We start from the raw sequence: 57,994 nt of genomic DNA, 5'->3' as shown, positions 1-57,994 counted from the left end.
TTTATTAAATTCCGCCATAAACTCGAAGATACCTGCAAGAAATAGGTTAATATTATTTTTGTTTGTGCAAAACGAACTGAAATTTACTATAATCGCTTCACTCATTCAAGATTATAGCGATAATTAACTATGAAACCAATAAATATTAATTTGCATTTCCCTTTACAACAATAATAATGGAAATATGAATTAATGGAGTAACTTACGTGTACCGGTACTTGTAGTGTAGGCTTACGTAGTTAACAAAGTGGGATGAGATTAAGCAATAATAATCACACCAGAATTGGAAATAAAACGTGATCAATAAATTTTATTGTAACAGACCTTTTCTACATCTCTAGTAAAGTAACAAATAAAAATAACAACAAAATTAACAGCTATAATTAAAAACATATCCTTTGAAAAAAAAAAGTAGGCCTAAGCAATAATAATCCCACCAGAATTGAAAATAAAACGTGATCAATAAAATTCATTAAAACAAACTTAATTTATCTACGTCACTAGTAAAATATTATTATTCCAATTATTGTATTTTAGCCATTAACATTTTCATTACAACCAATAACGAACATTTCACTAGCATCAATGAGAAATACGCAACGAGCTAGCACTCGATGGAAATACGACACAGTCCAAAGTCGACCGTGGACAGTCTGTTGTTTCTAGTTGCTAACCGCTTGGAGCGCTTTATCACGAGATTTGCAAAAAATCACCTCAAGCTTCGCGACTGTATATAGTAGACTGTGATATAACCAACCATAGATTATAGTAAAGTAAAGTAAATCCATGGCGCTACAGCCCATGAAAGGCCAAGACCGACCAGCCGGCTGCCAGCCTCACGTCCACATGCCGAAGCAGAGGTGGACGATCATCCAGCCAGAATGGAGGTATCGTGTGGTTAGCACGATGATCTCCCCAGCTGTTATAGCTGGTTTGCGAAACCAGATTTTCGCTACCTATCGTGATATACCTCCGTCTTTGACGGTCTTATTAATCAATTTTCTTTAATATAACCTATTTATATTTCAGTTTGTATAATCATATTTTTCTAAAAGGCAAGGGTCCAAGAGACTTGGTACCGGTACTAATAAAAAAAATCTTAAAACTCAAATAAAAAAAAATTGAATTGCATTAGCGACTCTACTGCCATCTTGTGTTCGTTTCAGGCGGACGGGTGGCGATCCTGGCGGTTGTTCTCTTCAAAGTGCTGCCGATTTTAAAATAGGGATGATGAATCTGTTACATATACAATCTAGGGTATTAGTTACAGGTGCGCAAGGACAAATTATTATGCATACCAGTACATGAAAATAACGTGGAATTTTGGTAATTGCTACCATTATAGCCTATAAACATTTGGCATTTCATAGGTATTGGGTACAGGTGCGAACGCACAAAACATTGTAAATTATATTTTATTTAACGACTTCGCAACTGCCGAGGATATATCAGCGTCGCTGGTGTGCCGGAATTTTGTCCCGCAGGAATTCTTTTGATGCCAGTAAATCTACTGATATGAGCCTATCGCATTTAAGCAAACTTAAATGTCATCGACCTGGACCTGAATCGAACCCGCAATCTCGGGCACAGAACCACCCCTTGAACTTTTTGGGGGAAAAAAAATGTTTAGATTTAAGTATTTTTAATCCATAATCGTTTTTCCTTCTCTAATTTTTCACCGACAATGCAGAATATTTAACATCTGCACTGCAGAACTGTCAAAACATCCTTTTCAATATGTTTCACAGTAAGTTAAATTTTATATTGTGTCAGCTTCATTTTATTACAAAGTCGGTACTCTGCTATCCGATCAATTTCATTGTCACACCTCGAAAAATCGAAGAGGAGAATTGGGAGGACAAATTTAAAAGGTACGCAAACGCGTCCTTGCAAGGGGTTGGGGGCTATACGAAACTAAATATGTGAGCTCCAAGCCTGTTGGCCACTAGTCTCACTCCCGGTTACGCTGCTCTGAAGGAGCTCTAGAAAATTTGGAAGGGGAAAACCGAAAATGGACGTAACCTCTTAGGTACCACATACGCGAGGGGGACGGAAATGTGATCAAGTGATCACGGGACGGGACGAGGAGATGGCTGGTGTAAATCTGCACATTGAAATCAACTGTGTCATTTCGCAGTGCAGGAAGAGTCAAGAAGACTCTGTCGTCTGTTGTTCGATGACAAGGCAAGTGAAGACCGCCAGGAGAGACGCCGTGAATTCTGAATCTGCAATTTGGAAGGTTCCCTGTCCTTTCGAATTGCGACTACATGAGTGACCTTGCACATGTATTTAGTAATTTTATAAACTCTGAACTAGGGCATTAAGTCGGTTGTTGGAAAAGAAAAAGGGGGATTTTATGGGGAAGGGCATAATAGGTCCGTGGCACCTGAAATCACTATCATCTTCATCGTCGTTGTCGTTGATACAACCGAGATTTATGATAATGGAGTCTATGACGTCACCAGAAAATAACTCTCGTTCCATATAACCGTATTCAATTTATTTTTAACATTTCCACAAAGAGGATGCCAATTTCATTCGAGAATATTAACCCTCAGATAACTGCTGAGCTTTCCTTATTAGAAGTGTCTACGATTACTAGGCGCTCTCCCTTTCATACCAACGCTAGTAGTCCATGAGCTGAGGTGTCGCGCCACGACTTGCTGTGCAGATGGAATGATAGAATGTATGACACAGGGAGATTAACAGCTCAATAATTATAAATTCACTTAGGGTAGTTTGTCCTCTTTTGCTTAATATTGCATTTTTCAACAAATAACGACCTACTGATATTGGTTTTAGTTTTCTTCCGAGAAAATTCCAATTTTTTAAAGAGTGTTGACATTAGTATTGCCCCTATTAAAGCCATTTGTGTCTTTCAGTTTTTGCAGTAATTGTTGCAACGCAAAAGTCATACACTACCCTTCGCATTGCACTCTCATCAATGCGTCTAGTTTCAAGACACTGTTTTTAATTGTATTTTTCTTATCCGGTGTTTCTAAAGACGTACACTAATTTCCTCGTTGTCGCAATTTTTTTACACTACTATGGAACACACCTACGGCCATTACCACTCACTCTTGAATTCTGCATAGAGAAATTTCAGTTCCTTGAGAAGCTTCGTTAGACATAAACACCTAAACATCAATATATTATTTATATCTTCTTGTTTGTGTGCACTCGATGTGGGTTTCTGGCGTCTTCTCAACCCACTCGAGTTATGTGGACATAAAGAGAATAATTGAGATAGTGTCAGGTGAAGTTCCTCGATAACTCAGTTGGTAAGAGCGTTGGTGCGTTCAATCAAATGCCCCGGGATCGATACCCAGCCCCAGAACAATTTTTCTCTTGAAATTATTCTAGTCTGCTTCACAGGGAGTTTTACCTGAAAGCTAGATGTGCACCTTATTAAATATTTAGAATTTCATTTGTTGCAGTAGTTGTATAAATTGTGAAGAAAATACGTTAAACAAGCCAATAATGAAACTGTTCCCATAGCAACCAAACGTTTTGTATGAAACTAAATGGATAACTAAAGAAGATACCACCTTTCAGAAAAAAATGAAAAAATAATATGTTGTCATTTAAAAATGTTGTCGATGATGTCACACCCTGCACAATAATGATTGAAAATTTTGTTCCTTTTTTTTTATTTTTAATTTTCCTTTCAAAATATTAAATTGGACGTTTCCGAGCATTTCAGAAAAATGAGTGAATTTTAACTTAATATTTTAGGAGAAAATTTCGTTCCGGCACCAGGGATCGAACCCGGGTCCTTGGGCCTACATACCAAGCGCTCTGACCACTGAGCTAAGCCGAATTCAATCCACAGTGCCGGATCGAACTATATGTTGACGTGTATCCAATGTCAACTGCCATTATACTAGGAGCGCACTCAGCTGAGTGACTTGTTGGCCGGGAATCTGCAGTTATTATGCACCGCTAGCTAAAAGAATATTATAGATGTATTAATTTGTCCTACAGAATTTATCTGTAATATTGACACTTAATATTTTAGGAGAAATTCGGCGTAGCTCAGTGGTCAGAGTGCTTGGTACGTAGAACCAAGGACCGGGTTCGATCCCCGGCGCCGGAGCGAATTTTTCTCCTCAAATATTAATTGTCAATATTACAGATAAATTCTGTAGGACAAATTAATACATCTATAATAGTGTTAATTTTAGTTTTATTTGGATTATTCCTTACTTGTGAAAAACGCAATGCTGCCATTTCTTGACAACAATGCAGTATCGTCTGTATATTTATGTGACAAAATATGTTTGTTTTGGTGTAGAATATTTTGGAATACACTCACGCGGCTGATTCATACGTAACGATGCTACCATATGTGAAAGATTCATTCCGCACCTTTGCGGTTAGCATTGCATAATGATGTACAGTAATGGCAAAAAAAACTGGACCGACCCTTGTAGCTGATTTCAGAGCCGTGTTCACAGTGACAGCACGATAGACCGGTAACTAAGACTTTCGTGGTTCGAATCCTGTCCGGGAAGGAAACCTTTTTTATTCCTTATTCAAATTTATTCCCAATACTTTTCGATTGCAGCAATATTTTACTACTCAATTAACTTATTATTCCCAGAACATGAATTTGACCAGCTTATTTTCTAATGACTTTCGAAATGGGCTATGATAGCAGTCGAAACTACAATTTCAATAGATTACTCGCTATCTTGTGACTGCGGGCATGGCATGTGCAGTGACTAATTTCGGGGACTTTGATTATTCCGTCAGTCTGGTTTTTTTTGCCACTACTGTACTTCCCGAATTCACAATTCATGTTCGAAATGATGCCCTTGTGATATCTGGCAGGCTGCATATCTCCTGAAGACATGTCCAGCAACTCGCCGCAGATCATTCTCCAAAATGGCTTGAATTTATGTCATGTAGTGATTGTTCGTGAAAAGATGTCTCAGTAACGATTGGTTTGAGTGTTCACGTAACCACTGAGGTGGAACCATGCTTCGTCACTATAAAAAAAATTAAGGTGGAGTCGAGTAGTCCATCATGCACTGACTATTGGAACCACATGCAAAACCTAATTCTGCTCTGATAATCGGGTTCCATTAAATGCTGAACAACACAAATTTTGTAAGGTTTTAATTTTAATTTAAGACTGTGACACCCCTACCTGCTGAGCTACACGGCGGGATAATGTTGTAGGACTTCTCTCTAGTCGATGGCCAATTTCATCTAACATCTCCTCGGTGAGAACACACTTCACACATGTTCGTTTCTTATCCAATATTGATCCAGTTGTACGAAATTCCTTCACTAAATTATAAATCATTGTTTTAGAAGGCTCTGGCGAATCAGGGAATGACTGACGGAAATTTGTTACAACTGTTCACACACACTACCGGTACTGCACTTTAAATGTATGGTACACAGTTGCACGAAACGTTAAGCGAGCAAGAGGTCTGATCACTGCAATGGGCAGTTATTAGGCATACGACTTTCTGCTGACGTCAGTCAAGCCCTGGCTGACTCACTCTGTATTTTGATGATTATATGAGATGACTTGCTGTGCATTCATCTTGAAGCTTCGTCTTCAGCATTTGAAGACATGGGGGGAATAATGATGAAGGTCCATTTTTTTTTTTCCATTTTTAGATTATGGTGTCAGTTGTTAGAGAAACTCGTGTAGTTTCATTATGTATATTCATTTGTGTTAAAAATGGTATGGGTCCCGTGATATTCTTGATTTAATGTAAGTTCGAAGATGGAAGACTGATGAGAATCCTAGTATTTGACGAAAAAACGATGAATGTCCATTCCAATCTTTCTTTAAAATTTAATGCTTTAGTTGTTTTTAGTTCGCAATTCTTACTATTATTTATGTGATTGGTGTCACATTTTTGGAATTGAAGTCAAGTTTTATTTCTATTGTCGTTACTGAAGCTAAATATCAGTTAGTATTGAGTTAAATGTGGTGAAAGATTGCTGTTGTAATGGATCTACAAACAAACCCAGAATTGAGTCAATGTACCTACGAAGAAGAAACGAAAGCTTCGCCGTGTATCGATGATACAAAGAAAACTGAAACCCAAATACATGAAACAGGAGAGGACTGTAAGTGCACTAGATTGAAGTGTTTTCAAAACTTTAGTGAACTAAATAGGAATGGTAACATCAAACATGTTAATAATCTGCCGGATCGTGATGCTCAGAGATTTTAGTTGTTTCAACTTGTTTCAAATTTATTCATAATTTACATTTGAAATGGTACATTTGAATAGATACCCGAAATGAGCATAAAATTTTATTTGAGTGATTTAATTGAAATAAAACTCTGAAAATGGAGACCCCCCTAGAAAAGGTCAAAATTAAGCTCTTCTTCATGATTACACGTATTCGTACAAAGTTACAACAAAGAAAGATGGTATAGTGATGGACGTACCTGTTTGTTACAAAGGTTTCTTGGCTCTCCATGGGGTATGTGCAAGAGCATTACAGACCATTCAGGATCAGTTGAAAGAATGTGGAAAGGTTGTACGATGGAAGCATAAAAATAGACTACATGCTATAAGTGATGAAACTAAGAATGCAATTCATGGCCATATTCAATATCAATATCACCAACTGCAGTAGTAAAAGTATCTAAAGACTGGTATGAAATTATACGGCACAGCAGACTTAAGTCAAGCCCATTCCAAGTTGTTGAGTGCAATCAGACATTTTTTAAAGAATGGACAGCGTTATTCACCTCTAATGGAGAATACAAGTAAGTTATATGTACCTACAAGACCTCTGACACAAGTAAAAGTGGAAATTGAACAGCCACGTATTATGTCATTAAGATCTGGGAGCTACAACACATCATGGGATACAGTAGTTATATCACAGATACAAGGAAAACACCTTCAAGGCTGCAAGAGGGGGAATTCACTCTACCAGACCCTGCTTACACCGAGATCCTACCAATACCTTTGTTAAAGTGGAAAGATATGAAGGTATTTTTTTATAATTAATAGTTAGTCATTAGTTTACATCTGTAGTACTATACAATATTTTACTTATTTAATTTTTTACTTCCAGGAATTGTCAAAGCCTCTCATGAAAGAAGAATGAAAGCTATTCTATGGCAATATACCACACTGTGAATGATTTCAGAAGATATGTAAATACATTCCCTTGCTCCATTATTTTATATAATTATAGTGTTAAATTGCGTTTATGGTTTTACACAAGTCCAAATTTGAGTTAAATCAAGTAAAGTAGGATATTAACAGTGTTAGACATTCACCTTTATTTCCTCTTTTATTTGTTCATTACAACGTTATTGTTGCTCATTCTCCATTGTTGGTAAACAAAACTTCACGAAACTTTGTGAATCCATTGTTATAATATGTATGTGTAATTCATTTGCAAGTATTGTATCCATTTAGAGTTTCAAACTTTAAAATTGCAATATCTCAGAATAATGAAAATGTGACATTAATCATTATTCCCCCCATGTCTTCATTTGTTTTGCACCCTCTTTCAAATACTTAATTTCTGAGTCTTTATACAAGACTTTCACAGAGCCATGATTTTGTAATAATTCCGTTAAATTTTGCATCTATAGAGTTTTGAAAAAACACTTTAATTTTCAGAAACAAGTCCTGGTCTGTGAGCTACAATCCAGTTACATACAAGTCCTGTCGTCTACTGATCCCTCAACGACATGAGAAACAGATAATGAAATTGCACTCTTCTGCAGAGGAAACAAGGAGTTCATGTATGAGGATTGGACAGGGTGTTCAGTGAAATGACGTGTTCAAAGAAACATTTCTTTTAATATTGCAATTAACAATGATAACATGTCTACTGTATTAAATGCAGTGTTCTTCATACACTCTGGACGTATCTCTTGTAAAGAATGTACTGAAGCTAGAATTAGAAACAAACATTCCAAATAAATTTCATATACTTACTTCCTCATTACTTATTAAATTATATACCTCATGAAAATTAGCAACACACGAACTGATTCAATGGTATATGTGTGGCAACATTCTCTATTGTATATAAATAGTTTATTACAACTGCATGGATTTGTTACTGCCCAAAGCAGAAATTTTTATACGATCCGATGACTATACAACACTTGATAACAGTCATGGGAGTTGGGGATGTTTTAAAAATATGAAATTGGCTAGCAACAGTCAGTGTATTTACGACCATTTTAATAATTGAATCAGTCAGAGCTGAAAGGCATTAAGTCAGTTTTTGCAACTTTTTACGAGGAAAAAACATTACGTCATGAAGAAAACCAAGTAAATTTATTGACTTCGGAATATGTATTATAAGAACTTTCTTGTGTTAAATTTTAACGTACCTTGTTAACATGTTTCGACCTATTTTCGGTCATCTTCGGAACTGGTCGTTTTTGGTCTTGGCGCCTCTTGTTTCCTGTGTGGGTGTGTTCGTAGTGTAGAGTCAAAGAGTGTATGTGTTTTGAAATTGAGTTGTGTGTTGAGAATATCGTTGGGGTGTGTTTTCGTGTGTCTGTATATTTCATATTGTTCTAGTGTGTTGAGTTTCTGGCTTTTTGGTTGGATGTGCAGTATTTCCATGTCTGTGTTGATGCCTCTGTAGGTGTGGTTGGCATTTGTGATGTGTTCTGCATATGTGGAGGTGTTTTGTAATTTTGTTATGACTGTGATGTGTTCTTTGTAACGTGTTTGAAATGATCTGCCTGTCTGTCCTATGTAGAAGTTGTTGCAGGTGTTACATTTGAGTTTGTATACGCCTGTGTGGTTGTATTTGTTTGTTTGTGTTGTTTGTGTGTTGAGATGTTTTTGTAGAGTGTTATTTGTTCTGTATGCGATGTTGTAGTTTAATTTCTTGAATGAGGTTGCAATTTTATGTGTTTTTGTTTTCGTATGTTAGTGTGATGTATTTTTTTGTGTTCTTGTGTTTGTGTTGTATTCTTCTGTTTTTTGTGGTTTTGTTTTGTCTTACGTATTATGTTGTCTATTATGTTAGGGTTGTATCCGTTTTCTTGTGCTATGTATTTGATTGTATTTAGTTCTTAGTTGTAATCCTGTTGGTTCATTGATATGTTCAGTAGTCTGTGTACCATTGTTCGGAATGCAGCTTGTTTGTGTTGTGTGGGGTGGTTGGATGTGTTGTGTATGTGTGTTGTTGTTGTTGGTTTTCTGTATACTTTGAATGTGTGTTTGTTGTCTACTTTTGTTATTGTGATGTCTAGAAAATTTATGGATTTGTTGTTTTCAACTTCTAATGTGTAGTGTAGCTTTGGGTGTATTTTGTTTGTGTGTTGATGTAGGTTTTGGATGTCTTTTGTTTCCTTTGTATAGTATTAGTATGTCATCTACGTATCTGTGCCAATATATGATGTTGTCTGCGTGTTTGTTGTTGTCTTTGTTTAGTATGTATGTCTGTTCTATGTGGTGTAAGAATATTTCTGCTAGTATGCTGATCCCATGGGTAGGCCTTCGATTTGTGTGTAATACTTGTTATTGTATGTGAAGTAGTTTTGTTTTGTGATGATGTCTGTGGTGAGGATGATTTCTTTAATTTGTTCTTGTGGTGTGTTGTTGTTTTTGAGCATTTGTTCTAGTATCTGTAGTGTATCTGTAGTTTAACACAAGAAAGTTCTTATCATACATATTCCGAAGTGATACAGTGTTGATAGTTGTGTAATCAAGATGTAAAATTTATTGAATGTTTATATTAAGCTGTATAATAATTCCCTAGCCTATGTGTGCCACAACAGAAATACAAACTCAATGCTTCATACACTTTAAAAAAAAAAAATTGACTTAATGCTTTTCAGCTCCGTGGTTGCTGCATACACTTAATAAATGCTTTGCATATTTAAAAATTACACAGTATTTTAGTTATATTTGTAACATAAATATAACCTACATTCAACGAAGAGATTGTTATAAATTACAACTTCTCTTATAACATAGCAAAATACAAGCTAAGTAGAGTGAAGTAGGGTAAAAAACACAGTCACTTATTATGTCTCGTATTACACTGAAACATTGATATCACAAGGCCGCGGGATTGGCGGGAATAGGAAAGCAGCAGCTTGGTTGCTAGGTCATCCTCGCATGGTGAGGCACTGAAAGGCAGGAAGTCAATGACTTAATGCTTTCCTCATCAGTTCAAGTTACCAGTAGCAACAGTTTCTTGTACAACGAGAAGGCTGACATAATTCTTTCTTGCACTGACTGATAGGTATTGCTTAAATAGTTCATAATGCTAATTAAAAATAAAGAAATGTCCAGTTTTGACTTAATGCCTTTCAGCTCTGACCGATTCAATTGTGGAGTATTTGTAACAGAATGACAATAATTGTGGAATACTGGCAAAGAAAATGGCTATCGTCTGTATGGTGACTAACAATCATCTGTATAGTGGCGCAGAGTAACAGCATTTCAAGAACACATTAAATAATTATACCATATTGAGTATGTTAGAAACTGCAAGAAACTCATCACGTGTCTGAGATTTTAATCCTGTATATATTTGAAAATTGTTTTATTGGTGAGTTTATCGATATCTTAAAGTTTCGAAACTGAAATTAATATTCATAATCATTGACATCAAGGTTTAGATCATGTGGCCCATTCAATCTCAAAACTGTTCACGCCATCTTTTCAAGCATCGGCCCAAATTTCTCTTCCCCATAGGACTATACAGAAAGGCAACCTTAGTTATTTTGGCATCTGACACTGCTGCACATGATTTCTTGTTTATTGTGTATCATTCAATTGCAGTTGCAATTTATTCCACGTTCTATGCCTGTCAGATGTCAATATTTATTTTCTGATCTAATAATGTGTATCAAATAAAGAGGGTAAATGTGCGAAATCGAAATGAGACAGTGAAACAAGTGGGCAACTTCAAATACTTGGGGTGTATTATAAATAGTGTGACAGCGACGTGAGATTCGAACTCACGACCAGCGTCCCGCAAGAGAGAAGATCGCGCGGAGCACTTTGGGATGGCGTGCGGCGAAGAGGGGAAAGGGCCAACGCGGCGAGAGAGTGGAGCGAGAGTGCGCGCGCATCTGGTGCTGGTAGAGAGGAGAGGGCTCTGGCTTTTTCTGGAGTGCCATCTCTAGAGACGCGTGGAACCTTCGAGGCTACGTCGCTGTGGTTATAAATTACGGACGCAAAGGAACGACAGCAGTTTTCAGTTATTCAGTCAGTGAGTAAGCCAGAACAAGCAAGCCTTGTGTACCGGAGTTCGACTCGAGTGTGCGTCCGCAACTGTATCAGCATCCGAAGGCCTGAGTTCGAGTGCAGTGGACCGCAGTTGGAGGGACCTGAGTTCGAGTGCAGTGGACCGCAGTTGGAGGGACCCGAGTTCGAGTACAGTGAACTGTCTCTGAAGGTCTGTGGTTCGAGATACTGTGAGATACTCGAGTGACTGAGATAGAAGAACTGTGAACTGAGAACTGATCGTTCTGATTTGTAAATAGTGCTTTGTAAATATTAGTTAAGATTAACAGTTCATTGTTGTTCGTAATAGTCCAAGTAAATTGTCATTGTCATCGGTGGAGTGCTATAACGAATACTGTGTTGAGTGAAAATCCAATTGTTGACGAGAGCGTTTAAGGCGAATTGTAGAAAGGAATTATTGTTGTGACGAATAAATTACATTGTTGTTACTAATAAAATTCACAATAGTAACATTAGCTGCTGCCAAGAAGCCAAAACAAGGATAGCAATGGCAAAGGAAGTTTTTATACAGGGTGATTCAAAAGTCCCGATCCATTTTCAAGAACAATTTATTTATTGATTGAAAGCTACACATATCAATCAAATGTCTCCCTAGGACGTTTTAGTAGTTTATTTTACGACGCTTCATCAACATCTAAGGTTATTTAGCGTCTGAATGAGATGAAAGTGATAATGCAGGTGAAATGAGTCCGGGGCCCAACACCGAAAGTTACCCAGCATTTGCTCATACTGGGTTGAGGGAAAACCCCGGAAAAAACCTCAACCAGGTAACTTGTCCTGACCGGGAATCGAACCTGGGCCCCTGGTTTCGCGGCTAGATGCGCTAACCATTACTCCACAGGTGTGGACCCTAGTATGTTGAATCAGTATAATTTAACATGACCACCTCACATTTCTAGGCACAATTGCCACCACTGCACAATTGATCTGAACACTCATTGCAATTGTTCTGGTGTAATGGTGTTCACAGCAGCTCAAATTCGATTTTTCAATTCCGGGATACCCCCCCTTATCTTCACCTGGTAACACTGAGAGTTGATGTATTCCCAGGCAAAGAAATCAAGAGTATCAGATCAGGTGCCCGTGCCTGTGCCCTAGGTGAACCTCGTCCAATCCACCTGCCAGGAAATGCTGCATTCAAGTGGTCACATACGCTTTTAGCAAAGTTGGGCAATGCGCTATCCTGTAGAAACATAGTTGTATCGAAAATCTGATTTTGAACCAATTGTGAGTCTAAGAACAGTTCAAACATATCCTGATACATTGCACCATACATTGTAGGTTCAGCTACCATGAAAGGTCCATATACTTTTGTCTTTGTCATACTCAACCAGACATTGGCCTTAGGTGTGTTTCTTTCTCACTCAAAAGTCACATGGGGCTGTTCCTCACCCCATATCCTGTTGTTATGACTGTTTACCAATCCACCACACGTGGTAGGTTGCCTCATCACTAAAGAATGTTATTCATCAGGTCCTCATGTTCCACAGCCTCAAGGAGATCGTAACACGTGGCTTCACGAGATACATGATCTTCATCCTGAAGCGCATGCAGCACTGGGATATGGTAGGCATGTTTATGAAGCTTAAATAGGATTCTCCACACTGTTGATAAGGATACAGCAAGCTCTCTACTGAGTCTGCGTGTTGAGGCTCAGGGCTATGTTCAATTGCGTCCTTATGCAGCGCACAGTTTCTGCCGATGTCGCTGGTCTTCCGGAACGTCTTTCATCCAGTACAGATCCCATTCTGAGAAATTTATTCAGATCCTGATATTTGCCCTTGATGGACCAGGTTTGTGAAATTTCCGCAAAAGCACCACCTGGACCTGGGCATAAGTTAACTCTTCCAACCGTCCACAAACTATGGCTATTCTCTCTTCTTTAGTAAGCATGGTTAATATTACCTGTAAAAGAAAAGCGTTACACTTCAGTTTCATGAAAATGGATTGGAACTTTTGAATCACCCTGTAGAAATAGGAGCATCTTCTGCAGACCTCTCGAAAAAGAACCAAGGAAGAGACTAGTGAACTACTTTGTTTGGAGTGTGGCACTGTATGGGACAGAAACATGGACATTATGACGAAGTAAAGAGAAATGAATAGGAGCATTTGAAATGTGGATATGGAGAAGGATGGAGCATGTCAAATGGACAGAAAAAATAAGAACAGAAGCTGTTCTAGAAAGAATAATGCCGAATCTAATCAGGAAGAGAAGAAGAAATTTGGCTGGGTCACTGGCTAAGAAGAAACTCCTACTTAAGATGCACTGGAAGGAATGGTGAAGGGGAGAAAATTTCGGATCGGAAGAAGATTTCGGATGATAGACAACATTAAGATGGAAGACCTGAGGAAAAAGACCTTTGGGGAGGCCGAGACGTAGATGGCCGTGCTATGACAAATATCTCAATTCCAATGGGAAATATGTTAAAAATAGCGCAACAATTGCTGTATATGTTCCAATAAATCTTTCCATGAAATTGTGCTTTCTTTCTGTAAACGGCCCCTGGGAAAATTACTTTCTGGACGGCCTCGTAATTGCAGTCGAGTGGGCAAAATTTGTATAAGCACTTGTTTTGACTTTATTAACATAGTGGACGAAAAAATATTAACTTTTTTTATCTGTCCCCATGAGAATGTTTGCTTGTTAGTCTGAATAGTTGAGTTCTTTCCCTTAGTCACTCCAGTAGGATTGCCAAACTTCCTAATCGCAGGAAATAACATTACATGTTTATCAGGTTATTTAACCTTTATCTGCCTGAATTGTTTTGTTCTTAATTTTATCCTTTTTTTTTTTTTCTTCTTTTTTAAATCTTAGTAACCACGTAACCGATGAACATTGATTCCATTAATAGTTTGGATATGGATTTCAGTTGAGCATAGGGAACTGTACGCTAGGCAGATATATGAGCAACTTTTTTTTAGTTTCATAATAATCAATTCTTTTAATAGCACATTATGCAACGAGCCTATAATGGTAGTAATTAAGAAGCAAGTATGTTTGTTTATGAAACGAGCGCAAGCGAGTTTCATAATTTTCATACGAGCATCTTAATTACCATTATAGGCAAGTTTCATACGACTTTTTATGCTCGACCATATTTATAACTTGAAATTATTCAAAATTAGGTCTTGTTATGGTTATGTGCGAACTGACCTGAATTGTGAGATGTGCACAGACGCGAAAGTATTGATTTTTTCCGAGGCCGAATGTCATTGACCTTGATAGAGAATAAGATGAACATTACTCTGATATAACCTGGAAATTGATTTAGAATTGAAAAACGAGATGACAATTTGAATTTATTTGAATATTATTTACAATTAACGCTAATTATTATAGTAACAGAACATAACCTTCTGCGACAGTATTGGATTTCCAGCATCCGTGACTTTTCGCTAATTGTCTTTAGATTGCATATCCGAGAATAATCGATACTTGCGGTTTTATAACGGTACAAAGGTGACTTGTCATTGGCTGAACACCTGAACTTTAATGAATAGGTGTACTTTAATGAGGTGCATTAAAGGGCTACTACCAGGTGTATAATTACTACATTTCAGCATGGTCGAGCATAAAATAAAATGCACTCTCGTGACCTTTAAACACCTTAATGACTTCGAACTAGTATATTTATAGATGTATGTAAGCATGCTTCATACAATAAAACAATATAGAAAATAACACAGATAAATGAACGAATAAAATACAACATATTTTACATTTATACAATATTATCAGGAACACAGGACTGTTCATTTTGTGTGGTAAATCTGAAAACAAGATATGCAAAGTCCAACATTGCATTTACCACACTGTGTTCTTGTTCTTGAGACACATCTCTCATATGCACAACGACGACGGTTGCATACTTGTGGCCAATGTCCTGATCCATCGTAACGTTGCACATCACATATGCTCAATGATGCAGGCCTTCCTGCTCCCTGTGATGGAGATCCAAATTTCGACAAATAGCTAAACACCACTTGCCTTATAAATTCCAGATGATGGAATTTGTCGCCATGGCAATTCCTATGAATGATTCATGCATTGTGAATTGCAGTGTCCAGAAGCCACGAGAACACACACCACCACCATTTTTTCCCTCTGATGGAAATGTGGTACTTATTTATGTTTTTGTCAACTCTGTCGACACCACCCATGAATCGGTTATATTCACCAATCATCTTAGGACATGGAACTGATATCTTCCTCTGTTCAGATTGACTCCATCGTAAAACATTGCTGGTGGGTTGCGCACTATGGGCTGAGGAAGCTATTGTCACAACTGCGTTATCCTTCCATCTGCTTATTACGACTTGCTTTTTGGTATGGCTAGCTACTTCAAAATAACCACGTTTCTTGGCTTTCATTTGCTTAACTGGTGTTAGAGGAATATCTTTAGGAACACGATTTTCCCTTATCGTACCAGTTCCTCGATAGCCCATCTCATTCAATTTTTCAAGGAGCTGAATAGAAGTGAAGAGGTTATCAAAATAGATGGAATATGGCAAAGACTTCTTTTCTTCTGGCAATTCCCTCAGGAATTGAAGTAATGATGCAGCAGCTTTCCCATACTTTTTTTCATCTTCCACATCACTGAATGGCATTTTCCCTTGATAGATATCAAAGTTTATAGTGTACCCTTGAATAGTATTGAAAACCCACACTTTATACCCGAAGCAAATCGGTTTGCCACAGATAAACTGTTTGCAGCCATGTTTTCCATAATACGCAATCATAGCTTCATCAAAGCTTACGGGCTGCTCGGGAATAAAATGCAGTTGAAATTTTCTTTGCAAAAGTTGAATCACAGGTCTCAGTTTTCACATTTTATCTTCTGTGCTCGGAAAATTATTGTCTGTGAAGTGTAACATAGACATTATTTTCTCAAACCGATCTCTTCGCATTGACTGAACAATTGCGTCATTTCTCATATCACAGCTTTGATCCCAGTAATATCTTCGTCCTGGCAAGTTGTTATATCCTGTCAAAAATAAAATAGCAAAAAATGTTTTCAGTTCTGCAGCACTTACATCTGGATCGGGTCGGTTTCTGAATATAGAATATTTCCTAATTTCAGCCAGAATTAGTTCTATGACTTCTGCACCTATAAATAGTTCAGAAAGTTCTCTAGGAGAAAAGTCTCTGTACGCAGAATAATTACACTCTGGAAAAAAAGGCAAACTTAATTTTATGTCTGAAGATTTCCACTCGGAGTGTGGTGGTAAAGGCACTTCATGAGCATTACGTTCTTTCACTAAACGTTTACGTTTTCTACCATCTTGTTCAGATATCTGTTTATTGTCCACATGCTTAGTTTGATCACAAGAACTGTCAATTTCATCAACACATACACGTTTTTTAGATGGTCCTGGTTCTTGAGGGAAAACGTCACGTTTTTCAGATGGTCCTGGTTCTTGAGGGAAAACGTCACGTTTTTCAGATGGTCCTGGTTCTTGAGGGAAAACATCACGCTTTTCAGATGGTCCTGGTTCTTGAGGGAAAATGTCACGTTTTTCAGATGGTCCTGGTTCTTGAGGGAAAACGTCACGTTTTTCAGATGGTCCTGGTTCTTGAGGGAAAACGTCACGTTTTTCAGGTGGTCCTGGTTCTTGAGGGAAAACGTCACGTTTTTTAGATGGTCCTGATTCTTGAGGGAAAACGTCATGCTTTTCAGATGGTCCTGGTTCTTGAGGGAAAACGTCATGTTTTTCTGATGGTCCTGGTTCTTGACGGAAAACATCACGCTTTTCAGATGGTCCTGGTTCTTGAGGGAAAATGTCATGTTTTTCAGATGGTCCTGGTTCTTGAGGGAAAACGTCACGTTTTTCAGATGGTCCTGGTTCTTGAGGGAAAACGTCATGTTTTTCAAATGGTCCTGGTTCTTGAGGGAAAACATCACGTTTTTCAGATGGTCCTGGTTCTTGAGAGGAAACGTCACGTTTTTCAGATGGTCCTGGTTCTTGAGGGAAAACGTCACGTGTTTCAGATGGTCCTGGTTCTTGAGGGAAAACGTCACGTGTTTCAGATGGTCCTGGTTCTTGAGGGAAAACGTCACGTTTTTCAGATGATCCTGGTTCTTGGATAGAAACATCACAACAATTGGAAGGAGTCTCTACATCATGAATGAGATCAGCTGGACATGTAATACGCCTATTTGAAACAGTCACTAACTCAGCAGGGGCCTTAAGTTGCTTTCCACACAAGTCTTCAATATTTCCTCCTTCATCTTCTTTCGCATTGTCTTCATCTGATACAACACCACAATCTGGAGGTTCAATGTAAATATCAAAAACTCCAGACACATCATCGTTCTCGATAATATCCAGTATCTCATTTAGAGAAAGTGGCCTGAAATATAGAAACAAAATTTAACATCAAAAACTTTTTGCTATCGTAACTGCCTAGAGTGCATGTATGGGTACACAAAATACAATATGCAAAAAAAGCGAAACTTATGTATGTATAAAAACAAAATTTAGACATAACAGTGAAACCTCTCATTTACGGGCATCGAAGGGATGTAACAATCTGTCTGCAACTAGGAGGTGTCCTTTATTGGGAGGGAGGCTCCCCAATCTAACAGTAAATTTATAATATGCATTATGTATCCCTTCACACTTTAAATGAAATGTATTACTGTAGTTTAATTCTAAATACAGTACTGTACCATGCAATTTTATTCTATGTCTACAGTTATGCAATACTGTAATTTACAATTTTCAACTTAACCTTTACGTTCAGGTGCCATGTCTCTCGAAACAGAACAACTGATTGAAGTGAAGAGAATAATCCTACTAACCCTATCATGTGTCGAATACAATTTCACGATCGCAGAAACCTTGGCCCCATCAGACAGGTTAAATTTTATGATTTTGTTTATCCACCCGCTTCTAGCTAACAAGCGGTAGACAGCTGGGCTTGTGCTGCCTACGAGACCCTTATTGTCTTCTTTCATTTTAAGGAATTTCTGTACAGTTCTCAAAACTAAATTTTCCATTTTTGTAACACATTAGGTCTTGAAATCCAAGTTCTGTCCGCAGTCAGAAGGTAAAGCAAGCTTTAAGACTGCGAAACAGCTGTCCGTGTCCGTGTCTGAGAGTGTCCGTAAACGAGAGTCAAATTTATCATTATTTCTATATTATTTCAGTTGGGACATAAAAATCTGTCCATATATGGGGAGTGTCTGTATCTTGGAGGTGTCCGTAAGGAGAGGTTTCACTGTATTTAAGTACCATTTTGTTTGAAAACTCGATAGATTACTTTCAACAGTGCTTCACTATAAATAAAATTCTTACCTGGTGTCAGAGCACATTGTTGTTCACTTCTTGACTACCTCCCCTGTAACTGTTAAAATGCCTTGGTATCTGCGTTTGATTCAAGATAATACCAGCAAGACATCTGTTGGAATGTAAGGTAACTAACTACATAGAATTAACCATCACTGTGTGCCACCTGTAGGAGAAAATACTAATTTCTTTGACATGCTTTACTCGAGCCCATATGGGCATGCTAGGCAGATATGGGTTAATTTGCAAGAAAGGTGTCCATTTTATTGAAAAACTGCAAACAAATAAATTATTCCTTACCAGTTTTTCTAATAGTTAGCGTAAATATCAGAATCATATGGATAGTACTTAATGAATAAAACAGTGTTAACATTTACAGTCTAAAAAACTAGAAAGGTATTGACAGTTCTTTCTCGCACACACGGAAAGGAAGTGACGTTGTGAAGTTGTGCAGTAGTGCAGTGCGGCTCTTTGCATCGCCTGTCTGCCGTGTCAGAACTAAGCAGCTGACACGAAATTGTAAACTCATAAATTTGTATCATACGGAAATCTTTGACCAGACTAAAATAATAATAATAATAATAATAATAATAATAATAATAATAATAATAATAATAATAATAATAATAACAACCGTATGAATGAATGATGAATGCGAATATGGTACATAGGCTAGTGAGTAAGCGATAATTTTTCTCTATTAGTACCTTATGACCATTTATTTTTTATACTTGAAACCTAAATTCTTTAAGACAGTGTGCAAGGAAGAAACTTCTTCTTCTTCTTCTTCTTTCTTGGCGCTACAGTTCATTGGCCTCTTCCACGATTTTCCGCCAGTTGTCTCGATCATGCGAAATTGCTTTCCAATTCCTGTATCCCATCTTACATATGTCTTCCTCAACTCCATCCAGCCATCTTATTCTTGGTCGTCCATGGCTTCTTTGGCCTCCAGGATTTCCATTTAATATCCTTTTAGGAATTTCTATGTCATTCATCCGTGCCACATGCCCAGCCCACCTTAATCTTGCTGCTTTTACTATTCTTCTAATAGGCGGATCTTTATAGATGGAATACAACTCATTATTATATCACCTCCTCCATCTTCCTCTCTCGAATACTGGGCGAATTATTTTACGGAGTATCTTCCTCTCAAAGGCATCCAAATTTCCAGCGTCGTTTTTTGTTAGGGACCACATCTCAGCAGCATATGCTAGTACAGGTCTTATAAGTGTTTTATAGATAGTTATCCTTGTGGTACGAGATAAAATTCTTAAACAAAGTAATTTTCTTAAGGCGAAGTAAGCTCTATTGGCAGCCATTAACTTCTGCTTTATTTCATATGAAATATCATTAGAATGAGTAATTGTTGATTCCAGGTATTTAAATTCATCCTCTCTCTCGAAGTCTATCTGCCTATTGTTATTGAGGATGGCATATTCTTGAGGTTTGCCTTTCCACAAGCCATGTATTTAGTTTTTGACTGATTAATGGTCAATCCCATATTCCTTCCTGCCTTTTCTATATTCAAGAATGCATCTTCCATTGCCCTTCTAGATCTTGCCACTATATCTATATCATCGGCGTATGCGAGTATCTGCACTGATTTATAAAATATGGTCCCTCTGCTAAGTAGATTTGCATCTCTTACTACCTTTTCCAATGCAACATTAAAAAGGAGACACGTCAGCGTATCTCCTTGTCGCACACCATTCTTAATATCTAATGGATCTGATAACATTCCTCTGACCCTTACACTGCTTCGGACATGTAAAGAAGAAACACTGCCATGGGAAAGATCCGCATCTTGAAGCGAAGTTTGCAGCTTGTTTAAAGTGGGATGCTCCTCCTGTCAGTAATATAAATATACATGCCGCCGGATTGCATCCTCCTGAAAGGCATCTAAATTTGTCACCAGCTTTTCCACTTTCCTTTTCTTTCCCGGGGTTTCAAGTCAGGAAGGTCATCCTCTTGCTCATTGAATTTAAATTTCTCCTTTCCTATTTTAACGATGGTGTTCTTTCTTATTTTGAGAGCCTCTGCAGTACTATTTACCACCTGTTGTACAGGAATAAGAGGCCCGCCTTTGTCTCTTCTTTCTGGAAATATTTCTGAACATTGCAAACCATTTCCCTTGCCTGACTTGTAAGAGGAATACCTTTTCCGTTATTTATAGACCTCTTGCTGTCCCTTGTAGCACTCCTTTCTCCCTTTGAGCCCGTGGTTCGTTTTGTGCCGCTAACTGCAGAAGTGATGCCTTGTGACATTGTATAAGTGAAACAGACAGACACTATAAATTGTGTTACAAATACGCTCACAACTAAATTAAATTTAAAACTAAACTCAAACTAATTCTATCTTCATCGACAACAAAATATCTACAAAAACAATAGCCACGACACAACACCAATACACAGTAACGAAGATTCAACATTTCCGAACAAAGCACATGCTCTCTGCAAAGCAGTTGGCAACGTCATGGTCTCTGATTGGCTAGTTTGAGCGGTTGCCATGGTGACGCTTAGAAGCCGCTGAACTGTCAATACCTTTCTAGTTTTGTATAGAATGTAGGGGGCAATTATTTTTTTTTTCTGAGAAAATTATTCATTTGAGAATAATATGGTTTTAGAATTTTTTTTATGTACTTTATCCAAGGAATAAGGAGTTAAATTCTGCAGCTATACTAATTTTCAAGTTTCTCAATGTTTAATGGTTACATATATCACAGAATAAATATTTAAATTATCTCATCATTATTATTATTATTATTATTATTATTATTATTATTATTAATATCATCATCATCATCATCATCATCATCATCATCATCATCATCATCATCATCACTATTTCTTACCAATGTTTATTATTGTCACACTAACATTACTTATCCAATTTTCATTATTTACTTTCATGTTGTTTTATGGTCCAGATATTAATGTAATAATTATGTAACCAATTGTATTCAATTAGAATTAGAGTCTGGCTGGGCGGAAGAGAAGGTCTACTGGCCTTAGCTCTGCCAGATTAAATAAATAAATTATTATTATTATTATTATTATTATTATTATTGTTATTATTATTATTATTATTATTATTATTACTTTCACCCTGTGTAGTAATATTAAATTAAAAAAAAAAAAAACATTAACTTAATAGGAGAGAGAGACTCGAAAGTTTTCGACCTCCCAAAATAAATTACGTTATCCTGCATACAATTATTAGCTTCTCAAATATGGAAATGACATTTCTACAGTATTTCACTCATTTCAAGGTCTTCATCTCAACAAGGTATATTTCTAATATGCTATTGCAGTGCTTATTTGTTTAACATAAATGGGTTATCAGTTATTACAAGTGTTTTACACTCCATTATTAATCATTGAACATTTAGTGCAACAGATTAACTAGAGTAAACTGCTCTTCTTTTCATTCAAATAGAGCACACTAATAAATTAATTTCACATGATAGTCACAACATGATGAAGCTGTGAGGGGTTGTGATATACAATTTTAATCTGGATTGTTTTATCGCCATTGTTTTTATTAAGGGGACACTACACTGAAATTTCCAGGTTCCATATTTTTAAGGGTTCACAATAGAGAATTCAATAACTAACATTCTTATGAAGCTAGACTCACCAAATTTTGGTCACTGGTATATCTGATTAATAGAGAGCGGAATTTAGGCAAAAACCTATTTTTTTCCTTGATACATACAGGCTTGAGATTTAATATTTATATTTTTCATGGATATACAGTTATAAATAAAGGAGTTTTATGGTGCTTAAAATGCCTATTTCGATGTTAGTGCCTATTTCTAAGTTTTTTTTTTTTTTTTTAATTTTTGCATGTTTTTCGTAACTGTTTACTGTTTTTCTTAACATCCTGTATTGTTTACATTCCAAGACGGATAACAACTCCTTTCTAACAGTGAACAACACAATAGAGAAGTACCTCTGAGTCACCCCTTCTCATTCTTACAATCTTTCAATCCTAAAATTCCAACTTTCAGTCGGCCTGGATAGCTTAGTCAGTATAACGCTGGTCTTCTGTGCTCGAGGTTGCGGGTTCGATCCTGCCCAGGTCAATGGCATTTAAGTGTACTTAAATGCGACAGGATCATGTCAGTAGACTTACTGCATGTAAAAGAACTCATGTGGGACAAATTATTATTATTATTATTATTATTATTATTATAATAGATATTGTTATTATTATTATTATTATTATTATTATTATTATTATTATTATTATTATTATATCTTCCTCTGTCAGCAATTTAACACAAACTCGCTGGTTGTACCCGAATAAGCATTCTCTTACATTCCAAGACAGATAACCCCTTCCTTTTTTCTCATAATTTATAAGTACAGCAGTGAGCGACACAATAGCCACAATAGATGCTGATAATCTACTGTGAAGTGAACTATGAAAATGTGATTGGTGAATGAAAAACACTAACTTAAAGAAAGAATGTCTTCATTTTGTGTATGCATGTGTACCCTTGCAAAATGAGAAATGTGTGGAAGTTTGTTTAATCCTAGAATTTTGCATTAAATAAATGTTGAATCTCATATTTGCGACATTCTTAAAAAAAACCGATTTTTTATTTTATAGAGCCTAAATAAAGGAGTTTAAGAGCCTATTTTAGGCGCCTAAAATGCCACTTTTTAGGACCTAAAATTCTGCTCTCTACTGATTAATAATGACAAATGTACAAAATTTCATCTGCCTGTGATAGATGGTTTGCATTTTATAATATTTTATTAAAATATTCAATCACTTTATATAAAATGTCCCTTGTGTTGCAATTTACATTACACTTAACAATATTCATTCAGTTATATGGATCCTTACATACATGGGATCAAAACTTATTATTGGGTTTTGCTGTAAATTTAATAGTAAATTATTAGAATTTTTTATTATAAAAGACTAAAAAGTAAAAATATTAATAGTTATAAAAAATACCCCAATAATTTACAGATTAACTGCACAGAAAAAACCAATAGTAATGATTGTTCCAATGCATATCTTCTTTTTCTTAAGGCACTACAACTTCATTGAAGTTTTGGCCTTCTCAACGATCTCTTTCCATTTCTCTCTATCTTGGATAATTTGGGCCAATTCTGAATCCTTAATAATTTTGTATCTTCCAGTACATCATCCCTCCACCTATTTTTTTGGTCTGCCTGTTGCTCTTGTCATTAGAGGCTGCCACTGGTAGATCTTATTCACCAGTCTATCATTTTGCATTCGGTTTACATGTCCAAACCATCCTAGTCTTTGAGCTTTAATAACATTTATTATATTTTTATTTTTAATTGTCTTATTTAATTCCATATTGGTTTGGATCCTCCATGTACCATCTTTTTCTTTGATTGGTCCCATTATCCTACGCAAAATTTTCCTTTCAAAAAACAAAAGGTTTTTTTTTTTCCAATGCGTATAAAGAATCATGTAAGTGATATCAGTTAAAAATAATGTAAATTGTGGTGTAAAGGACGTCTTATATAAAGCGATACAATATGTCATTAAGATATTAATACATAGGTTGGATAAAAAGTAATGGCAACACTGCTGTCAGTGACGATGGTGCGTTCGAGAGCTGCCAGCTGTGTGGACATGAACAAGGACTGTTACATGAGTTAGTGCAGCCAGTGGCAACAGTACTCTGTCAATCTACTGCAGTGTGTAGAACGTTGACTTTCACAGGGATAGTGCGAGCACCCTAAGACCACGTTTACAAAACTAGACAACGTTCCTGGATCAAAATTGAAGTGACATGAGGTCGTAGTGCACAAGAATGTTTTCAGGGACTGCGTGAAGCATGTGCCAATGCAGCGTTACCATATCGCACAGTGGCACGATGGGTTAAAATGTTCCGGGAAGGCAGGGACCCGGTACAATACCAGAGATGAACTTATCCGTGTTATAGGGCAGTCAATATGGAACATCAACAAAGATGGACACGGTGATGGTGTACGACGCCTTTCAAACATTTGGCAAAAGGTAATAAATAAGGGGGGCGACTGTATAGAAGGTATGTAAATGTTGTACCCCTGTGAATAAAGCCATGTCAGAAATATCGAACTGTTGCCATTACTTTTTATCCAGTCCTAGTAAAATGCAAACCACTAATCATAGAGGGATGAAATTTTGTACATGTGTTATTAACCAGATACACCAATGATAAAAGTTTTGTGAATTTAGCTTTAAAAACATGGAAGTTAGTAATTTCAGTATAGTGTCCCCTTAACCCTTTGCAGCACAACTTAACGTTTTATGTTTTTCATATCATGGATCATAACAAAGCTTCGATCAATTTTTTTCAACATTTTAACTCTGCACACAATTTCAAAACAATTTCAAAACACGGATGGCACCTCTATGTATACTCAAGAGGTGGTTCCTTGGTGGAATATCTGTGCCATAAAATTTAGAAAAAAAGAAAACTGTGGTTCTTCTGAACAACCACTATGCTGCAAAGGGTTAAAGAAATCAGATAGCTGGACAGATCATGTGCACATCACATATTCAATACAGTAACTGCCAGCTGTTAAGGGAGTTTTGATTTCTAATATTTACTATGGCACACTAATACACTACCTTACTCCCTGCAGTCTTCAACTCACTCATCTAGTCGAATGTTACGAATTTTTCCATCTTGCTGTAGAGACAAAAAGTGAGCATATGGGGGCTCTATAGGTACCTGTTCTGGTTCTGTGTATGTGTATTCCCTGTCTTCAAGCTGAAAATAATGAGAAAAGGTATAGGTTTTAATTTCTATCGAAAGTGAATTCTTTTAGTGTGAAATGCGATGTGATTTCATGATACATGTTGGAAACATTGAGAAACTTTTACCCTTTCTGATTAGAATGCAAATAAAATTCGGAAGAAAAAAATGTATAGGGAACCTTGATTCAAGTATTAAAATTGAATAAGTTAAATATTAGGTTTTGTACAAGAACAACTTCACTCTGGTATTAAAATTAAACATCTATTGAAGCATTGCTCCTTTCCTATGAAGTCTCATACTATGCAACTGCTTTCTTTAGAGATGTTTAACTGTGCGTGACATCTATACTAGTTTCCATCTTATGAGGTATGGGATTGGAATGGAATGAAATTTACGGAAGGGGGCACTATAGCTCAGCACTGCGACCTGTTACGATCTATTGCAGTAACCCTCAAGCTAGGCACATTCTCAAACCTGCACCGGCTGACTACACTAACAAGGGAACCTTCTATCATGGTGAATTGAAAAGGCGGTAATGCCATATATTTTTGGAAAGAGGAGGCAAAAGTAAGTCAGCAGGTGAAATTTTTCTGCCTGAGCTCCATAGGGATAAAAGTTATGGGACTTTAAATTAAACATGACAGTGGGAAGTGACTCAATGTGCATACTTAAAGGTCAAAATGAAGTTCTTTTTGAAGTCACTGCATTGCAAACGAGATATTCAGCTGTTGTGCATCTGAATTGCAAACATTATGGAATCGATCTTCATGCAATGAAGAAATTCTGGGTGAAAATGCTTGCGAAAGCATATCCTTCATATCTGCCTTCCGCATATTCGCTGAACCAGAAGCATATGATTTGATGTTATATGAGTTAGCAGGTTTATTTTTAGGGAACATTTTCTGTAAATCGGCTGACAGAAAATACATTGGGGAGGAGATTTGTCCGTCCATGGAAATGGCTGGCATAATCATGTAGGAGTACGTCGTCGCAGCCTATGATACTACTGTGGGATAAAATTTCTGTGAGAAACGCAGGGTTCATCCGGAGTGAGTCTCTTTTTTCAAATCGACTTTGATCAGTGTTGAGGATCTAGCGAAGAGTGAAGCCAAGATTGATGAACAACTGCTTCATCTTCGACACGAAGCTGTCTGATTTCTGCTTCACTTCTGTCTCTTTGCTGCGACGTTTCTACTCACTTTATGCGCCACAGAACGAGAAATGGTACAATTCCGCTGCTTGAATCTCCATACCCACAAGTCAGAAGCTCTGAAGTTAAGACGGTCGTCAGGATTAATTTGAGCCTTCACGTGTATGCCCCAAAGACTGATAGTTCTGTCATGTATGACAAGCGTTCGTACTTGACATTTCTTTGAAATGTTGCAGAACCATGGCATTAATATCTGCCATTCCAGGTTTCTTCTTCTTCTTCTTCTTCTTCTTCTTCTTCTTCACTTTTGCATCGTAATCGTAAGGCATCTTCCGTGTTATGAGAAGGAATCGATTTTTTTCTTACAGAGGTGAAGGATCATCTCTTTCCGCTGACTGTATCATTCGTATAGTCGAGCAATTTCTGCTTGTAATCGTCGTCAACTACGTTTAAATTCTTTTAGGAGAGGGACGTAAGAGGACGTGCTGATCTGCGATGACGCGATGTCTCTGTCTCTTCTGCGTCCTCTGCTTTCTGGCCGTCTTTTTGGCGTCTCGTCATTAGTTCCTCTTCCATGTCACCATAATCTTGCTGCCCATCTTCCACATCCAAATCTGGTGTTTCATCAATTAGAGCGACGTGTACGTTTCCACGGCTTCCTGTTCGTCCTTTAAATCATTCTTCAACTGATGAAACATCTGGATGAATATGACTGACGGTTTAGCGTCACTGGTGCCAAACTCGCGCACCAGCATCTGAACCACAACTTTCTGATCCATCCTGTATATGGCACAAATGAAACGTAAGAGTAGCTGTAACACCAGAATTAGCTCGAGAAAGACATACCTTCCCATAATAAAAGTAGGTGATTGCATCCTAGCGATAATACGCAGCAGTGGCGGCTCGTGGGTATTGAATTCAGGGGGGCTGCATACAAAAATAAACCATGCAACTTACCTTATTTAAAGATTAGTTCCATGCGCCTTGCCTTGTAGGTTGCAAACTTTTGAATCATCTTATTAAAATCCGATATGTCGTTTAACATAGTCTTTACAATGGAAAACATAGCTAAAGCGGTCAGTCTCTCTTCTCTCATCGTATTTCTGAGATAGGATTTTACTCTCTTCAAACACGAAAAGCAACGTTCTGGTTCGGAAGTTGTCATTGATATGGTAATAGCTATGCGTAGTAGTTTCACAACTTCTGAAAATGAGGCCTGCAAGTTCTCAGATAGAAGAAACTGCAAGAGCTTTACTGCGTCACTGATATTTCTGAATTTTTGTCTCTGATACAACACAGTGAGTTCCGTTTTTAGTTTGTCTTTATCGAAATTGGAAAAAGTTTCACACATACATTTAGGTCATTTTCAGGAAATGAGCTTTTGTAGCATTCAAATTTTTCTTGACACAGAAGAGAAGATAATATCAAATTATCTATGAACTGGAATCGGGTGTTAGCTTGTGTGAAAATGAGGTCACACACTTCCTTGGCTGCCGCAACCCTTGTCTGAATCCCTTCGACCTTACGACGCTTTTTAGGGATTTAATTTTCACAGATCTCGCTGCTCAACTGTGCACTGTTCCGTATTGTCTGTATGGCATTAACAAAGCTTGATATACAGAGTCAGCCTCGGCAGCATAGTCGGTTGCGGGTTCGATCCCGACCCAGGTCGATGGCATTTAAATGTGTTTAAATGAGACAGGCTCATTTCAGTAGATTTACTGTCATTTAAAAGAATCCTGCAGGACAAAATTCCGGCACACCAGCGACGCTGATATTACCCCTGCAGTTGCGAGTGTCGTGAAATAAACCATAATTTAATTTTTTATATGCAGATTTGAACCTTAGAAATATCTAACTGGCGATGTTGTAGTTGGTTGTATAATATATCTACATGATACATCAATAAATGAAAAAAACTGAGCCAAGAAATTGAATTCAGGATCTTCAAGAGTACGCACCAGGGCGCTTGCCTCATTTATTGTGATATTGTTACACGTTTCAGATTCCATTATATTTCGAAAACATTCTAGCATTGGCTCCTTCTTCTAATGAACAACATTTACTGTTCTTATTTTAAAACTCCATCTTGTTGCCCTAGCTGATGGAATTGTCTTTGAAAGACATTAATCTAATACTGGCTGTGTGGAGATTGAGAGAAGAAAGCAGGGATACTGGATAAATTAGCAAAAAAATATTCGAGCTTTGTAGGCTATTTTGTTTAGCGGCTCTTTCCGTTATGAGATTCAACTGATGGGCACTTAATTTAACATTTCTCCTGAATTGTTAAGATACTGAACTGAATAGACTGTAAATATTGTACAGAATTAAACATTGTTGCACTTGTTATACTTAACTTATATTAAAAAAAAATGTATTTAAAACTGCGCGCTACTGACAAACCGCTGCAAATTTTGCAGCACCTGGAAACTCTGGATTCACCGCGAGGGGCAGCAGGGGGATGGGTAAAACTAACGCGCAAAGCATCCGAGACGAGACTGGGCAGCTCCAGGGGAGGAAGTGGCTTCACCAATCCGTCCTTGTCTCTCGGTTCGCTCTGGCAGCACCAGGGGAGGAAGTGATTGCGTGCATGTCAATGAGAACGACATTTTTTTTTTAAATTCGAGCTGCTAAATATAGACTGTATAATAAATGTATTTCACAACATAAAACGAGACAAGAGCCACAAATGTCTGGGGGTGCTGCAGCTCCGCAGCCCCCCTTCGAAAGCCGCCCCTGATACGCAGTATTATTTAAAACACACAACAGCTGCAATATCTCGTTTGCAATGCAGTGACTTAAAACCCTTAAGAGCGCACATTGAGTCACTTCCCACAGACTGTCATGTTAAATTTACAGTCCCATAACTTTTGTTCCTATGGAGCCCAGGCGGAAAAAATTCACCTGCTGACTTACTTTTGCCTCCTCTTTCCAAAAATATACGGCATTACCGCCTTTTCAATTCACCATGATAGAAGGTTCCCTAGTAAGGTTCGCTGCATACCCAGGTTTCGGCAGGCAACCCCCCTTGTCCCTAGGCCAGCCCCCTCTGTGTGTCACCAGCCAGCAATAAGGGAATACTATGGAATGATGACAATCTGATGTAGATGCCTAATATGGGGAAAAATGGGAGAACCCCGAGAAAAACCCCAACTGCGTCTTTTCCGCTGCAAGTGTCACTACGGATTTTTTCAATGAAAAATCCCAGACTTGACCAGGACTCGAACTCAGGCTGCCCGCGTGACAGGCTGGAGGTCTGACCACTCAGCCCATGCAGGGACCTTATGAGGTAACTAAACAGGAAGTGACATCATGTTGCTGTCAGTATAGGCTCGGTTGCCACATTGTCGTGGCATGAGTTCAAATTGAGTTAGGCACTTTGCAATTTTCACCAAATATTTAAGTATGCATATGATGGAGTATTTGAAATGCTTGCGATTTATACTTTACACTCGTAATAACAGTAGCAATGATAGAACACACAAATGCAACTACATATAACACATGTGACTTGGCGCCGTAATTTTGGCAACATTGTCCCATCAAACAAGAAAACATCGCACCACACTTGATTGGCATTGTATTGTCAGTTTGTCGCTAGCAGACGAATTTTTGCATTATAAACTCCAGTGAAAAGTTATGTACTCAAAATATTTTATTTGGTTACTTAACGACGCTGTATCAACTACGAGGTTATTTAGCATCGATGGGATTGGTGATAGCGAGATGAGGCCGAGGATTCACCATAGATTACCTGACATTTGCCTTATGGTTGGGGAAAACCTCGGAAAAAACCCAACCAAGTAATCAGCCCAAGTGGGAATCGAATCAGCGCCTGAACGCAACTCCGAATCAGCAGACAAGCACCTTAGCCACCTGAGCTACGCTGGTGGCTTTCTCATTCTATGTGACAAAAGTGTACAAGCTACCCTTCTAGCCTGCACTCATCCCTCGCCTATGGAACTACTTCCTGTTTTGTTGCTTTAAAACATGGAAACTAGTATAGGGTTGCGAGAACTGTTTTAGGAAAAAAGAAACACTTTCACAAAAAAAAAATAGGAAGATGTATGCGAAATTCCCAGAGATTTACTCACTCACTCACTGGTATATGGTTACAGGACAGAAAATGAATCAAGAGAAAGGCTTAAAAATCATTCCCGAAAAGCGTATTCACAATTCTTCTGTTACAACATTGGACACATTTAATCAGAAAACTTTAAGACAGACAGTACTTGCTTTATAAAAAGGATTTTCACTCAGTTTGGATGATATTTTGGCTGAAGCTCACAAAATACAGAACACTACAAATTAAAATTTCACGTTCCTCACTGCGAAGAATACTAAAATCTATTGATTTCTGGTACTGGAGAAATGAGGAGAATAAGAAGTATTTAATGGAATGTGACGACATTCTTGCCTATCAGAAAAAAGTTTAAGAAACGTAAGGGAGTTAGAAAGACCTACGAGTTATATTTTTAGATAAAATTAGTTTTAGTGTAGTTCTGCATTTTGCGTTCATATATTCCTTTAGTTGAATTTGTTTTTGTCAACTTGGTTCCGAAATATCCTATATAGTACTCCCATCTCAAAGTGGATATAGTCAGATTATTTTAAATTTCAGCAGGAAACATCCTTGTTTGAAGAACGGAGTATAATAAAAAAAAATCTTTTACAGTGAATTTTACTGTAACAGATTCACGAGATTGGCTAACTGCAATAAGAATAATGCACAACATAGTTGAACTTGCAATCATAGGAAAGAATCAAATGAATTATATTACAAATTTTTAGAGCTCTTCATATTTCCAAGTAGAATTTCTGTTCAACCCATCAATATGGTAAATGAAGATATATAAATACCTCCAAGGAATAAGTAGTGTCGGAGTCATAGCCTTCCTCACTGCCACAGGCCTTGAATGTAATTGGTCTGTCTGGATTTTCTATCCGAGAACGTGTAAATTCCTTGCACAGCACAAATGATTCTGAAAGAAAAGTGTAAAGCTACTTACGCACAGTGATTTATTCAGAATATGTATGAAAGTTTTACTGTATGACAAAATTCGTTGATGGCTATGTTCTGACCAGAAAAGTTTCATTCCTCAGAACGAATCATAAACAAATGGAAAAAATTGTAGAAGATGAGTTGCAATTGAGGGAAAAGGTCACAGAAACAAAGGTACTTTACCAGACTACACAGGAAAGGACAATAAATAATGATAGAAACCAAGACCAAGAAACCATTTGTAAACAACATTATGAGAGGAGGCAAGTTGAGCTCCTTTTTTCGGAAAGTATTGGCATATATGTTTGTGTGTAAGGGGAGGTAAGAAATACGTGACCATTATCTAAATATGTTTTTTCAGGTTTATTATTTGCGATTTTATAGTAATAGATGTATTTGAAACAACCTGCTATTTCAAATTTTATAGGAAAAAGCTCTGATAGCCATCAGATGAATCTGCATGTAGAAAGTAAACTGGTTAGATAGAGCTAATTAGGTTTTTCATAACCATCATCTTGTAATTTTATGCATGTACTTATTTCACAAATGAGAAAGGCGTTTATTATGTTTTTTATATCTGTTTTATTCCCACTTTTCTGCAACAGAGAGAGTTATCACTAGTGATGAGAATTATATGCACTAAAATAGCTAAAAATTTGCATGCAAATATGCACTAAAAATGCTGAAATATACATTTATGTATGCACTGAAAGCTGAAGATCAGGTAAATTTACTACTGTATATTATAGGTTTTGTTGTTATTAATTAGGAAGGTGACATTGTGATACATTTCTGAACTCGTCTTAATGTGTGTAATCAATGTAACATGATTAAAGTATGTAGTGCTATTTGAAAAATTGATGACGTCACGTGTATCTTGTACCATAATGTAGTTAAATGCATCAAATATCCACACTCATGTTAGCCCCTTGTTCTAACATAACACTCAAAAACAAAAATTCCAATACCTATCCAAACAAAAAAGTTATAATAGGTGTACAAGATAAATGGAACACCCCGTGTATGTATGTATGTATGTATGTATGTATGTATGTATGTATGTATGTATGTATGTATGTATGTATGTATGTGTATACCTAAAAAATAAATCCCAAACTTTCTTGTAATAATACATACCTATACTTGAGTTGCGTGAAGTTCTTGGTTTAGTGATGATGACGTCTACGAAGAACATTTGAAAGTGGGAAAGAATACTTCCGATGTTTTTTCCACGAAATGCTTTTGTGAGAAATGTACCTCCTGGTGCTAACACATGGATGGCTATGTCCAATGCAGCCAGCATTAACTGTCCCTGAGTGTACTCATCAAAGTCAGGCATCCCTATTACTGCAACATAAACATGTTACACATGAAAACATGGAAAAAGTCTGCATATGTTCTCTCTCCTGAATAAGCTATGACATAAATAAATAACCACAAAAAGTTAAAGAAATTAATTTAATTATGAACACTGAATTGGAGAAATGCCAGAGAACAAAATCACCATATGATTACAGGGCTAATGTGACTGCAATTATGGTTAAATAGTGGTCATCTGTACCAACATGAGTAATCTCGCGAATTGAATAACACCCAGCCCTGAAACAATTTTTCTCTTGAAATTATTCAAGTCTGCTTCACAGGGAGCTATACCTGAAAGCCACATTTGCATAATATAAGTCACTGTAGGTGTGTTAACAGAAAACCACAATTCAAGTCACACAGAGTTTGTGTGCACTCAAAGTTGGGTTTCTGGAGCCTTCTCAGCCCACTTGAGGTGTGTGGATATAAAGGAAAAAATTGAGATGGTGTCGGGTGTAGTTCCTGGGTAGCTCGGTCGGTAGAGCATTCACATGCTAAACGAATGGTCCCAGGATCAATACCCGGCCCCAGAACAATTTTTCCCTTGAAATTATTCAAGTCTGCTTCACAGGGAGCTATACCTGAAAACCAGATTTGCATAATCTCGCGAACTGATCTTCATTATAAAATATAGAAGGAAATGTACTAAGTGATCCAGTTTGCACTTGACCACCACTCAGCAAATAAATTTCGGGAAATGGAAATCTTAAAGATAAAAAGAACCTGAACAAGAAGAAAGAATACTAACCCAAAAAACTTTGGATGACACTGGCTTTCAATTGGAAATTTTTTCTACCAAATCCCTTTGGTACATCTCATAACAAATGGGTGTTTACTGTGGTTCCACGTAAGGGGCTACAAAGTTATTACTATTGAAGCCATATAAAATTACAATGATGCAGAAAGTATTACCTGATTATCCTGAAGAAAGACGTTAGAACATACATCTTAAAATATCTACAGGATGAATCTAAATTCAATTTACAAAATGTGTTGACTAATAAGAGACACCATTTGAAGTATTTTGAGACAGTAAACCCTTGTTTCTTATCAACAGGGTGCATAAGTGTCCAAGGAAGAATCTGATAATAAAATTACTGCCTGTTGGATGAATGCGCTCACACACTACCCCAAACTCAGTCCACAACATAAGACAGTCTCATTACAAATTGCCAAACAGTGCAATGGCTTGGAATACCTTGACAGTGCTTTTCATGATAGATGGATTGAGCATGGTGGTTCAGTATCCTGGTCTGCTAGGTCACCTGATCTAAACCAGGCTTTTATATTGTATTGTATTTATTTACATTCCATAATATTCATACATCACTTCACAGCTAGAATATGGAACATGTCAAAAATTCTTAAGAGTACTACAAAGCCTTAAATATAGTCACAGTATACTTGAAATATATACAGAAGAGTTTTACAATATACTAGTTCAACACAAGGGGATAGTATCGATACTTAATACAAGACAAATATTCATGCAGTGTTGTTGAATCTCATAAATTCACCTACAGAATAGAAGACGTGAGAAATTACATATTTCTTTAATTTAGCCCTAAATAATCTTATGTTTTGAGTTTGATTTTTTATATCCATTGGAAGGCTATTAACTGCAAAAGACTGGGAACCAATTTTCTAGGGGAAATGTCTAAGCAGTAAGCATTGTTATTTTTTGTTGTAATATGTTAGTATTCTGTTCTTTAACGTTTTGTTAAATTTTAACTGCTTGTATACTTTGTGACCTGGTAGAGTGTAAGAGAAGGCCCTATGGCCTTAACTCTCCCAGTATAAATAATAATAATAATAATTATTATTATTATTATTATTATTATTATTATTATTATTATTATTATTTTCCACTCAGTGTCTCATGAAATTTATTCATCAGTTTATGAATAGCTACGGTACATATGTGACTTGGAATGTTGTCACCGCGAAATATTTCTTGAAATTGTCCTTGAACTTCACGAGCTGGTTATGTTATCACATAGGGTCCATTGTGGAATGGCAGAGTGGAAATCACTTAACTTTTCACACTGTAAATACAGTGTACATGGAACAAACAGACTATCATCATACATTCATCATTGATGCTCAATATAACATTACATTGCTTTGGTAACGCTATTGTGAAGATTTACTTCGCATTAGAATATGCAGATAAAGCGATTTTATATTCAAAGTATTTGTTGCTGCAAATAAATGGTTCACTAGTAATGGACTTAAACTAAATACGGATAAAACCACTACAGTTAAAGCCTAATACCGATACATCCTTATACACACACAATTAGAGGAGATTTTTTTATTGCATGATGATGGTGTAGATGATCCTGAAATAATAATCATGTTTGGCACAAACAGAAATATTGAATTCCTTTGTGCATCTGACTATTTGTTTACTGATGTCACATTCAAGACAGTGCCACATCAATTCATGCAACTGTTTTCAGTACCTACATGGCATGATTCATGAACGGGTATTTCCTTTAATATTTTGCCTAATGATAAGGAAAACAGAAAATTCTTAGTACCAAACTTACAACATCTTAAAAATGTAGGCACAGACTCAAGGACGAGAACTGTCACCAACGTCCATAATGATGGACTTTGAACTTAGTAATATGAATGCAGCACAGAGAACATTTTCAAATACAGATATTAAAACTTGTTTATTCCACTTCACACAATCACTATACCGAAAAATTCTTAGTCTGGGGCTAAAGGAAATGTACGTGAATGTTAATGAACCAGAAATGAGACACCAAATGCAAGAACTCATGGCATTACCGTTCATACCATTGGAGGATATTGAAATTACCTATGACGAATTATACAACAATCTCCATAATGACCTTCTGGAATTGGCTGAATATACTGAGATAGTGTACATAAGAGGATGAAAGCAAGAGGTAGGCGTAGAGCTGTTCCACCTCGGTTCCCTCCAGGTCAGTGGAATATGTATCAACAAATCTTGCATGGGTTACACAGAACTAAGAATGCTATGGAAGGATTTCACTCGAAATTCCAGAGAATGGTTTCTGCACACCAAGTAGGGATATGTCGATTTCTAGAAAATTTTCAAAGAGAACAGCATGATACTGAGAAAGTGATTACCCAGCTTTAAACGGGACATCAAATGGTTTGGCAACCAGTCAGCAGGAGATATATAACAAACCAAAGAAGAGTAGAAAATATTGTGCGAAGATACCAAGAATATAAGGACAACAATAATATTAAGATGTACTTATGTTCCATATCAAATCAATGTGCAACCTCAGCCTCAAATCCAATATGATTAGCACACTCTTCCAATTGTATATTGCTTAATTTTATTCACATAAATGAAACACATTGTATTCAGTTCTTGAAAATGTTGGAAAAAAAAAATTCCTTGTTTATAGTATTGGTGGACATTTTATTTCATTGGACATTTGTGAATTATGGACATTCAACCAGAGGACATCAAACTCTGGACATTTTATAACAGTGGACTATAATTCATACTGGACAACAAGGAAAGTGGACATTTTTGCATCTGATATTTTAAATTGGACATTTTATCTCTGGATCAATAGAAGGCGTCAGAAATTAGATATTCTTTAATTTCACCCTAAATAATCTTATGTTTTGAGTTTCAAGGGTATTAAAATTTTTTACTACCATATAACGCACTCCTTTTTGATAGCATGATAGACTACCCGATGGAGTATGAAAGTAATTTTTTTGACGCGTATTTATGCTATAAACTGTTGACTTAGTTACAAAGTTTTCACGATTACATACGAGGAAGATTATTAATGAAAAAATATACTGACAAGCCATGCGCATTATTTGTAGTTTTTTGAAATGGTTCTACACGATTCCCTAGATGTGGCACCCACTATTATTCTAATTACTTTCTTTTTTTTTTTTTTGTAGTAGGAATATACTGTTACTATCTGTGGAATTTCCCCAGAATATTATGATACGTACATACTATACTTAACTCTATCACTTTTTAAAACTTGAAAGCTTTACATCATCACTTCTGAATAGATCCACCCAGATGTTTTAATTTAAGAATTTTCTTCATTTTACTACCAGCATCTTCTTCGAGTTTTCGAACATTTTTCACAATCATGATTTCATTAAGCAAGTGAGATTCAACGATGTGTGGTCTGGTAGCATTTTGATTCATAGTATAAACTACCAGTATTTTAAGAACATTACATACTGTGACAGCTGCACCGGGGTTCGAACGCGTGTCCGACAGGGCGCTCGGCAGACGAAATGCTGGTACGGGGAGCATCTGCATGCTGAGAGGGCAGAGGGGGGTGTATTACGGCGACGCGGCGAGGGGAGGTTGCGCGCGCATCTGCTACTTGCAGAGTGGGGAGGAAGCAAACTGCTACGTGCGGAGTGAAGGGGGGGACGGACCCTCCCAAATCGTCCAGAAGTCTGTCAAAGTGGAAATATCCAGATTATTCATTCTGACCGCGAACTTTCTCGTAACTATGGTTTGGTTATATAAAAGAGAAGACGCAAGTGAAAGTCAGCCAGCCCGTCAGTAAGTCAGTGTTGTTACAGGCAGATTTGGACAGTAAGCGAGTTAGTTTTGTGTTACAGTAAGCCAGCTTCGAGACCAGAGAGCGACTTGAGTTGTGTCCGTAATTGTGGAGCCTGAAGCCCGGAGTTCGAGTGCAGTGGAACGCAGTTGGGGGACCTGAGTTCGAAGTTCAGCAGATCGTCTCTGAAGGTCTGGGGTTCGAGATTCTGTGAACGCGAGTGACTGAGCTAGAAGAACTAGCCAAGACAATCGAGCTGTGAACTGAGAACTGACAGTTCTGTGTTGTAAATAGTGCTTTGTGAATATTAGTTAAGATTAACAGTTCATTGTTGTTCGTAATAGTCCAAGTAAATTGTCATTGTCGTCTGTGAAGTGCACTAACGAATACTGTGTTACTGTGTGGAGAGCAAATCCTATTGTTGAGATAATAAAATTACATTGTTGTTCAGTATAAAAAGTTACAATACATTCGATTTCACCACAAATGTTGCCAATGTATCCAATTCAAATGTCATTAACAGTGATGGAGAATTATATTTATAATAAAATAGCAGTTGATATTCCTAGTTTTGTTTTTTCAGTCACTAATTTTTAAATATGAGGCAAAAACATGTGCCAAAACCTGTTTTGGGACAACAGGACATATTAGCTAAGAAATGGATGTTCTCATACTTTACAGGACATATGGGAATCCTATTTATGTACATCAAAGTCTTCTACAATAAAAACCAAACACAGAAACCGAATAATTGATAATCACTTGATTGCCTGCCTAAGAATAGGAGCAACATTATATGACTTGCACTATGAGAAAATAATTGATGGAATGCAATGTCAAGTGTGTGACAATAAGTGCCTATTTTGTGGTATTGGTCATTATTATTTTTCATATTTGTCTATCAACCACCAGTATGTATTTTCTTAAATGGAAAATGGCTCTCGAAAGCTTGCCATTCCTGTGTGTCTGGTCTGTCATTTAGATTCAAAGAACATAGCAGCACTGAAAAAGCTGCCTGCAATGTAAGAATTAGCGTCCAGACTCCATGACAGAGAATGTAAACAAAATTAATTATTCGGCAACAATACACAATCAACATCACTCCACAACCAGTTGCATCAAATGATAATACCAATCGAAATTCAAGAGAATTAGTTATTCCTTACATACACGCTTCTCATTTTGAATGATCAAATTTACTTATGGTCCTGCACAGTGGTGTCGTGGTCTAAGGCATCCTGCCTAGGACTCGCGTTACGGAATGCGCACTGGTTCAGGTCCTCATGGGGAAAGAAATTTTGTCATGAAATTTCGGCCAGTGTATGGGACTGGTGACCACCCAGCATCGTGATGCACTTGGGGAGCTAAGATACCGGATTTTGCTACAAATCCTGTTGTGAATACCAGCTATAATGGCTGGGGGATCATCGTGCTAACCACACGATACCTCCATTCTGGTTGGATGATCGTCCACCTCTGCTTCGGCATGTGGGCGTGAGACCAGCAGCCGGATAGTTGGTTTAGGTCCTTCACAGGCTGTAGCGCCACAGATTATTATTATTATTATTATTATTATTATTATTATTATTATTATTATAAATTTACTTATGTTTCAGAGTATTATGTTTACTTTTAAGTCTGCATTGCGCATGTGGCATTACAGTTACATAATTTGAATTTCATTGAAGGATCAACTAAATGTAAGCCTACCATGAGTTCATTCAATTTTCTGCACAGCAGATGCATGCAATTTTATAAAGAAAGGACCTATTTGTAACAGCTGTAAATCATTTCCGACATAAACAAATGAGAAATTAAAATGAAACCATTATGAAGCCAGCCAAATAAATATTGGAGAACAGGAAATGGATTACCGTCAAATGGGCAAACTTGGAACAGTGTTTTAACTTGGAACATTATCATACGGTATTTTCGTTTTGTCACACCAACACCAAACTGTAATAGAACCAATGTGCTGCACAACAAAGTAACAAGTGAAGATTATGTTGCCACTGTGACAAAACGAAAATACCCTATGATAATGTTCCAAGTTAAAACACTATTCCAAGTTTATCCATTTGACAATATGAAACACAACTTGCCACGCTTCTGAAATGACAGATCCATTAAACATAATGTACTTATTGCTTACCCACCATCAGGTGCACCATCACACAACACAAGTTGTGCAGGTTTGCCTTTAAATTGCTCAATGATCTCAGCAGCAGTTTCCTTCTTGGTGATATCACCCTTGATCTCAACAACTCCCTGCAGAGGAGCCATTGGTTGTACGTCAACAGCAACTATATGTGCACTCTGATCATCCACCTTCGAACTGAAGGAAAGATCATATTATTACTTTACATAGAATAAAACATCTCAGATCATTGGCAGGTTATAGTTCACTCCACCATAAAAGAAACAGAAATCCACGAATAAATTAATGTAACATGTATAACAAAACTAATATATGAATATATATAAGGGAAAAATTGTGTCAGTTACAGTTCCTGGGTAGTTTAGTTGGTAGAGCATTGGTGCGTTCAGCCAAAGGTCCCAGGTTCGATACCCTACCCGGAACAATTTTTCCCTTGAAATTATATGAATATATAAATAGATGATATAATCAATTCGAACTTTCAGGGGTGCAGACTGTAATTCTGACCGTTATTTGGTGATTAGAGAATTAAGAGAAAGATTATCAGTAGCCAAGCGAGTAGAGCAACAAGTTAATATTACTAAATTCAATATTTTGAAATTAAAGGACGAGGAAGCTAAGCAAAATTATCAGGTCGAAATTTCGAATAGGTTTGCCACTTTAGAAAGTTCCGACGAAGTTGAGAAAGAATTAGATGTTAATAGCGTGTGGGAAAATATCAGAGATAGTATCAAAATTGCAGCTGAGCAGAGCATAGGTTATTATGAAACTAAGAAAAAGAAACCGTGGTTTGATGAAGATTGTTGCATGGTAGTAGAAAGAAGGAAACAGGCAAAATTGAAATTCTTACAGGATCCAGTTGAGGAGAAGAGAGATAATTATTTCAATGAAAGACGGGAAGCAAGTCGTACACTTAGGAATAAAAAGAGAGGTTACTTGAAGGAAAAACTGAATGAGGTAGAAAAAAATAGTAAGAATAAAAACATTCGAGATTTATATAAGGGTATAAAGGAATTTAAGAACGGATATCAGCCAAGGGTAAACGTGATCAAGGATGAGAATGGTGACTTGCTTGCAGACTCTCCATCAATCCTAAACAGATGGAAAAACTATTTGCGCAACTACTAAATGTACATAGGCCATATAGAAATGATCGGGACGAAATTGAAATACAAACTGCTGAGCCATTTATACCCGAACCCACGCTTTCAGAAGTCGAAATTGCGATAGAAAATCTGAAAAAGTACAAGTCTCCAGGTATCGATCAAATTCCAGCAGAATTAATACAAGAGGGTGGGAGTGCATTATATAGCGAAATTTATAAACTTGTACTTGCTATTTGGGAAAAGGAAATTGTACCAGAACAATGGAAGGAGTCCATAATTGTACCTATTTTTAAGAAGGGGGACAAAACCAACTGTGGTAACTTTCGAGGAATATCACTTTTGTTGATGTCGTACAAAATTTTGTCCAATATTCTTTTGAGAAGATTAACTCCATACGTAGATGAAATTATTGGGGATCATCAGTGTGGTTTTCGGCGTAATAGATCGACTATTGATCAGATTTTTTTGTATTCGACAGATAATGGAGAAAAAATGGGAGTATAAGGGTACAGTACATCAGTTTTTCATAGATTTCAAAAAGGCTTATGACTCGGTTAAGAGGGAAGTATTATATGATATTCTTATTGAATTTGGTATTCCCAAGAAACTAGTTCGATTAATTAAAATGTGTCTCAGTGAAACATACAGCAGAGTCCGTATAGGTCAGTTTCTATCTGATGCTTTTCCAATTCACTGCGGGCTAAAGCAGGGAGATGCACTATCACCTTTACTTTTTAACTTCGCTCTAGAATATGCCATTAGGAAAGTTCAGGATAACAGGCAGGGTGTGGAATTGAACGGGTTACATCAGCTTCTTGTCTATGCGGATGACGTGAATATGTTAGGAGAAAATACACAAACGATTAGGGAAAACACGGAAATTTTACTTGAAGCAAGTAGAGCGATCGGTTTGGAAGTAAATCCCGAAAAGACAAAGTATATGATTATGTCTCGTGACCAGAATATTGTACGAAATGGAAATATAAAAATTGAAGATTTATCCTTCGAAGAGGTGGAAAAATTCAAATATCTTGGAGCAACAGTAACAAATATAAATGACACTCGGGAGGAAATTAAACGCAGAATAAATATGGGAAATGCGTGTTATTATTCGGTTGAGAAGCTCTTATCATCCAGTCTGCTGTCGAAAAATCTGAAAGTTAGAATTTATAAAACAGTTATATTACCGGTTCTTCTGTATGGTTGTGAAACTTGGACTCTCACTCTGAGAGAGGAACATATGTTAAGGGTGTTTGAGAATAAGGTGCTTAGGAAAATATTTGGGGCTAAGCGGGATGAAGTTACAGGAGAATGGAGAAAGTTACACAACACAGAACTGCACGCATTGTATTCTTCACCTGACATAATTAGGAACATTTAATCCAGACGTTTGAGATGGGCAGGGCATGTAGCACGTATGGGCGAATTCAGAAATGCATATAGAGTGTTAGTTGGGAGACCGGAGGGAAAAAGATCTTTAGGGAGGCCGAGACGTAGATGGGAGGATAATATTAAAATGGATTTTAGGGAGGTGGGGTATGATGATAGAGACTGGATTAATCTTGCACAGGATAGGGACCGCTGGCGGGCTTATGTGAGGGCGGCAATGAACCTTCGGGTTCCTTAAAAGCCATTTGTAAGTAAGTAAGTATAATCATATTCTCAGAATAGAACAAAATCGCACCCCACATATAATATATTACTGAAACCAAGAGGTAGACTATTACCATAAGCATGATTACTATAAGCATGGTAATGTATTGTTGTGTCAGAATTTCCTTGTTTGTTTTGAAATGAAAGTGGTGGCAATGGGTTCAATACAGTATTAGCTTTTTATCCAACTCTCGCATAACAGCTTTAGAAGAGGAAGAGCAAGGCCAGTAGGTCAGGAGAAATTTGATTTCTGCTGATTAGGGTATCATTTCTTGCATTAACAAACAACTTTGACTCTGAAGGACCACTGTAATATAGTTCTATGTTTCACAAGTCCACCATTTCTAGGTACCGTAATCTTCTCTATTACTGCATAGGTTTAAAATTGAATGTAGATATGTTGGCTGTTTCAGAGCCTTCTTCAGTTACAAGCTGGAGCATGGGTAGGGTTTGCAACGTTGAGTGGAGGAGGGAGATTCTAAAGTGATATTGATGTAATTGTGCTTGCTCATTGCTTTCGTTGTACGTAATGTGAATTTGTTCAAGATTACTTTATGCACAAAGGTAAGATCAAGATTCAGAGTAGTGATGCAAATTATTACGGATTCGAAAATAGTGTTTTATTCCAATCAATTAGCTATATTTCAGAATACGGCATAAGTAGGCTACTTACATACAAAGACTGCCACTTAACCCTTTGAAGCACAAATTGATTTTTTATATTTTTAAAATCATGTATCATAACAAAGCTTCGATCAATTTTTTTCAACATTTTAACTCTGCACACAATTTCAAAACACAGATGGCACCTCTATGTATACTCAAGAGGTGGTTCCTTGGTGGAATATCTGTGCCATAAAATTTAGAAAGAAAGAAAATGGTGGTTCTTCTGAATAATCACTATGCAGCAAAGGGTTAAAATAATTACAAAAAAACATCTTTTTTATTGATAGTACAAAGATAAATAAATACTGTAAAAAAGGTATTCCTTGCACCGAATATAATAAAATCAATACTGCAATAAAGACGTAAGTTCCTTTGTAGTGTTCTTAAGTTCCATTCAATTAACAAATTTGTGGCTAGTAAATTGACACCACAAACCACAAGTAAGACTATAACAATGTAGTTTATACAATATTTAATATTTAGAAGAATTGTCAATCACTCTGTCATTATTAATAACCGTAAAAATTGCCGAAGACTGCAGCCATATTTTCATTTATTGTCTTGTTTTTATCGCCAACACGCACTCAGTTTATAATACATCAACAATTAACGTTTGGTATGACCGCGAACATAATTCCATCGACACACACGTATATTGTAACATTAATTTAGGTACATTGAAAATCGGCATTAGTACATGTTCTGTATCGTAGGCCTCCGCTTGACAGTTAATTACAGTGTTGCAAACATATGGCTCTGGCTGTAACTGAAGAAGGCTCTGGCTGTTTCATACCAAGAGTTTGTATGTGCAGTAAGATTTGAGCTCTTAAATTTTATCTTTAATAAGAAATATTCTAGACTATTTCTAATAATTCTCTTTTACAGATTATGCAAAAGACAGTAACTTTTTTAATATACAGAGTTCTAATCTCGAGCTTTTGAATTTTTAAAAGTGTATTTTGGATACGTGTCTTTGAACAGAAGTAGCTGTAATAATCCACCTATTATTTTTACACCAAACAGGACCAAATAATCCAACTAGTTTAAAAAGAAATATTGAAAAAAAAAAATTCATTTTACCCACATTTTAAGACATTTCAATGCAAAGATTGCACCGAAAATTTAAAAGAGGACTACTGTGTGCTCCATTCACATCTGCACTTACCCTAATCTCTGCAAAATTACTTGACTCCAACCACCAGGTACTGCACATAGATCTACCACATAGGATACACCTGTGCAAAAATAAAATTGCTATAAATACAGATTGCAGCCATTATGGTTAGCCTCATGCAGTCTTCAGTTTTAAACAAACAAAACAGCTGGTGACTCATAAGGAAGCAATATCTTAAAGTAAAAACTAGAGTATAGTAATCATCCCCTATCCTAAGGGGATACGTTCCAAAACCTACCATGAGTAATATAGAACCCTATAAATATCCTATTGTACACTGCAGTACATAACAGTGGAAAGTATAAGTGAGGTTAATGTCATTAAGGACAGTATGGTAAGTGTTGGTAATTGATATTACCACAGTCTATGAATAACTAAATTTAAATTTTCTATAAAAATGTTCAGATATGCTAGGAGCTATAATACGTTAAAAAAGTCTCCAAGTTTACAGGCCATTCGGTATCTCGTGAAACCTACCTGCACGTAAGGGGAAAGAAATGGACTGGAAAGCTTCCCTCCCTCACTACACTTTCACTTGCAGGTAGCTAGCTCACTTACACCAAAAATAAAGTTCCTACTATGAGCTACAGTGCACACAAGCATTTGGTTTCACGAAATAACGAATGACCTATATATGTGGATAACTCAATCTGTGGACAGAGTCTGCAGATAAGGGGGGATTACTGTATGCATTACATCATATCAAGTGTTAAATAGTTATTAGTAATGAGTTTAAGAATGGCATGAACAATAAAACTGATGAGAGAAAACCTGTTCTGTAACATTTTATTCCCCACAACTCCCACAAGCTCAAACTACAGTCTAGTATATACAGTCACGAAGCTTGAGTTGTTGAGGGTACTAGGAACAATAGACTGTGCCGGTACAATTTCGCATTGTCTATGATGAGGCGATAGTAGTGATCCTAGTGGTTAGCAACTATCTATAGATGCATATTTCCTACGTATTGAGCTTCGTGACTGTACAGGCTATACTAGATTGTGCTCAAACCTCCATCTCTTCAATAAGATCAACATTTACATATGTACCACAAATTGAGGAAATAATTTTGGCGAGCAACTACATTTCAGAATGAAATGAAAAGTACAGAAACAGGAAGAAGAAATTTAGTCTAATGAAAAAGAAGCATTTCCAAACATGTACAAATTGCTAGCAATGGCAAGAACTTTTGGATGTAACACAGCCACATGTGAAGTAAATTTTTCTACTCTCACAAGAATTGACCAGCCTTAACTCCAGTGTATTGAGAGGAAAAAATTTAGCACTGATGGGATTTCAGAAGGTCACTGGTCAATTGGGGGTAAAAAAGAAATTCTCGAGAAGTTTAATGCCCAAAGTGACAAAATACTAGTGTTAATTTAACACTAACACCACTTTTCTTTAAGTAAAATGAGATTATATTTATTATTGTTATTGCTACAAACACAGTAATGGAGTATGGTTCAATTAACTAAGTTTTCAAAATGACATTGTGACAGTGGAGGATTTTCAGGGGACACAAGGGAGGCCGTGCCTCTCCTAATATTTTTTATCAGAATACTATTTGACATTATTCATTCCAGCCCAATTAATATCATACACAAGTTATAGTGAGTGATGGACACTTTTCCTTTTATAATAATTTTACTGTTCAATACAAATAAAATGAATAAGATACGTCAAGCCCCCCCCCCCCCCCCATCAGTAGTGTCAGAGTTGTAAGCTCCGAAACCGGTTGTGGTGCTAGAGACGTCCAGTCGGAGCGTGAACTTGCTTATGTCTGTGGAAGCACCGGAGCACGCAACGAGTTATAGTGGAGCGCTCCGCTCCGTTTAGGCTGTGTCTGACAACGCTGCTATAGATAGTACAAATACTTTGTACCGAAAAAAAAAAACAAATAGTGCTGTAATCTGTACATTCAACACTGAGCAGCCTGCAGTGTCTATGGGAGAGTGGGACAGCAGAGGCAACTATATGACTCTCCTCCCTGGTAAACATGAAAATAGCAGCGGAGTGTTTAAACCTAACTAGAAACTGTGAGAGGAGGCACATTTGGAGAAAGCCTACTCAATTTGTGGCTAGCCACTGACAAGTATAAGACTAATGTCACCTGCTGTATATATACACAGGGTGGAAGTGAAATAGCCTTGCAGATTTCCAGAGCGAATACCTCGTGTTATATGTAACAAAAAACTACATCATATTGGCAGAAAGTTCATAGTTTTTTTCTGAAAAAAAAAATGTTTTTTCTCCAATGTTTAACAATCTCATATTGGGTAACTATTATGAGTAGAATCGTGATTTTTGTCCAAATCGATAGGCAATCTATTAGAGAATTATTCACCCCTCTGGCATATTTCAATAGTGTAAGTGGCTTTCGTAAAAATGTATTTAAAATAACAAATAAAAATTCCAGCCATTGCATGAAGCAAACGAGTGGCAATGTCTCGGCAGAATGCAGCTTATGTACGGAGACTCACAGAGTTCGTTGTCCTCTTACATCTGCATCATGAGTAGAGTGTATTAGCGATGATGTTTCCAGACTGCTGAAGCTTTAAACTTAATTTTCTAATTAAAAGTGCATTTAATCACAAAACGTAATATAGGTTTTCTATTCATTTACATGTACCTTATCATGCCTTTTAAGCTGCAAGGTTATTTTACTTTCCCCTTTTCGGCCTCTTGCCCTCTCCCTCCCCCTCTCTCTTTTCTTGGTTTGAGAAAAATGACGTCATGTATTGTTAGTTTTGTCTCCGTGCATAAAAGTTTTGTTTTATGTTGGTGGGTATTTTCTCTCATTTGCAGGTGTTTCTCTTATTTTATATTTATTTATACAGTATATTAAATATATTGATAGTTTAGAAATAATTGCAGATTTGTCTCTAGTTTCTTCTAGAAGTAGTTGTTCAGTATGTTGTGATCTAATTGATCGATTTGCAAAGGAGGACGATCGTCGAGTGAATTTTCTGTACAAGTATGTAATAGTAATGAGGTACGTGACAGACCCTATATTTTTCAATACATAAAATGCAACCTCTCATCATTCACGTCTTGGCCTCCACAACATTCAAACCCACCATTTGCCACTGCATTGTGATTAGGATTGCCAACTCAGGTAAATAAAATTACCAGCCACTTTATTTACAGAAGTTTGGATGAATATAAAATATATTAAATACAGAATCTGCTAAGGAAACAGTTGTTTTTTACTGACCTGTATACATACTCGTGACATACATATGAGCAAAAAACAATTTTGAGAAACACAATGTTGCTTCAGTGTTAAAAATTCATTTCTTGAATTTGTATTTTGGGCTTGACACCATAGCTTTAAAAACTTCTTTTTCTTCTGCTATACGTGATAAAATTCTACACAACTTAATTTATGGTTTCCTTGATACGAAATTTAAATAAGCTTTGGTTGGCGAAATAGGCTCTGTTACCATTGGTAATTCGTTCTTTAATTTCATCTTCTATCGAGTTATTGCCATTTAATATTGTTCCCAGATATTTAAATTCATTGACTTGAGAAATTTGCATATCATTGATTTTCAGGTTATTTGTAATAGAATTTTGGTTATCACATTTCAAATACTTAGTTTCGTTGTCAATATGCACAAAGACATCTATCACAAAGGGGCAAGACACTTTCTGTCCCCTCAACTTACAGAGCCAGAGGCACCGTCCACAATAAAATTAATAAAATTCGAAGACAGACTTCTCATGTTAAAAAATAATTATTAATTTGTTTGAAAGAAGGAACTAGGGCATAAGCCAAAAATAGTTACCAGTATTTCAAATACAGAGAGGACTAGCTGCTGCAATGAAAATGTTAGACCTGACACATACTCATGCTTGTCGATCATTTTGCTTGTACAGTCTTAAGTTGTAATGGAAAGGGGGGGGGGGGGTGAGTGTGTGTTTTTTTTTTCAATGCAAATGTGTGCCTTCATTGCAAAGTCCAGTTATTTTTTCTGTGAGAGTTCCAACTAGTCGTTATGCAAGAAAGAGTGTGTGGATGCATTTTTCGACTTGCATTCAGTAGAAAATGTCAGACATCAGATTAATGCCGAGCAAATTTCTCGCCGAATTTATTGATTTATAAAGCCTCATCACCGAAACCTAGCATTAGTTGGATGCTAATCTATTCTGGGAGATAAAAACTCTTATCACGTATTAATTAGAGGTCAATAATAATTATATGCATTTTTAATTGGTTTTTACGACGCTTTATCAACAACTTTGGTTATTTAGTGTCTGAATGAGATAAAGGTGATAGTGTCGGTGAAATGAATCAAGGGTCCAGCACCGAAAGTTATCCAGCATTTGTTCTTAATGAGTTGAGAGGAAACCCCAGAAAAAGCCTCAACCAAGTAACTTGTCCTAACCCAGGATTTGAACCCAGGCCCGGTCAGGCATGCCACGTATCGGTCTGAGTTGGCGATTTGTCGGAGCAGTGACTTCGGAATTATTGTCACAGTTGGAACCAGTGACAAAACTATCACAGCGACAAAATCACAGGTCTGCAAAACACACCCCACTACTATTACCAAGCAGAAATAGTACGGAATTAACAGTGTATTCGACTGTATTTTTGCCTAATATCAATTAAAAAATTATTATTAATGTTCAAAATTTTTCATAAACAACTAAACTTGTTGCAAAATTTAAAAGTAACTGTTTTTAACATTCAGTTTATGTGATGAACGTCATCGCGGGTGTGTTTGTTAAGTGGTCAGTGACTGCACTGTAGCAGCGGCGGATTTTCAGGGGAGGCAAGGGAGGCCGTGCCTCCCTTAATATTTTACCAGAACATAATATGGCAGTAATAATTTCAGCTGAATTAAAATCACAGACAAGTTATAGCAAATGACGAATATTTCCTTTTATATTAATTTTACTATTCACTACGACTAAGATGTAAGTTACGTAAAGTCGACCACATCCAGTTGGTGATGCCCGCTCGCTATACTGTAGATAGTACAAATAATTCGTACTGAAAAATAACAGCTAGCGCAGTAACCTGTATAGTCGACATCTAGCAGCCTGCAGTGTCTATGAGAGAGCGAGAGAAAGGAGTCTGCTACATGACGCTACTCCCCGGTAACCATGACAACAGCAGTTCAACCAATAAGATAGCTGGTTAGAAGAGTGTTTAAACTTGACTAGAACGCGCGAGGGGAGCCGATTTGGAGACGTCCTACCCACCGCTGACAACTGTACTGCTTATACTCAAGGCTGGTTTCGGCTGCATTGGGAAGTTCTCTCTCTTTCTCTCTTCTTGGTTTTAGAAAATTGAGTCACGTGTTGTTAGTTTTCTCTCCCTGCGTAAAAGTTTTCATTTATGTTGTTAGATTTTCTCTTGTTTGCGGGTGTTCTTGTTATTTTATTCTTTTGTGTTACCAGATGTATTTACTTATACAGTATTTTAAATATATCGAGAGTTTAGAAACAAATGCAGATTTGACTCTGGCTTCTTCTAATAGCAGTTATTCAGTATGTTGTGATCTATTCGATTAGTTTGCAAAGAAAGAGGAACGTCCAGTTAATTTGCTGTAAAATTAGACAATGTAATGGTAATAAGTAAGCCCCGGATTCTTAGGTTCGAATCAATTTTGTTGCTATCTCGTTACTCTCGAAATACTCCTTTTCTTGTTCATTTTATGTAGCAAAGAGTATCATTATTAAATTCAATATGATCTACAAGGACCTAATTCGTAGGTTAGGACTTGGAGTATCCTAAAGAGAGGCAATGTTTACCAAGCCGTTATAATAATATTAACAATATGTTGTTAATTTTTTTTTTTCCCCCCATAAAATCATATAAATTCCTAAACATAAGATTTAATATCCTAAAACATAAATTGAAAAACTAATTTTAATTTCTTAAAATCTATGAATTATGCACTTGGTAATGAGATACGTCACAGGCCTTATATTTTTATACTCTCATCATTCACGTCTTGGCCTCCTCAACTTTCAAACCCACCATCCGCTACTGCACTGTAGGTGTAAATATTGATAATCGATACATTAACAAAAATAAAACTGTCCAAAATAGGTTGCAATGAATGGAAGAGACACTGATAAATTGGGTTTCATTCATTCATTCATTTATTTTATTCCATAGATCTTACATGAGCAATGAAGCTTTAGATGTGGAACATGTCAACATTTTACAATATTACAATTACAATTTTTACAAATTTTTATAGTTTTACAATTTAGTAATTTTCTACAATTTCTACAATTTTGTACAATTTTTTTACATTTTGGCGAGATGTAGTGAGATGAGATGATGTCCGAGGATTCGCCAAAATATTACCCGGCATTTGCCTTTTCGGTGGGGGAAACCTCGGAAAAACCCAACCAGGTAATCAAATCAAAGGGGGTAATCAAATCAAAGGGGTTGATGCCAAGGACTCGCCATAGACCATCCGGCTTCAGTCCCACGGCTGGGGAAAACCTCGGAAGAAACCAAAGTCCAAAGGGGGATCCAACCCAAGCCCGAACGCAGCTCCGGATCAGCAGCCCAGCGAGTCTGCCGACTGAGCTACATCGATGGCTCTACTAAAAGTATACAATACATAGCCAATCAGATTATTAAATTTACAAACGCAAACGATCATTCATAAGTTGAGCTATATTATAATACAAAACAATTTAATTAAATTTAAGGCATAAACAATTCAACCAGTTGTGATATACAGAAATTGATAATACATATCATGCAAACTACTTCAAATTACAAACACAAACAATTTATCAGTAGAGCTATATAGATTACTATTCAATTTAAAGCATATACAATTCATCGGCCAAAACTATACAAATATATACAATACAAAGTAGCATACTTTCATTAAGCTATACAAATTTGTGCAATTAATATCAAGTAGATTAATTCAATTTATAATCATAAACAATTCATCAGTTGAGCTATACATATTACCATTCAATTTACAGTAAGTCTATATACAATTCATCAGTAGAGCTACACAGACTAGTAATCATTTTAAGAACATATACAATTCATCAGCCAAACTATACAAACATATACAATCAAATTAGTTCAATTTACAAACTTATTTTCGTTAAGCTATACAATTCATATGAAGTAGATTAATTCAATTTATAAGCTTAAACAATTCTTCAGTTGACCTTGTGCAGTGAAACTAATAAATAGCTCATGGCCATCATCGCCGCAAGGATCAACGAAGGGTGAGCAAAACAGTAAAAGGGAAAATATAGTGTTTATAAGAGCCGTCGTTTTAAATCAACTTGCGTTAAACAATTACCATGTGTACTATATTAAAAATCAGACAATGTTATTTTATGAAAAATACGTAAAGAAAGTTAGAGAAAGAGTAATTAAAGTTTACTCAGACTTGCGCAGAGTCCTGTCCTCCTCCTGCCCAATATTTCAAAGAAGTCGGCGCCTATGCTATCCGTTACCACAATGACATGTGTTCGTCAAATATATAAAGACAAAATATGCCGATGGGAACTGTGAGAAATACAATGACAAAATACACACAATGAAAAAGGTCGGCAGCCTTTGATGACTAGTAAACTCGGGGACCTCTATCGACATGGCGTGTAGCTAATAAAGCGCGGAAACACTGTGTTGCCGGCGCAGCGTTTCAAAGGATAGAAGAAATGAAAACAATATGACAAGCTAGAACGAATTACCGCAAGTAATGCACGTTGGTAGCCTGGAAACCGAGTGAAAATTCAATACTTCGATGTATTACAGCAAGTTTTGAATTCATTACATTTTTTTTTTTTTACATTTGTGACAAACTATGCATTTTACGCGTAGTGCAGAAATTCTTTTTTAAGTGTAATTTCTCAACCATGGCAGCGTTGATTCAACGATAGAATGCATGCTAGACCTCTCCGGCAATAATTTTAACTTCAATCTGTAGCCTAACACGTAAACCAGTGATTTCCAGAGTGGGATCCGCCAACACTTATCAGGGGATCTGCACTTGGTAATATTACTTACTTACCTACAAATGGCTTTTAAGGAACCCGGAGGTTCATTGCCGCCCTCATATAAGCCCGCCATTGGTCCCTATCCTGAGCAAGATTAATCCAGTCTCTACCATCATATCCCACCTCCCTCAAATCCATTTTAATATTATTTTCCCATCTATGTCTTGGCCTCCCCAAAGGTCTCTTTCCCTCCGGCCTCCCAACTAACACTCTATATGCATTTCTGGATTCGCCCATACGTGCCTAGTGCCCTGCCCATCTCAAACGTCTGGATTTAATGTTCCTAATTATGTCAGGTGAAGAATACAATGCGTGCAGTTCTGTGTTAAATACGTAAAATATACAAATATGGAGGTATATTAAATTTATATCTATATTAATCTAGCAGTTAATTGAATTAATTTAAATTAATTTGAGGATCCGTCAATCTTTTTTCGAGTAGAAAGGCATCCGCGATAAAAAAAAAGTCTGGGAACCACTGAAAACGATACGCTAATAGGTGACTGGTGGTAGCGAAATGAACTACGTCCATGACTTCATATATTATACCATTATACCACAGTCTAGTGTATACAGTCACGAAACTTGAGTAGTGAGAGTGCTAGGAACAATAGACTGTGCTGGTACTATTTCGCATTGTCTGTAATGAGGTGATATTAGCGATCCTAGTGGTGAGCAACTATCTATGGATGCATATTTACTACGTACTGAGCTTCGTGAATGTATATAATAGACTGTGGTTATACATCAATATACACAGGTAGTGTTGCTAATAAAGTGGTTTTCCCGCTAGAAGTGCTATATTTCCGTGTTCCTTTACCGGGTAATATACATGTATTTTGGATTAATATACAGATTTTGGGGTTTTCTTAACCCATATGGTTGCATAACAGTCTTCTTTTACTTTGATATTATATCGATTTGCAGTATTTTATAGCAGTTTCAAGAACCGAATTGGCAACAAGTTTCACAATTACATTTCTTGGTAGGCCTAATTATGTTACTTGTCATGACAACGTCGATAAAATATAAATATCACGTTTTTTTAAGTAAATGTCGGCTTGAGAGCATTTATTTATTGTTAAGACGGTCAATTGGCGGTCAAATAATAGTCTGTTTTTGTGTTTAATTTTTGTGATTTCACTTTTTTATGTTTTTGGTAGAATACACGAAAGGTATAAGAGGCATATACGTTCAGTGGTTTGTGCGACGTCGTCAATGCATGGTTCTGCATCTTTTCAGTCTATTTTTAGATGTCCAATTGGTCAATGCGCACCAATTTTAACGTAAGGTTTGTGAATATTTAATTTTAAAAATTGGACGGTTTTTGCGATTTTCGAAGGGGCAATTTTTTAATATTGAAAAAATGCCATCTCTTTTTTTCAAGACAGCGTAGTTTCCGATAAATATGTTTGTGCAAATTGTGGAACTGTGAAATAAGCGAGTTTTCATAAGATCGAGGACCAGTGACAGGTTAGGTTTGGTTTGTTCAGGCTTTTCATATGCCTCCCATGTACACTTAACGGCAAAAAGAATGAGCCGCCGATAATTTCAAAGTTCCAGATACCTAACATTGCTCATGCTCGTCTCGTCAAAGCCGTAGTTCACCAGGTAGAGCCCGGACGAGAAGTTATAGCACCTGCGCGAGGGACTCAATTTAGTTCGTTTGCTTGGACTCGCCCACACACACTCAACTGGAGGGGTGTTGGGTTAGTTGGTTACTAGCAGTCCGAGTGTTCAGATCGTTCTGCTACTACCGCTATTGCTAATACTGAAAACATTGTCCTTCTGAGCGCCCTCATTATGGCATTGTCTAAGGTGTGAAATCATAGAGTAGTTCATAGTCAAGGACATGAAATAGAATACAATGTATGGAAATTCATGTCAGAAGAAGCTGTAAATGAAATACCAATTCCATTGAAAAGCGTGTACTGGCTGCCACTGGTATTTCAGAGCGAACCTTGGCAAAAATCAGGAAAGAAGGGGAAAATGTTGAGGCAGGAACAGCAGATTCTTTCTCCAGTCCGAAAAAATCACACCCGAAGAAGAATATTGTTGCAGCTGTAGACAGTTTTGAGGAGGAAGTCATAAGAAGACTCATCTATAACTTCTACGCTACGCATAAGCAGAGGCCGACTCTGTAATCGCTTCTTCCAAGAATGGATATCAGTGTATGATTATGTGAAGAAAGTAGAGAACAATTACATTGAAAGTAAGCACGTGATGGACAGTATTTTGGAGAACATTTCCATAAACTAGGGACATCTGATTCTAGCACAGATCAGTCGTCTGATTCGGACGGAGAATAAAAATATAAATATGGAATAGCGGGCGTAATTCCATTAGGTACCTTCGGACTCTTGAGTAGGAAAGTGGTGATACTAAGGTAAGACGAATGTTTTTTGAAAGAGATGAAACGGATATGCCTGCCGCTCTGAGCTTGAGAACCGTAACCCAAACAACCCCCACTCCTCTACCCTGCTGGGCGACAATTTAAAACTTCGCGCAGGTTGATGCCATAACATCTCGTCTCAGCTCTAACAAAAGTAAACCATTTAAATTTGCTGTATTTTGTCTGAGTCTAAAATATGTTGATTCTAAATACATCAGGGCCTCTGAAGAGTGAAATAATAACAAAATTTATAAACACAAAATCAACCGAAGCGAATATGAACAGGAAAACCACGTATTATGCCGCAACGATATTAAAGGCTGGTTCACAATAAACCGGGAACGGAAACGAGAACGTAAATAATGTTAAAGTAAATGTATTTAAATTGAGGATTCACAATAGTTAATTGTGAATACTCAATTTAAATACATTTATTTTAACAATATTTCCGTTCTCGTTCTCGTTTCCGTTCCCGGTTTATTGTGAACCAGCCTTAACATTCACAGTAGCGTAAGTCGTTATGGCATTGGTCTGTTGAACGCGGTAACAATAGTAGCTCAAAGTTCGAATCTCCCAAAATCTTATTTTTTTAATTACAAATTTGACATCATGCTGTATATGTTTCGCAAAGCTATATTCATATGGCGACATCTATTAGAATATGCCCAAACTCTATTAAATAATAAACCTCCCTCTCTCTTCCAAGCAATACTCCTGTCTGTTAATAAAACGTTCTGTCTCGTCTTCATGCTTGAAGATGGCAGAGAGAAGTCACTGCCCTGGTTCGAGTAGGTTATTCTGTGTCGATGACGGCCAGAGAGATTGGAGTCCCATGTCAACTGCTAAGCGGTGGGCTATTTTTTTTATGGAGATGGGTGAAGTTGTGAATCATCACATTCCTGGTAGGCCACGCATCTCTACAAGGGAAGAGGACGCCATGTTATTGAGAGAAGTTGAGAACAATCACTTTAGAACTGCCTCTCAATTCAAGATGGCGTCCAACTTTCCAGATTCCCCACATACCGTGAGATGTTTTAGAGAGTGTGGCATACGGTGTCGTCGAGCTGTGAGGAGAGAACATTTGACGATGGAGCATGCGTGCAACGTCTAGCGTATGCTACTCTCCGACAGGACTTCGATTGGAGAAATATAATTTTCTCTGACGAGGTAATTGTCTCCAGTAGCAACGATCGTCCTGCCCTAGTTTATTGTATGAATGGCCACAGATATGATGAACGCTTTATGATACGACTACAGTCTAGTATATATAATCACGAAGCTTGAGTTGTAGGGTGCTACGAACAATAGACTGTACCGGTCTATGTCGCATTTTCTGTAATGAGACGATATTAACGATCCTAGTGGTGAGAAACTATCTATGGATGCATATTTACTACGTATTGAGCTGCGTGACTGTATATACTAGACTGTAATAAGACTTCACAGGTCGGTTCGCGTAAGCGTCACGTGTTGGCGGTGGATGTCATACGATGGGGCAGGACTTCTGGAACGCATCCATGGTCGATTTACGGCAAAAGTCTACAAACACATTTTGGCAAATATAATAATCCCTTCCGCCCGAGAACGATATCCAGAAGGAACACTTTTCTTCCAACAGGATAATCACACGGTACACATCGCGAACCGGATTCAAAGATGGTTTACGAGGAGGCCTAATATCGACCTGGTCGACTGGCCTCCAAAATCACCAGATATGAATCCGATTGAAAATTTGTGGGCTGCAGTCAAACGGATCCTACGCTCTAATGGGGCAGAAAAACCACCCGTTCGGACAGCTGACGAATTGTGGGACAGAGTTCTAGATGCGTGGGAGGTGGTGGCCATGAATTTAGACCTGCTCCATAATCTTGTGGACTCCATGCCGCGCAGAATGAGGGCAATTGTTGACGCATATGGTTTGTGGATGAGATACTAGTCCTCACCACAGGCCTTTTTTGTTAACATATTAACAAACTGTTTGTTTATTTAATTTATTTATATTTGATATGCGTCCGTTTTTTAGGATGTGAAACAAGTATTTTTGTTTATATACACCAGATCTCGCCTTTAATAGCCCACAGGTAATGGGCAATAATAATTTTACAAGGCAGACATAACGAAGTTTATGAACAAATTCCATTTCACATTTAAACTAATAAATTAATTAAAACCAAAATTAAAAATGGTCAATGTTACTTATGTTCCGCCCACTATAGAGACATAGGCCAATTTTACACATATTTAGTATAACTTGTTGCTTCTTTGACAGGTTAGGTTTGGTTAGTTTAGGTTTTTGTTATAGCCTACTTTGCATATACGATTATAGCGCAACATTGGCAGTGATAAAAGTGAAATATTCATGCCGTGGGCGTTGGATACTCTACTTTCACCTTAAAAATAAATAATTTCACTGTACTAGGAAGCGAACTCAGAACCTCTGAATCGAATGACAGACATCTCACCACGGGGTCACACACACAGCTTACGAGGTTGACTACATTGTAGACGGATGACTTTCAATGAAGAGACACCAAAGCAATGCCTTACACTGCGTTTACACTAGTGAACAGCGCGATAGAACTTACAAAGCATGTCTATCGACCAAGAGTCGGCCCATTCTTTTTGCCGTTAAGTGTACGTTTCCTTGGTAGATACGTAGATACAGTAAATAGCGAGTTTTCGTAAGGCCGATGAGACAGGTTACGCTTCGTTTGTTTAGAAATCTTTTTTTATATGTATTTAGATACAGTAGATAGAAAGCAAGTTTGGTTGGTGTTTTTCATGACACATTTCCCTTTCGAAACTTAAATATAATCACATATCATTAATAAATACAACTTTCCTAAGGGGATATATGAAACTATAATTTCGGCAACAGCATGCTTGTGCTGTATACAAAGTAACACGAATTAATTTCAAGCCCACAAATATTGATCTCACCTGTAAATAAGTCGAACTCTTCATCAATTTGTAGCAATTTAAATGCACTTCTCGACCGAAAATGTCCTTCCTTTGCGAATCTGTAATATACATCACGTTTATCTCGAGACGATTTTCCCATCCCCACACAGCACACCAATATGTTGATGTTATGATTATTTAGAAACGTCCTTGATAGACTAGTATCTGCTGACGTTTGTCTGGGATGTTATAATCTGAGCAGATAATACTCCGTGAGATGGTTATTTTTCCTTACTACACCAGATGTCTCTACGATACATTTCGCTACTTCATTTTGAATTTAGTAACGAGTCGGTGAAGGGATTTCAGAATTGCCGGTTTGTCTATGGGTTGGGTGTGTATGTGAGTAAATACTCTATGTTTACTGGAAAGTAAATTTTAAATGATGACAATACCTTATAGGGTGGTTCCCAAACTGGGGTTCACGACAACTAGAGAGTCGTGTAAAGAGTTGAGGGGGGTCGCGAGATGATTTACAAAATAAAACAGTATTAACATCCAAGCCCCTACTAGTAGCTGAGCAGACCATACAGGACCGATCAAATAGAACATTGCGCGCGTC

The 57,994-nt window shown here is 37.0% G+C and overlaps 2 protein-coding genes and 1 long non-coding RNA gene across 5 annotated transcripts; 1 reads left to right on the top strand and 2 right to left on the bottom strand.

Annotated features, from left to right (window-relative positions):
• The first annotated feature begins 1,274 nt into the window (after positions 1 to 1,274).
• On the top strand, positions 1,275 to 7,797 carry LOC138708065 (uncharacterized). 2 transcript variants are annotated; one of them, XR_011334564.1, is made up of 4 exons: positions 1,275 to 1,326; positions 6,437 to 6,974; positions 7,060 to 7,141; positions 7,617 to 7,797. It is a non-coding gene; the product is annotated as an uncharacterized lncRNA (long non-coding RNA). The 2 variants fall into 2 exon arrangements; XR_011334563.1 differs by lacking the exon at positions 1,275 to 1,326 and having other exon boundaries at positions 4,110 to 6,974.
• LOC138708064 (tRNA (cytidine(32)/guanosine(34)-2'-O)-methyltransferase-like) lies at positions 7,780 to 57,579 on the bottom strand. Of its 2 annotated transcripts, none has more exons than XM_069838197.1 (7): positions 57,412 to 57,579; positions 44,073 to 44,142; positions 39,481 to 39,659; positions 32,544 to 32,753; positions 31,265 to 31,386; positions 25,125 to 25,266; positions 7,780 to 7,893 (listed from the first exon to the last, which is right to left on the bottom strand). In XM_069838197.1, exons 1-6 carry the CDS (start codon positions 57,530 to 57,532, stop codon positions 25,147 to 25,149), a joined length of 822 nt encoding a protein of 273 aa, XP_069694298.1. In that variant the 5' UTR covers positions 57,533 to 57,579; the 3' UTR covers positions 7,780 to 7,893; positions 25,125 to 25,146. The 2 variants fall into 2 exon arrangements, with proteins under 2 accessions (XP_069694298.1, XP_069694297.1); XM_069838196.1 differs by lacking the exon at positions 7,780 to 7,893 and adding an exon at positions 11,758 to 13,130.
• Positions 14,834 to 18,681, bottom strand: LOC138708063 (transcription factor TFIIIB component B'' homolog). Its single transcript, XM_069838194.1, has 2 exons — positions 18,525 to 18,681; positions 14,834 to 17,577 (listed from the first exon to the last, which is right to left on the bottom strand). Exons 1-2 carry the CDS (start codon positions 18,539 to 18,541, stop codon positions 16,050 to 16,052), a joined length of 1,545 nt encoding a protein of 514 aa, XP_069694295.1. The 5' UTR covers positions 18,542 to 18,681; the 3' UTR covers positions 14,834 to 16,049.
• Positions 57,580 to 57,994: the final 415 nt, after the last annotated feature.

Source organism: Periplaneta americana, chromosome 10 (assembly GCF_040183065.1).
Source record: "Periplaneta americana isolate PAMFEO1 chromosome 10, P.americana_PAMFEO1_priV1, whole genome shotgun sequence".
NCBI classification, from domain to species: Eukaryota; Metazoa; Arthropoda; class Insecta; order Blattodea; family Blattidae; genus Periplaneta; species Periplaneta americana.
This window is presented reverse-complemented; position numbering and strand designations above follow the sequence as displayed.

What these genes read in the sequence shown, in the direction of transcription:
- LOC138708064 (XM_069838197.1), bottom strand. Translation starts at nt 57,532, where the DNA reads ATGGGAAAATCGTCTCGAGATAAACGTGATGTATATTACAGATTCGCA. An exon ending in TTCACGCAACTCAAGTATAG is followed by an intron (nt 31,387 to 32,543) that starts GTATGTATTATT and finishes CTTTTCTTTCAG; the next exon opens with AATCATTTGTGCTGTGCAAG. An exon ending in ACACTACTTATTCCTTGGAG is followed by an intron (nt 25,267 to 31,264) that starts GTATTTATATAT and finishes CATTATTTTCAG; the next exon opens with CTTGAAGACAGGGAATACAC.